Source organism: Scyliorhinus canicula, chromosome 1, assembly GCF_902713615.1.
Source record: "Scyliorhinus canicula chromosome 1, sScyCan1.1, whole genome shotgun sequence".
NCBI classification, from domain to species: domain Eukaryota; kingdom Metazoa; phylum Chordata; class Chondrichthyes; order Carcharhiniformes; family Scyliorhinidae; genus Scyliorhinus; species Scyliorhinus canicula.
Genome location: NC_052146.1, coordinates 87,208,487 through 87,280,575, shown reverse-complemented (window position 1 = coordinate 87,280,575; position 72,089 = coordinate 87,208,487).

Sequence of the window (72,089 nt, the reverse complement as noted above, 5' to 3'; positions counted from 1 at the left end):
TGCAGACGACAGTCTGATTGGTCCCAAAGGGATTAAGAGTGTGCAGGCAACAGTTAATCAAGCAGCAGATTGCAGTATTTTTGCTCAGAATTCAGAAATAATGACAGGGAAAAGCGAGCAATGTGAGAGGAGTTTGAGTGGAAGGAACAGACACAGCTGTCTGATCTACCGATACGAAGCTTCTAGTGAGGGAAGCAATTTACCACAATCTATTGCACAAGAAACAACATGTAACTATTTCGCACATAACTCTTGCCTACTGATTGAAACACATGTCATACCAACATGAGGTAATTAATACAATTCACATTTTATACATAAGCTTTTAATTCTGCATTTGTACTACTGCAGGTTAAAATTTTGTAGAATCATAGAATCACGACAGTGCAGAAGGCGCCCATTCGGCCCATCGAGTCTGCACCGACCCTGATGGAGCACTCTATCCAAGCCCACTTCCCTGCCATATCCCAATAACCCCTTAACTAACCTACACATCCCTGATCACAAAGGGGCAATTTAGCATAGCCAATCCACCTAACCTGCACATCTTTGGACTGTGGGAGGAACCCGGATGAAGCCCACACTGACACGGACAGAACTTGCAAACTCCACACAGAGAGTCACCTCAGGCTGGAATTGAACCCGGGAGCCTGGCGCTATGAGGCAGCAGTGCTATCCACTGTGCCACCCCCATTTGTATGTTGCACATAAGGATCAAGGCAGGCGATACATGGACATAAAATGGCAAAGAGTGGATCACGAACATTATCGGTAACATTTGCTCATTGAATGGCGGAGCAGACCCAATGGGCCAAATGGCCTACTTCTGCTCCAATATCTTGAGGTTATGGACAGATGACCCTAGGGCTTGATCTGCAGTGTGGTACTGGCATTTATGTGTCTTCTTGTGTCAGCTTGTAGCTACATTGGCATCCACTAGATGATTTCACTGTTCTTCTGAATTCATTTACGAGATGTGGGCATAGCTGGTTAGGCCAGTATTCATTGCCTATTCCTAGTTGCCCTTCAGAAGGTGGTGATAAGTTGCCTTCTTGAACTGCTGCAGTCGTTGAGGTGTAGGTACACCCACTGTGATTCTGACCTCTTCGAGATGCCCCCCCCACCCCCCGGCTGCGGAGTTGGCTCCTGGAAGGCAGGATCCTGCGATCGTGGCTGATGACACCTATCCGGAGGCCACGGACCAACGCCAGGACATGCTACAACAATCAAGCGGTGCTTCGACATCCTGAAGAGGCGGTTCAGATGCCTGGACTGCTCTGGAGTGGCCCTCCAGTATGATGCTGAGAGGGGCCACCTGCATCGTTGTGCTCTGCTGTGTCCTCCACAAAATCGTGCAGCAGAGGGGCGACGTGCTGGACGAGGAAGATGAATGCCAGGCCTCCTCCAAGGAGGAGGATGCGGGGAAGGCTGGGAATGGGCAGGATATGGGACCCAGGCAGGCCTGGGAGGCCACGTGAAGTACATGCCAGGGTCAACGCGCAAGGGATGCTCTGATCGCCTCCAGGTTCACCAATTGGTGAGGGGGACTGGCCAGCGCATGGGCACCGCAACCCCCTGGCCACCCTCACGCCTGCCACCCCTCCGTGATACATACCTTCCAGTCTACGGGAGTGTGGGTCCTGGGATGGCAGTAACAGCGGGTCTGGCGCATGGGATGGAGAATGATGACAACCCGTTCTGCGATGAGCTCTGGTGTTCCGCATCTTTTGACAATGTCTGACTCCTGCCCACGGTAGCACTTTCCACCATAATCCTAGGTGAACCCTGCATGCGAACTGGCCTTTCCATCACATAGTGCCATCGGATCCCTGGGGTGGCAGTGATGGGGACAGTCGAGGCGGTGGGTATGGAGCCCAGCCCTTCCCATAATGTTCGCTCATCCACCCCTCCCACCCCCGCGCCCCCTCTCTGTTCCTGACCAGTCCACCCCAACACCCATCAGACAGAGCACCAAGGCAGGTTGTACAGTATAGACCTCTGCAGCCAGGGGGGGCATCTCGAAAAGGTTAGAATCATTGTGTGTGCCAGGATGGTGCACACTGCTTCCTTAAACTCCCTCTCTAACAGCACAGTGGGTGTACCTACACCTCAACGACGACAGTGGTTCAAGAGGGCAATTCATCACCACCTTCTGAAGGGCAACTAGGAATGGCAATAAATACTGGCCTAACCAGCGATGCCCACATCCCGTAAATGCCCTAGGCCCCTACAACTAAACTGTGGCCTGCACCCATGTCAACCTATCTGGTGTCTAATGTTCTGGCCTTACAGGCCCTAATGCTATGTCAAAGAGGATTCCCAGGTGGTGCATCAGGAGTGGAGGTGGCATGCTGTGATTCCTGCCCTGCGACTTGGTTCCCGGTTGGCGGCCATCTTCTGCCGCCCTGTTCTGCCTGTTGCCCGCCAGATTGTGGGGTGTGTGTGTTGGGGGGGGGGGGGGGGTTCCGAGGTGCTGCAGTGTTCCAACATCTCCCCGGCGGGGGTCACCGACATGGTTCCCATCACCTCCTCCTCCCTCTGGGTGCCTGACAGCCCTCGGGTTACTCCATGGGACGGGGGTGTGAGCCGATCTATCCCCTGAGGCTCCCCTATGTTACCAATCGTGGAGGCCCACTCTGGTCTTGACCAGGGTCTGTGCTGGTGGCCATGGAGCACAGGGAATGGACCATCTCTGTCTGAGACTACGCCACATCACACTGCGATTATGCCACCGCCTTCTGGGTCTGTGCCACATCAGCCAGTGACTGCCTCATCTCCCTCTGGGACGGGGTCACCTCCCTCTTTGTCTGTGCCACGCTGGCCAATGCCTGGCCAATGCCACCAATGTCCCCAGCCATGGCCTGCTGTGACTGGGCCATGCTCAGGAGCACCGTGGCAATGTCCAGCTGGCTCTGGCACATGGCTGCCTGTGAGGCTGCAACCTTGTCCTGGGCTTAGGCCAGCGCCTGCACAGAGTGCCCCAGGCCTTGGACATGCTGATCTATAGCCGAAACCCTCGCACCCAATGCCTCCACCGAGGAGGCCACCCATGCAGTGTTGGCCTGAGTGCCATGCATGGTCAGCACCACCTCCTGATCCAGCATGCGGTTGGATTTCCCCCCATGCCAGCAGGTGCTGGATGCTCACCGATAACCCCTCATGTAGTCCCTGGCTCTGTGACGGCATCTACACAATCAATGGGGCTACCTGTTCCAAAATCCTGAAATCCATCTGGACGGCAGCTAGCCTTTGGGGTCGGCCCGCCCTCTGACCATCTGCTCGGGAGTTCTTACCTCCACCTGATGTACCGGATCAGCTGTGTGCTGCGCACCAGAGGGTGTCCCAGGAGCCTCTTCACTGAAGTGTCCAACCGAGGTGAGTGTCTCTGGGCTGGTGGAGGGTATAGGAGCTGTGACCGGAAATCAGTGTCATCCCCGGACTCGAGCTCCAGGATATCCTGGGGTTTGGGTCAAGGGCTCCCATCCATGCTGCTGTCCTCGTTGCTGGTCGGCACATGGGTGGCGCTCGGACTGTGGCACTGGCTGGGGGCAGAGGACAGCAGATGACCACGCTCCATCACCAGCAGCTCCACAAGACAAGATGCATGATTAGTCCGTGGGCCAGGGGCGGGGGGTGGTGTGGGGGTGAGGGTGGTGTGGGAGTGAGGGCTGTGTGGGTGTGGTTGGTGAGGGTGGTGTGGGGGTGGGGAAGAGGGTGGTGTGGGGATGAGGGTGGTGTGGGAGTGAGGGCTGTGTGGCTGTCATTGGTGAGGGTGGTGTGGGGGTGGTGTGGGGGTAAGGGTGGTGTGGGGGTGGTGTGGGGGTGAGGGTGGTGTGGGAGTGAGGGTGGTGTGGGGGTGGTGTGGGGGTGAGGGTGGTGTGGGAGTGAGGGCTGTGTGGGTGTCGTTGGTGAGGGTGGTGTGGGGGTGGTGTGGGGGTAAGTGTGGTGTGGGGGTGAAGGTGGTGTGGGAGTGAGGGCTGTGTGGGTGTCGTTGGGGAGGGTGGTGTGGGGGTAAGGGTGGTGTGGGGGTGGTGTGGGAGTGAGGGTGGTGTGGGGGTGAGGGCTGTGTGGGTGTCGTTGGGGAGGGTGGGGTGGGGGTATGGGTGGTGTGGGGGTGGTGTGGGAGTGAGGGTGGTGTGGGGGTGAGGGCTGTGTGGGTGTCGTTGGTGGGGGTGGGGTGTGGGGGTGAGAGTGTTGTGGGGGTGGAGTGGGGGTGAGGGTGGTGTGGGGGTGAGGGTGGTGTGGGGGTGGTGTGGGGGTGAGGGTGGTGTGGGAGGGAGGGTGGTGTAGGGGTGGTGTGGGGGTAAGGGTGGTGTGGGAGTGAGGGCTGTGTGGGTGTCATTGGTGGGGGTGGGGTGTGGGGGTGAGAGTGTTGTGGGGGTGGAGTGGGGGTGAGGGTGGTGTGGGGGTGGTGTGGGGGTGAGGGTGGTGTGGGAGGGAGGGTGGTGTAGGGGTGGTGTGGGGGTAAGGGTGGTGTGGGAGTGAGGGCTGTGTGGGTGTTGTTGGTGAGGGTGGTGTGGGGGTGGTGTGGGGGTAAGGTGGGTGTGGAGGTGGTGTGGGGGTGAGGGTGGTGTGGGGGTGGTGTTGTGGGGGGGGGGCATTGGTGACAGACATGTCATAATTCAGCTGGGTCTCACTACCTTGTCTTGCCCGCAGCCGAGCTCCACCCCAGCAACTTCCCTTTCCTCTGGCCCGCTGACCCCATCCAGGGCCCCCTGCTCAGCTACAGTGAAGGGCCACATGTCCAGTGGTCCCCCTGCAGTTTTCACCCGTACCTGGCAGTTATAGGCAGCCTTCTCCCGGAGGTTATAGGCAGCCTTCTCCTGCTTAAACAGATAACATAAGCATTAGACAGTCTGGCGCATCCGACAGTTGCCATTTATGGTAAAATAAGCATTATTGGGCCAGATTCTCCATTCCTGAGACTCAGCGATGGATTCTCTGATTTTGAGGCTATGACCGGAGCATGTGTCTAGTCTTATGACCAAAACGTGTCGGTGCCGCCAATGCACTGATGCTCCGCCCGCTGGGGGGCTAGCAGCCGCGCCACGTAAAGCCCCCGGCTTCACCTGCAAGGGCGGATGGAGAATTGCCGAGTCCATGGCCGCGCTTGCACATGGCGGCGACCTGCTACGGCTGCTAGATAGTGCCCGCCGTAACCCCCTCGCCACCCCCGGACAACCCCCACCAGTTCCTCCAGCCGAAGCTCCCCCCCCCCCGGCCAGCGGAACGGACCCCCACCCCCGCATGACTGTGGCGATGCTGGACATTTTTGGTTGGAGGTGGCAGGTCTCTTTGAAGAGACATCTGGGTGGTAGAAATGGTCAATTGATTTATCCTGCATAAACTCCAATGAGCTGGATGCTCTGTTGATACGTCTTGGGCCCAATCCATGTGTGTCAGGAAGTTAACCACCACGACTGATCCCGTTCTCATCCAAAGCCCCCATACCTGATCCTGTGCTTGCTCAGCTGAACTCTGAGCAGTAACTGCAATGCTGCAATTGGGTCAAACCCCCACCCACTACGCCACCCCTGAGTTACAGAGAAGGGAGAATGAGTTGGGTTCCTGACCCTAATTGCTAACTATGAAAGCAGATTTTCATAATCAAGTTAAACATCAACCAGACCATTTACATCACATTCCTTTGCTTTCAGAATATTAATCGGAAATAGCAGAGCAACTAATGAGCCAAAGACAAAACAAGCAACTGCTCCATTGAAAATAGCGAAAATATTTGCACAATTTAATTTTGCTGATCGTAACACATGTAAATGCTGTTTAATCTCAGGGGGAGATGATGGAGTTGGGAAAATCTGTAATATGGAACATCGGAATATATACAGACAACCAGGAATTGCCTATATCAGAATTCCTTGCAAGTGGTCATGCCTTGTAGCTTTGAATAATACATTCCAAAACCATTTTCATACATGAAATATTTAAAACCTTAGTATCCATTTTCTAATCATCTTCTCGTCAGTTTCTTACTCTGCAGCTATGACCTGGGAGATATGAATGCAATTGTTGAAATCAAGCTGAAATAATTTCTAAAAGAAAATCAGTTGAGCTAAATTAAGGAAAGAAAGGTGACAAGTGAGGGAATGAACTCTTTTATTCCATAAAAAGGTCATTCTGCAGCTTCAACCCGATAACCTATAAGTATCAACATTAAGCACCTCCAGCTGTACGAGTCGACAGACAGTCCATATAAGTTATTTTCAGTAGGAGATGGAAGTATGGGACTTATTAACATTTTATAGATTTGTTAATTTGTGCTTAAATTTTGAACAGTTCAAGTATTTGATTAATCTCAATGTGAATAATGCACAACGTGCTGAAATCAATCTGAACCATCAAATTTCATCATTAATCTTACATCGATATTGAAGGGAAAATATCATTTTGGGTTGTGTGATGTTAACAATTGTATAACCTTAAACCTAAAGTGGAGGAAAAGCATCTGGGAAGCAGCTGAACACCTCGAGTTTCATCACCCAGAGCAAGCTAAGGCCAAGCATCAACAGTGAAAGGAGGATGCAGCACGGTGGTGGTTCGCACCGCTGCCTCACGGCACCGAAGACCCGGGTTCGATCCTGGCCCCGGGTCACTGTCAGTGAGGAGTTTGCACATTCTCCCCATGTCTGCGTTGGTCCCACTTCCACAACACAAAGATATGCAGGGTAGGTGGATTGGCCAAGCTAAATTGCCCCTTAATTGGAAAATAAAAGAATTGGGAACTCTAAATTTTTTAAACAACTAGTGAAGGGAGTGTGTGCGAACCTGTGACAGTGTCTGTAGGTCACACATTGGACTCCTTAGTCAGCTGGGAACTCATTATTAGTATGGAAGCAATGCGCCCTCAGCTCTGAAGGACTGCCTAAGAAGAGGAAGAAGGAGAAACTCAATCTATCAATCACCATTTCTAATGCTGCATTTACTGTTTCTAATATGATGTCCTCTGTCTAGTGTGCGGATATTGGTAAAATACCAAATGGTAATTTAAGTACAGCAAAGTAAGATACCTGGACTGCACAAAGTATTGCTGATACCTGTCAGTCCTGCTTTCAGTTTGTTGTTCAAATATAAGGATTTCTCTCCAATGTAAGATACCGTACCTCAATAAATACTCCAAATTGATTATTTTGCAATAAAACCATTCTAAAATGTATCAGTTATTTTTATTTCAGTAGCTGCTGTTTTAATTTTGTCATTTTGATTACATTGCCCATGTAGAAGACACATTTTTCCACTTAATTAAGAATTTAATTTAAAATACAACATTGGAACAGAAAGGGAAAAGTGTCTTTTTAAATAAATTTAAAGTGCCCAATTCGTTTTGTTTCCATTTAAGGGGCAATTTAGAGTGGCCAATTCACCGACGCTGCACATCCTTGGGTTGTGGGGGTGAAACCCACACAGACACGGGGGAGAATGTGCAAATTCCACACACAGTGACCCGGGGCCGGGATCAAACCTGGGTCCTCAGCGCCGTGAGGAAGCAGTGCTAACCACTGAGTCACCATGCTGCCCAAGAGAAAAGTGTTTTTAAGAGAAAAGTGTTTTTCAGAGAAAAGTATGTTTGTACCCATGCAGTATTCATATATATTCAATTATCCTCCCGCTGACCTTTCCATGAATATCAGAGAAAAATATATCCTTCTATCGGAAAACAGATTTATAAGTGAATGATGCTTTATTGTGAAAACATACATTTGAATGACAATGAAAAAGTAACAATGAATGAGAATAAATGGAATTTAAAGTAAAACAAAATGTCAGTGCTGTACAAAGTGAGTAACATGTTTAGACTGCTATACAACTTCAGCATTGAGACAGAGGCCATGTTGTCAAAAGGGTGCTCAATTAGCAAGTGTGGTTGAGTTGTTAAACAACAGACTACTGCAACTGAAAAAGATTGTAAAAAAAACAGTACCAGACCATTATTGTTTGACTAGCCCAGCCAGCAGCAATACATAAAAAGGTACAGTCTCATGTCAGTGAGTAATAATAGCTGAATAATGGTGAATGTAAACCAAAAATATATTTTATAATACGTTAGTATCATTCGCAAATACTGAAGCCAGCAGTGATATCCGATCAACTACAATGCTGACGCAGTGTGAAATTTGATGTGTCACTTTTCAAGAATGTCCCTGTGCCACCCAGACACCCTGGCAGTGCCATCGGGGAACACTGACAGTGCCACCCTGGTGGTGGCAGGGTGCCACTGGCAGGCTGGCAGAGGCACTGCCAGGGTGCCTGGCTTGTGGTGCCCATGCGGCATCTTACCCGTGCCAGGGATTGGGCCCAGGGGTGTCCTGCCCCTGTGAAGTGGGATGCAGAGGGCTTGGGCACTCCCTAATTAGTAAGTCCGGAAGCCATGGAGCGGGATCGTGACATCAGGTCGCCATTTAAAAATGCCCCCTCACCCAATTTCCTCCTGCGTTGGCAAGTTGAGCTTGTTAGTGCAGGAAATGCGTCCCATTTAATAGCGGGGTCATTCTCGGCGCTGCAAACACCAGGAAACACCCTGCCAAACTTGTCCAAAACGGGACTCTTTTTCCCATTTAATCGCACCCAAATTGTAATGTTCAACTTTTATGGGTGCCAGATAGGGCTGGAATAAGTAATTGAGACAATTGGGGAACAATAAAGTACAAACATTTGCTCTTCTGATTATTTCACCCACAGTTTTGACGAAATTGTTGATGTATTATTACTCACGGTCATTAGAATCTGTGTAATGTCATAACACTTGTCTCCAAGAATCTAATTTTCAAAACGTCCAGTCACATTTTACTTATCATCAGGGCCTTGAGAAATCAATATAAATTTCCACCATTTTCTGGTTTTATTTCAGATTTTCACCAATATTTTGATTTGTATTTGTCTCTGATTTAGTTGGAATTTTTAAGAAGATTATCATAGCAATACAGGGGAGCACAGTGGCGCAGTGGTTAGTATTGTGGCCTCACGGCGCCGAGATCACGGGTTCAATCTGGGTCAGTGTCTGTGTGGAGTTTGCACATTCTACCCGTGTTTGTGTGGGTTTCGCCCCCCACAATCCAAAAGATGTGCAGGGTAGGTGGATTGGCCACGCTAAATTGCTCCTTAATTGAAAAAAATGAATTGGGTATTCTAAATTTATTTTAAAAATCATTGCAATGCAGATGTTTGATCACTTTGTAAACACATTCCTCAGTGTTGATGTATGGACGCAGAGATGTGACTGTGCAGAGCCTGTTTTCCAGGTACAAAATGGCCTCCTCTGTCTCCAGTGTAGCAATCAGGAAGCATGTGCCCATTGTGAGCTGTCTGCCTTATTGGTAAGTGATGCACAGTCAATGGGCACAAAACATAGGTGAAGTCCGAAACTAAAGGCTTTAATCAGCAAGAAGTGAGCCCGGCAGCAGACGTACAGAAATGGCCTGGCTGCTGGGGAACACGGGTTCTTATACCCCGCCTCGTAGGCGGAACTACCTTCCTCTTGGCCAATAAGAATACAAAGAACACGATACTTGGGCCAATGGGCAGCGAGTCCTCTGCACCAATGGCAGCTCACACCCCCAGGTACCGTAATACCCCTAGTCATACTACCACATTCACCCCTTGTTGAGAACGGAACCGGGGGGAGGGGGCATGCACGGGGAATGCGGACATGAGAGAGGGGGGAGGTGTCCCGTGCGAGTGGGTAAGAGATTGGTAGTATGACGAGTGATGTCGGATCGTACCTCTCCAACGGTGGCTGCCTACTGGACGGAGAACTATGTACAGGGTCGTGTCAGAACACCGTAACTATATTCAGGTTTGAGATTTTTAAAAACGAGAGAACAAGCAAGAACAAGGTCCATCAACAGTTCACATAGACTCGATCAGCCGATCGATGGCCTTGGACATCCTGTGCGACCTGCGGAGTTTCGCTGGAGACGTTGGAGTTGCTGCCATCCGTGAGTCTGGGAGCGATGATCCGGTCCTTGTGGCTGCGTCCGTACCCCTAGTCAGAGCTGGCGAGGGCCGGGCCGGGGAGGGTCATCCGGTCCTCTAGGCTGCGCGGTTAAGGGTGTCGGCTGGCCAGGGAGGGGAGCGCCTGCCGGGAGCAGTTGCAGTTGGGCAGTGGTTGGGGAGGCTGCCGCCGGGGGCGATGGCCGGAATCTGGCGGGTGTCAGGTCCCTTAGGGAGACCGTGTCCTGTCGCCCGTCGGGATACTCCACATACGCGTACTGCGGGTTCGCGTGGAGCAGCTGGACCCTCTCGACCAATGGGTCTGACTTGTGCACGTGTTTCCGGAGCAGGATTGGCCCGGGGGTAGCCAGCCAGGTAGGGAGCGGGGTCCCTGAGGAAGACTTCCTGGGGAAAACCAGAAGGCGTTCGTGAGGCATTTGATTAGTGGACCGGATTGAGTGGAGGGCATCTGGGAGGACCTCTTGCCAGCGGGAGACTGGGAGATTTCTGGACCGTAGGGCCAGCAGGACGGTCTTCCAGACCGTACCGTTCTCCCTCTCGACCTGTCCGTTACCCCGGGGGTTGTAACTGGTCGTCCTGCTGGAGGCGATGCCCCTGCAGAGCAGGAATTGACGCAGTTCGTCGCTCATAAAGGAGGATCCCCTATCGCTGTGAATGTAAGTGGGGAATCCAAACAGGGAGGAAATGGTGTGAAGGGCTTTATTGATGGTGGGTGTGGTCATGTCGGAGCAGGGAATGGCGAATGGGAAGCGGGAGTGCTTGTCAATCACATTGAGGAAGTACGTGTTGCGGTTGGTAGAGGGGAGGGGACCTTTGAAGTCCATGCTGAGACATTCAAAGGGCGGGAAGCCTTTATCAGATGCGCTTTTTTGGGGCGGTAGAAGTGCGACTTGCACTCCGCGCAGATGTGGCAGTCCCTAGTGACTGTCCTGACCTCCTCGATGGAGTAGGGCAGGTTGTGGGTCTTGACAAAGTGAAAGAAGCGGGTGACCCCCGGGTGGCAGAGGTCCGCATGGAGGGTTCGAAGGCGGTCCACCTGTGCGTTGGCACAGGTGCCGTGGGACAGGGCATCGGGAGGCTCGTTCAGCTTCCCAGGACGATACAAGATGTCGTATTGTAGGTGGATAATTCGGTCCTCCACCACAAGATCTTGTCGTCCTTTATCTTGCCCCTCTGTGCGTTATCGAACATGAAGGCCACTGACCGTTGGTCTGTGAGGAGGGTGAACCTCCTGCCGGCCAGATAGTGTCTCCAGTGACGCATAGCTTCCACTATGGCCTGTGCTTCCTTCTCGACCGAGGAGTGGGGGATTTCGGAGGCGTGAAGGGTACGGGAGAAGAAGGCCACGGGTCTGCCTGCTTGGTTGAGGGTGGCTGCCAGAGCTACATCGGACACGTCGCTCTCGACCTGAAAGGGGAGGGACTCGTCGATAGCTCGCATCGTGGCCTTTGCAATGTCTGCTTTGATGTGGCTGAAGGCCTGGCTGGCTTCCATCGACAGTGGAACGTGGCTGATTGGATGAGGGGACGGGTCTTGTCGGCGTAATTGGGAACCCACTGGGCGTAAAATGAAAAAAAAACCAAGACAGCGCTTGAGGGCTTTGGGGGAGTGGGGGGAGGGGGAGCTCCATCAGGGGGCGCATGCGTTCCGGGTCAGGGCCTATCACTCCGTTATGCACTACGTAGCCGAGGATGGCTAGACGGTCGGTGCTAAACACGCATTTGTCCTTGTAGGTCAGGTTCAGGAGCTTTGCGGTTCGGAGGAATTTACGGAGATTGGTGTCGTGGTCCTGCTGATCGTGGACGCAGATGGTGACATTATCGAGATACGGGAAGGTTGCCCGTAAACCGTATTGGTCGAACATTCGGTCCATCTCCCTTTGGAAGACCGAGACCCCGTTTGTGACACCGAAGGGCACCGTTAAAAGGTGGTAGAGCCGCCCGTCCGCTTCGAACGCAGTGTACTTGCGATCACTCGCACGGATGGGGAGCTGGTGGTAGGCGGACTTGAGGTCCACCGTGGAGAAGACCTTGTACTGCACGATCCTGTTGACTAAGTCGGATATACGGGTTAGAGGGTACACGTCCAGCTGCGTAAACCTGTTGATGGTCTGACTGTAGTCTATGACCATCCTATTCTTCTCCCCGGGCTTTACCACCAGAACTTGTGCTCACCAGGGGCCGTTGTTAGCCTCGATGACCCCTTCCTTCAGAAGCCGTAGGACCTCAGACCTGATGAAGGTCCGGTCCTGGGCACTGTACCGTCGACTCCTGGTTGCGACAGGTTTGCAAATAAGGATGGGGGATTGACCTTGAGGGTCGCGAGGCTGCAGACAGTGAGGGGGGGCATAGGGCCGCCGAATATGAATGTTAGGCTCTGGAGGTTACACTGGAAGTCTAACCCCAGGAGTGCTGCCGCGCAGAGGTGAGGGAGGACGGGCAGCACGGTTGCTCAGTGGTTAGCATTGCTGCCTACGGCGCTGAGGACCTGGGTTCGAATCCCGGCCCTGGGTCACTGTCCATGTGGAGTTTCTCCTCGTGTCTGCGTGGGTTTCACCCCCACAACCCAAAGATGTGCAGGGTAGGTGGATTGGCCATGCTAAATTGCCTCTTAATTGGAAAAAATAATTGGGTACTCTAAAATTTTTAAAAAAAGAGGTGAGGGAGGACGTATAGCCCGTAGTTTATAAACTCCCTCCCCTGAGGTCCGCTATGCAGCACCCCGTGATCTGTACTGAGTGACAGCCGGAGGCCAGGGCGACATTTTGCTTAACCGGGTAGACAGGGAGAGCGCAGCGTCTTACCGTGGCGGGGTGGACGAAACTCTCCGTGCTCCCGGAGTCCAGCAGGCAGTTCGTCTGGTGGCCGTTGAGTAAAATCTTCGTGGTCGCTGTGGAGAGGGTACGGGGTCGAGACTGATCCAGCGTGACTGAAGTGAGTCGTGGCAGATAGTCGGAGTCTTCATCAGGTGAGGAGTAGTCACCCGCGGGGTCCTCGGAGCTGATCCAAGATGGCGCCGTCTGTCGGCCGCACATGGTGGTGGGTGGAGAAAATGGCGGCGACCGTTCCCCACACGAGATCGCACGTGGCGTTGGGGGATGGGGGCAGCGAGGTCCACGGGCCGCACGGGGCCCCTGAAGAGAGTGAGGGGGGAGTCCCGCGGTCCCTGCTTGCCTGTCAAACGGCCACAAAGTGGCCCTTCTTCCTGCAGTCCTTGAAGGTTGCGGAACGGGCTGGGCAACGCTGACGGGGGTGCGTCTCCTGGCCGCAAAAATAGCAACGGAGCCCCGCGGGTTTTTCGGGTGGTGTCCGAGTCCGTGTGGGATAGAGAGGCCGAGTTCCATGCTGCCCAGGGGGCCGCCGCGCGGTCGGGGGCGTAAAGGCGTGCGTTTCGGTTTGCGACATCTAGGGAGGAGGCGAGGGCCCGTGCCTCCGTGAGGCTTAAAGTCTCTCTTTCCAACAGTCTCTGGCGGATCTGTGAGGACTGCATGCCTGCAACGAAGGCATCTCAAATTAGGAGTTCAGCATGCTCAGCAGCAGACACCTGTGGGCAGCCGCAGTTCCTCCACAGCACAAGAAGTGCACGGTGAAAATTGTCCAGTGACTCACCAGGTATCTGCTGCCTTGTGGCTAGTAAGTGCCGAGCGTAGACTTGGTTTACTGGACGTATGAAGTGTCCTTTGAGCAGGTCCATAGCCACGTCGTAGTCCATTGTGTCCTCTATGAGCGTGTATATGGCGGTGCCGACGCACGAGTAGAGGATGTGCAGTTTCTGCTCGTTCGTCGGGACATTTTCCGCCGTGCTAAGGTAGCTGTTGAAGCAAGCCAGCCAGTGCTTAAATGCGGCTGTTGCATTTGCTGCATGAGGGCTGAGTCGTGGACACTCAGGCTTGATGCGGAGCTCCATCCTTTAAAAATCTTGCTGATTAAATTGATGCACAATCAATGGACACGAAACATAGGTGAAGTCCGAAATGAAAGGCTTTAATCAGCAAGAAGTGAGCCCGGCAGCAGACGTACAGAAATGGCCTGGCTGCTGGGGTACACGGGTTCTTATACCCCGCCTTGTAGGCGGAGCTATCTTCCTCTTGGCCAATAGGAATACAGGGAACACAATACTTGGGCCAATGGGCAGCGAGCCCTCTGCACCAATGGCAGCTCACACTCCCAAGTACCGTAATACCCCTTGTCATACTACCACAGTAAGTGCCAAAACAATCAGTGTGCAGTATCCACACCGAAACAGGTTAGGCCCCTTGCTTATGCAACAAAGGGTCCTAATCTCTGTTTGACTCTGCTCTCCTTATCTGGGCATGATCCGGAACTCGCCATCGGGAGCAGGCCGGTTAGATAGCAAACTGATTCATGGCTGGTGCAAGTGTCAATTTTGGCCTTTCCCGCTAGTTATCTGGGGCGGGATTCTCCCGTACCCGGTGGGGCGGGGGGTCCCAGCGGGACGGAGTGGCGTGAACCACTCCGGCGTTGGGCCGCCCCAAAGGTGCGGAATCGTCCGCACCTTCAGGGGCTAGGCCGGCACCGGAGTGGCTTGCCTGCAAGACCGTAAGACTGCTTTGCCCGAGTTATTCAGCACTAGCAGCCCAGGAAAATCATGGTTTAAAGGCAGTGTCTGTTATTCCATAAAGAAAAATATCTAGCTAAATGTGCAGCTCGCATTGAAAAAATGCGGGACAGTGGACAGCTGGATAGTGAAGGCAGGTCAACCCCTCTCCCCGATTACCACCTGCCTCCAGTGGCCATGGCTAACCTTCTAAATCTAATCACTTCCCCTTCTCGACCTGAAGAAATAATCCCGGCATTGATAATGAAATAAAATCTGCAAGCTGAGCATTTCATGCAGTTAAACTGATGTCATGCTAATTGACACTTTAAACATTTAAAAGCTTGAAGCACTTTACTCCATTAGATTAATCTATTAATTTTAAAGCAAATACATCTTGCTTATAACTATGATCTGCTGCATACTTCCAGCATTTCCTTTTGCTCAATAATAGAAGGAGACACATGCAGTACCTCACTTATGTCATCCCCTGTGGGAAAGAAAGCAGTCACCTATAATTATTATTTTTTAAACATTTGACAGCATACAAGTTCTGATTCCAACAGTGATGGATACTGGACTCAAACAAAAATAACTCCAATAGTTGAGTATTTCAAATTAGTTTTGTATTATCATTCTAAAGATAATAAAAGAAAGCATTCTATGAACCTGCAGAGCTGACTGAGAGGTAGACAATCTGGACTATTTTTGAACAGGCAATCTATTGCTGCAATAACAATAGAGCTTCAGGGTCTAGATGGTTGATTGTAACGGTTTTGCAGCATTAGATGGTTGGTGTGTTTTGAACTGCTGTCGGTGTATGTTAAATGAAATCACTTAAATGATCGATCACACGTGAAACATTGCGGAATACCACTTGCATGGAGAAGACTGATGTGGTGCAATGGGCTCTTTCACTGGGTTTAAATCCAACTCAGTGAGGTGAAAGTAATTTTTTTTATGCAGAGGGTGGTGCGTGCCTGGAACGTGCGGTGGGAGAAGCAGATACGATAGTGACGAATACATGAGTAGGATGGGAATAGAGGGATACGGACCCTGGAAGTGCTGAAGGTTTTAGTTTAGACAGGCATCATGATCTGCCCAGGCTTGGAGGACTGAAAGGCCTGTTCCTGTGCTGTACTGTTCTTTATTCTTTGTAATTCTACTATGAATTTAAAAGATGAGGATCTTGCTTGGCCGACCTCTTCGCCTATCTTGGGGGTATTACAAGTTACCATTGGACCTTCCTATAAAGTGACTTTATTGTGTCTTTCCAGAAATCTTTTCAGGTGATTCCACGTGAGAGATACTGATAAAAAGGACATTTCAAGGGAATCTGTGGTAAAGTGGCATATGAGAAACTGAATCAAAAATAGGAAATTGACAAATGTTCCTGAGGTCTGCCGTGTTCAACAGTTTTATATTGCAGCCACATCCTAGAGAAGGAAGCTAATTGCATCACCATCCCATGTATTTTATATTTGTTCTTGAAACAGTCAAGACAGGGATTTGGGGTATTGTAGCATAGTGGTTATATTACTATCCATATGATCCAGTGACACGGGTTTGAATCCCAGGACTGTGATTGACAATTTCAAATCAGAGATTTAAATAAGTCTTAAATAAAAAGTTCAGTAATAGTGACGACCAAATTTACTCATTTGGGAAGAAATCTGCCATCCTTCCTTGCTTTGGCCTACATATGACTCCAGACCCATACAAATGCTCGTAACTCCACTGTGAAATGATCTAGCCACTTAGTTGTATTGAAGAAGGGGGGTTCACTACCAACATTTCAAGTATAATTGGGGATGGGCAATAAATATTGGCCCTGTCGGTGACATCCGCCTCCAGTGCATGAATAGGAAAAATTACCAAAGTTACCCTGATTGTGAGTTGTGTGCTCGGTCACTTTAGGGAGCATTAAGCAGCCAAGAATTACATGGAGTCCGGCCGGGTGACTGATTCCCTTCTGAGAAGGACATTAAAGTCATGATATAACTATCGCCTTGCACCCGTCATGGATCTGAGCACACCAGACAACTAGCGGGAAAGGCCAAAATTGACATTTGCGCCAGCCGTGAACCAGTTTTGCTATCTAACCGGCCTGCTCCCGATGGCAAGTTCCGGATCATGCCCAGATATGGCGAGCACATCATTAACACCAAGTTGCATTAATTTCCATCTTGTAGTAATCTACGGGAGGCAGGAGTTCCGTCACCACACCAATATTTATTTACAATAACGATATTACAGGAGCAGCTACAAACAGTGCTGCTAGCAGTCCAGTCAACTTAAGACTGCTCACAAAGCCTACACAGGTGATTATATGGGCCCCTCAATGAGCTATCATTGAGGGAGCTCATACTCCAATTGGCCAACCAATAAAGCCAATTGGAGTTCATTACACCCCTCCCCCCCAAGGTCCGAGGAATTCCTGCCAGCTGGCATTCCTCTGAGCTTCTTCCTGCTCCTCATGTCTGGGTCTGTCACCTCTGTGTCGTCCGCTGGGTCGTTCTCCGAAGTGGGCGGGGTGTACCTTATAGGTGCCCGTCTTTTCCTTGATGACCTCCTTGGAAGTTGTTCTTCCTCCTCCTTGGGGAGAGGTGTCGGGGCGGCCTCGTCGAACGTGTCCATCTCCGACACTGACGACTGGATGACGGGGTCTGGAGAAATTGCTCGGGGCTGGGGTGTGGGTATCCTTTCCGTCTGGGCTATCCCAGCGTGAGGCGGTCCTACTTCGCCTGCCTCCAGGTGTGGTTCCGCTGCCCTTATTTGGTCTAGGTGTTTCTTCAGTACCTTACCTCCTATCAAAACCTCATAGGATATGGGCCCTGTTTGGGACTCTACCGTGCCTTTGACCCACGTTGGTCCATTCCCATAATTCTTGACCCAAACCGGTGCCCCCACCTGGAAATGTCTCTGGTGCCGACTATTATCATGCCCCCTGTGTTGGGCCTCCTGTTGTTTCTCCACTTTCCCCGTTAAATTTTGGAAAAGGAGACTCAGCCTCGTTCGCAGCCGCCTTCCCATTAAGAGTTCAGCTGGCGGTATGCCCGTTGTGGAATGCGTTGTGGTCCTGTAATCAAACAGCCAGCGGGAGAGCTTTGTGTCCATTGATGCTGCCGGCTACTTCTTGAGTCCCGCTTTAAGTGTCTGGACCGCTCTCTCTGCCAGGCCGTTGGTCACTGGATAGTAAAGGGGCCATTTTGATGTGACGGATTCCGTTTTCCTTCAGGAATTTTCAAAATTCCCCACTTGTGAATGCCGTTCCGTTGTCCGACACCAATACCTCCGGAAGTCCATGTGTTGAAAACGAGGCCCTGAGCTTTCCAATTGTCGATGCTGTGCCTGCCGTGTTTACCCGGTGGACGTCCAACCATTTGGAGTAGGCATCCACTAACACCAAAAACATTGAGCCCATGAACGGGCCGGCGTGGTCAATATGCAAGCGGGTCCACGGTCTGCCTGGCCATTTCCACGGGTGCAATGGCGCCGCTGGTGGCACTCTTTGCCCCTGTTGGCACTCCTGGCACCGACGTACCAAGGTTGCTATGTCTGTGTCCAAACCTGGCCACCAAATGTAGCTTCGAGCGAGCATCTTCATTTTAGACACCCCTGGGTGTCCGTGATGTAACTCAGTTAAGATTGCCTGACGGCCCTGAGCTGGGACGATTACCCGGGCTCCCCATAATAGGATACCGTCTTCTACGGTTATTTGGTCCCTTCTGCTCCAGTATGGGTGCATCTGGGGCTCCACTGGTCTTTCCAGTTCCCCTGTTAGCAGTAAATGCTTCATCTTGGCTAAAACTGGGTCTTTTTGCATCCACAACCGAATATGTTGTGCGTCTACTGGTAGGGTGTCCAAAAAATTCAGAGTCATTACTGTCTCCTCTACTTTTGGTATTTGCGGCAGGGTGTCCGGGAGGGGAAGTCTGCTCAAAGCATCTGCATTTGCTACTCGCGTTCCCGGTCTGTGCTCCAGAACGTATCTATACGCCGCCAGTAGCAACGCCCAGTGTTGGATTCTAGCTGATGCAATCAGGGGTATTGGCTTGTCTTCTTTTAATAACCCTAATAACGGCTTATGGTCCGTCACTATGGTGAATTTCCGCCCGTACAGATACTGGTGAAATTTATTTACTGCGAATATCACCGCCAGTCCTTCCTTCTTGATTTGGGCGTACTTCCTCTCAGCCATCGCCAAGGTCCTCGAAGCATAGGCTATTGGCCGTTCTTCCCCATTCCTTCCTTTATGGGCTAAGACGGCTCCTACCCCATAGGGGGATGCATCACAAGTGACCACCAACTCCTTCCTTGGGTCATAATGCTCTAGGACATTTTTGGATGACAGCTGTTCCTTAATGTCCCTAAATGCTCAGTTTTGGCGGGTGGACCATTTCCATTCTTGCCCCTTTTTTAGTAGCTGGTGGAGGGGTTCTAGGATGGACGCCCTATTTTCAATAAATTTTCCATAATAGGTTACCAACCCTAGAAATGATCGTAACTCCTGGACCGTGGTTGGAGCTGGGGCTTCTTTTATTGCCCTTACTCTGTCTTCTAATGGGTGTAAGCCTGACTCGTCTACTTTATATCCCAGGTATGTCACTTGTGGGGCCAGAAAAACACAATTTTCCCTTCTTAACCGTACGCCTGCCTTTGCGAAATGCCTGAGCACTTCCTCCAGGTTCCTTAAGTGTTCCCTGTTTGTCCTACCCGTGATTAAGACATCATCCAAATAAATCGCCACCTGCGGTAGTCCCTGCAGAATATTTTCCATCGTACGCTGGAATATAGCACAGGCTGATGACACTCCAAAAGGTAGCCTAGTATTTTTTTTTTTTTTTTTTTTTTTTATAAATTTAGAGTACCCAATTATTTTTTCCAATTAAGGGGCAATTTAGTGTGGCCAATCCACCTAACCTGCACATCTTTGGGTTGTGGGGGTGAAACCCACGCAGACACGGGGAGAATGTGCAAACTCCTCACAGACAGTGACCCAGGGCCGGGATTCGAACCCGGGTCCTCAGCGCCGTAGGCAGCAATGCTAACCACTGTGCCACCGTGCTGCCCATAGGTAGCCTAGTATAACCTAAAAGGCCCTTCAGGGTGTTGATCGTAGCGAACTTCTGGGAGTCCTTCTCCAGTTTTAACTGCAGGTAGGCGTGGCTCATGTCTAGTTTCGTGAAGAAAAGCCCACCTGCCAATTTGGCATATAGGTCGTCTATTTTCGGGATTAGGTATTTGTCCAGCAGTGCGTATTTGTTTACCGTCTGGTTGAAATCTCCACAGAGACGTATCGAGCCGTCTGGCTTCAAAATTGGTACCACCGGCGCTGCCCATTCCGAGAACTGTACTGGTCTGATAATGCCGTTGCGCCGTAACCTTTCTATTTCGTCATCTACTTTCTTCCTTAATGCAAAAGGTACCGGCCTGGCCTTACAAAATTTCAGAAGGGCTTCTGGGTCCACGTGCAAAGTTGCTTTGGCGCCTATGATTTCCCCCAAACCTTCCTGGAAGACCTCCGGGTATTTTTGGAGTACTCTACTCAACTGCCCGCTTCCACACTGGAAAATTTTCATCCAATCTAATTTTAGGTCTTTCAGCAAGTTTTGTCCAATTAAGCTCGGTCCGGAGCCCTCTACTATCGTCAACGGTAATCTGAGCAATTGTTTCTCATATTCCACGGGTACATGAGTCGTGCCTAGAACTTCCAGGGGTTCCCCCGTGTAGGTTTTAAGTTTCGTCAATGTTTTTGTTAGGGTTAGTGGCTGGAGTCCATCTTTGATTTTTCTAAATGCTGCCACTCCCATTACTGATACGGCCGCACCCGTATCTATTTCCATTATTGTCGGCCGCCTGTTCACCCGTGGGGTGATCTTAATGGGTTCTGCTTTCTTCGTTGCAATATTATATAATTGTTCCCCTTCGGAGGAGGATGGGGTGTCTAGGTTGTGTACTTCCCTGCGTCCCCACCTGCTATTCCTCTTTTGCCACCTCCTTTTAGGGTTTCAGTCACTGTTACCCCACTCTGTCTGGTGCCAGAAACGGTCCTTCTCTGTTGGGGGAGCCTCAGCCGGTACTTCCCTCTGTCTCCAGTTAGTCCTGGCAGACTTGGGGGCAGTTCTGGGGTTTTCCTTTTTCCCTCTATTCCTCAGGCTTTTCCTGAGAGCAGTTATCTGGTAGCAGGACCCGTTGTGGTAGTCCCTCTCACAGGTATCTACCTCCATTGACGTGTTCTGTATTTCCTGTGCCCCACTTGCTGCCTTTTCTAGGGACAGTGCGAGCTGTAATGCCAGCCTGCAGTCTAGCTCCGTTTCCGCCAACAGCCGTTTCTGTATTGTGAGGACGTTTATACCACACACTAACCGGTATTTCATTTAGCATCGGACCGAACTCACATTTTTCCGCCAGCCTTCTCAGCCGGGTCAGGAAATTCGTGACTGACTCCCTGTCTTCTTGCTTCGCTGTGTAGAATCTGTACCCATGCAAAATTAGGGGTGGTTTTGGATCGTAGTGCTCTTTCACCAATTCCGTTAATTCTTGGAAAGTATTCGTGTCCGACGCATCGCGATAAGTCAGACTACCTATAATGGCGAAAGCTGAGGGTCCGCACGCCGACAGCAGGATAAGCCGTCTCCTTTCGTCCATCAGTATATCATTTGCCCGGAAGAAGTAACACATTCTCTCCACATACTGGGACCAGTCCTCAATAGCCGAGTCGAATACCTCTAACATCCCAAAAAACGGCATTTTTAAAATGGCAAGGCTTACCCTCCGAGTGCGGCAGCTGGTCTCTGCAAAATTCTTAGTTTACCTCGTCGTCACTGTAGTAATCCACGGGAGGCAGGAGTTCCGTCACCACACCAATATTTATTTACAATAACGATATTACAGGAGCAGCTACAAAACCGTGCTGCTAGCAGTCCAGTCAACTTAAGAAAGGCTCACAATGCCTACACAGGTGATTATATGGGCCCCCTCAATGAGCTATCATTGAGGGAGCTCATACTCCAATTGGCCAACCAATAAAGGCAATTGGAGTTCATTACACATCTCATTAGCAAGATAGAAGTCAAATGTAATGGCTTCCTGGAGATCTACCGGCTCCCCAGCGAGAAATCATGCAGGCGTCATTTAGTTCTTTTTTTGAAATGTAAATCTGACAAAATGGCTGCTGAGGGGAACTGAGGAGGTGAGTAGCCATTTCCATTTTCGGACATGCAATCAAGGGCAATGGAGCTGCTGCCCCAGTGCTCGGGGTGGGGGGCTGGGGGTGGTGCGGTCGTCGGTATTTGGGCTATTACGGCAGCCAGGTCGATGCTGTTGGTGTGGGAGTACCTGAGACAGCAAGATCATTGGTGAAGCCTGCCTGCTGGTTCCGTCCAGTGAGGCGGAGTATAAGAGCCTGTGTCCCCCCAGCAGCTGCATTCTGTACCTGCGCTGCTGGGGGAAACATCTAGTCCAATAAAGCCTTCAATTGTCGTCCAATCTCACTTCTGGAGTCATTGATCGAGCATCAGGGGGGGAGAGCGACCCTCAGTGGGGTTGGGCTTTGTCGGGGGGGGGGGGGGGCTGAAACGTTCCAGATTCCGGGTCACCCCTGGGCTGGGGAGGGTGGGTTGAGGGGCTTTTTGTTTGTGAGGCCTTCAAGCCATCTTTAAATATTGTTGAGCGCAATAACAAGGGCAGCTACAGCTGCAGCCTGTCTGTCCTACCAAACCCTTCCAAGACAGAGCCCTGCTGTGCCTTCAATGCTGAAATCAATTTCACTCCCTTTGACTGTGAGCAGCCTCCAGCTTCACAGTTGAAGGTTATTGCTAATAAGGAATTGGCCTTGTTAGTTATGACAGCACTTCAGAGTTCTCAAGTGCTGCTGCAGGATGTGTCTGTTGATTGCTTCTGCTTGTAGCTGCTAATGCCTGGGGGCTGCTGTCGGTGTTTCCTTCCTTTTCGTTGGACAGAAAAGGAAGGATGTTTTTTTTTCTGGGATGCCTGGGTCCTGGAGCACTGGGCTCAGGGTGACGTGTGAGTCCGGTGGACTTTCCTGTTTGAGGGCGAGAGGGCGCTGTGGACCTGGTGCCTGACTTTGTTCCAAATGGGCCACCTGCTAACACCATTGAGGAAATACTTTTGTAGATCACTGGTGCTTTTGTTGCTGGTGTGGGGAGAGCTGCGTGTGGCTGGCAAGTCAATGTGGGTTAGGCACGCTGGGGGTCGGGGTTGTTTGGCTGCCCCTTGAGCACCAGTGGAGTGTGTTGATGCCAGGATTTGGTTCCGGTGAGATTGGACCGTGTGAGAGGGTCTGCACAGCTATGGCTCCTGGACGGTGAGTGCCACTGATATGTGGAACAAGTCACACATTGATGGACACATTGTTTCTACGACAAAGTCCTGGACATGGCAACATATTCCCAGGCTTGTCTTCCATTTCTTCTAGGGAGCCTGCGAGAGATGATACCATGTATTTGTTTTTGTTTGTGATGAGCTGATGTCGCTATGTGTTGGTGCCGGTTTGGAGTGGTGACGTTTCCTTGTTGTTTGCTGGTTACTGTGAAATGTGGAGTGTTGCATAGTTGATTTTCGTGTCTTTGTTACTGTTGACTGTTTAATAAACAAAATATTCTCAAGTGGTGCTGCAGGGTGTTCTGCTGATTGCTCCTGCTTGTGGTTGCAAATGCCTGAAAGTGGTGTATTTGTTTGCTGCTTTCCCTTCTGCTTCTGTGGCCCAGAATAAGGCAATGGAAGGATGTATGTTTGCCTCCTACCAGTGCAGGAGAGGGGGGAAAAGGCACTCTTTCACTCTTCTGTTGTGCTCTATGCTAGTGTGACTTTCCTGTGTGATTATTCCCACCTTTGAGGGTCTGTTGCTGGTAGCTGCAGGAGGGAGGGGGGAGAGAAGTGGATTAACCTGGATGCAGCTGCAGCTGCCTGGAGGCTGTGTGTCTGTTTGCTGCCACCTCTTTTGCTTCTGTGCCTGGAACAAGGAAAAGGAGGGAGTCAGATGACCAACTGCTGGTGCTGGAGAAGGAGAAGGGATGGCGGACCGATTTGACTGAGCAAATGTACTGAAGGCATTGAAGAACTGCATTTGTAGATTGCTGGTGGCTTTAGTTTACTGTTGACTTGTCAATTTTTAATGTCTGGCAGCCACGTGTTGCTTGCTGTCGCCTCTTTTACATCTGTGGCCTGGAGCAAAGAAACGGCAGAAGTAAAAGGGTTGTATGGTAGCACAACGATTAGCACTGTTGCTTCACAGCACTAGGGACCTGGGTTCCATTCCCGCCTTAGGTCACTGTCTGTGCGAAGTCTGCACGTTCTCCCCGTGTCTGCATGGGTTTCCTCCGGGTGCTCCGGTTTCCTCCCCCACGTCCTGAATGTCATGCTGTTAGGTGATTTGGGCATTCTGAATTCTGCCTCTGTGTACCCAAACAGATATCGGAATGTGGCAACTGGGAGATTTTCACAGTAACTTCATTGCAGTGTGGGGCAGCACGGTGGCACAGTGGGTTAGCCCTGCAGCCTCACGGCGCTGAGGTCCCAGGTTCGATCCCGGCTCTGGGTCACTGTCCGTGTGGAATTTGCACATTCTCCCCGTGTTTGCGTGGGTTTCGCCCCACAACCCAAAGATGTGCAGGTTAGGTGGATTGGCCATGCTAAATTGCCCCTTAATTGTAAAAAATTATTTGGGTACGCTAAATTTACAAAAAAAAAACTTCATTGCAATGTTAATATAAGCTTACTTGTGACACTAATAAAGATTATTACTGCCAGTGCCGGAGAGGGGGAAGGGGTGTTCTTTTGGTATGATCTGCATCAGTGTGATTTTCCAGTGTGATTATTCCCGCCTTTGACGGTCTACTGCAGGGAGCTGTGACGGGGGAGAGGTGGAGTGGCGCGACTGCTGCTATGTCTACCTGGAGGCTGTGTGTCTGTTTGCTACTACCTCTTTTGCTTCTGTAGCCTGGAGCGAGGAAAAAGAGGAAGTATGATGACCAGTGCTGGAGGGGGGAAGGGGTGGCTGACTGATCTGTCTGAACAACTTGATGAAGGTATTGAAGAAATGCTTTTGCAGATTGCTGGTGACCTTATTGTATTGTTGGTTGTTCAATGTTTAATGTCTGGAAGCCCTGTGTCTGTTTGCTGCTACCTCTTCTGCTTCTGAAGCCTGGAGTGAGAAAGGGGAGGAAATAAGATGACTCACTACCAGTGGTGGGGAAGGGAAGGGTGCTCTTTTGCTTTTCCGATGTACGCTATGTTGGTGTGGCTTTCTGGCATTTTGTTAAACTACCGCCGAGTGACTATCTACTGATGCGAGTCTACTTCTTGGAGCTGCAGGAGGGGGAGAGAGTTATTATATTGTTGATTGCTTAATGCCAGGAGGTTGTGTGTTTGTCTGTTGCCCTCCCCCTTTTGCTTCTGTGGCTTGGAGCAAGGGAAAGGGAGTCATTGAGATGACCTACTACCAGTGCTGGAGAGTGGAAAGGGGTTCTCTTTCACTCTTCTGACGTGCTCTCCATCAGTGTGACTTTCCGGTGTATTGTTACGCAACCCTTGGGCGACGTTCTACTGATGTGAGTCTACTGCTGGAGGCTGCGGGAGGGAGGGACAACAGCGGGTTCATTCAGATGCTGGTAACTTCATTGTGCTGTTGACTGTTTATGTTTAAAGTATAGTTGGTTTTTTTGTATAAATGTACCTTAGTAGTTTTGTGTTTGTACCAATATTTTGTCGTGAAAAGGTGCTTGTGTATGTGCCTTTTCCTTGTCAGTTGATGGTTTTTCTTTTTATAAATTTAGAGTATCCAATAATTTTTTTCCAATTAAGGGGCCATTTAGCGTGGCGAATCCACCTACCCTGCACATTTTTGCTTTGTGGAGGTGAAACCCATGCAGACGCAGGGAGAATATGCAAACTTCACACGGACAGTAACCCGGGGCCGGGATCGAACCTGGGTCCTCATCGGCAGCAGTGCTAGCCATTGCACTACCATGCCGCCTGGTCGGTTGACGGTGAATGTGATTTGTGGACTGTTAAGTTGTTTATTTTTATCTTTTATATAAAGGTATTATTACTGTTTAATAAACAATATATTCTCAAGTGGCCTCCTGTGCGTACACATGCCACACCTCAGACGATGATTATATCATTGCATTTCAATCAAACATTGAAGCGTGAAAAGTTTGCCTGAACTCCAAAAGCGTCAGTACTATAGAGGCAGTAGCCAACAGTCAAACACTCAAGAGCTGGGCTTCAGCACTGGAGATATCCTTGCGACCAAAGGGTGAGTATATGGATCAGTGGAGGGCACCTGAGCATGGTCTTGCTAATGTTCTCAGCAGGGGCCTGGGACAGGGATGAGTGTGCAGAGCGAGGTTCTCCATCACAACTGGCTCATTGGCTAGCATTCTGAAAGAAGGCGGGACATGTAAGGGTGGTAGAATCATCGGGGATTTGAAGGTCCCGGGGTGGAAGCTCCAACTGATTGTTGATCTTTCACTGTCTCCAATTCCTTACAGGTGCCAAAATGGGTAGAGGTGCCAGTCCTGGATAGGATGCACTTGCGTTGCTGATGGCAGCCCAGGGTTCAGATGCCGGAGAAGGCAGCAGCGTTGATTCAGGCTGGAGGCAGCACCCCATGTCTAGGGGGCCACCGCACATCCTGAAGACCCGGCCGCCCACCAGGCTAAGGAGAAACTCAGAGGGAGATGCCAATGATGGCCCAGGGAGTACAGACATCATTGGTCTTTCAAGTAGATCACGGACAGCACGTTATGCAAGAGACTCCGTCTCAACGAAGAGACAGTGTGGCACCTATGCCATGTCCTTGTGGACTTGGAACCCTGTGGAGGAAGAGGAAATCTGCTCCCAGTGGCCATGAAAGGTCACCACAGCCCTGAACCTTTATGTAACTGGTTCATTTCAGGACTTGAGCGCAGACATGTGTGGCATTTCACAAACTCCAGCACACAAATGCACTGGTGAGATCACAGTATGTATACCAGACCTGTATGTCTGGCCATCAGACATACTGTACTGTATTGTTCTTTAGTCATTAGGGATTTGGCAAAGGTTGTTATCATGACCAGTAGAGGTTTGGAGGGCCAAAGGGCCTGTTCCTGTGCTGTATTGTTCTTTGTTCTTTATACCAACTATGAGCTGGACCCGGGCTGCAGGATTCTCCACCTTTGCTGGGATGCCCCAGGTTCAGGGGGTAAATTGATGGCACGAATGTCATCTTGTGTGCACCGGGGCATCATAGAATGCCCATTCATTAACAGGAAGTGATTCCACTCCCTGAATGTACAACCCATGTGCAAAAACCACCTCTGGATCATGCGTATGTGTGCCCTCTTCCCAGACAGCTATATCCTGGGACACTTGGAGATCTCCAGCATCTTCGAGGACCAGCCCAGGATAACGGGCTGGCTCTTCGGGGATAAGGGGTACCCACTGAGGTCCTGGCTGATGATGCCAGTGTGGAGGCTGGTGACTGAGGTGGAGCCCCGATATAACGAGGCCCATGCTGCCACCTGTGCTGTCATTGAGCTGTTCTCCAGATGGCTCAAAACATGGTTCCAATGCTTGGACCACTCTGGTGGTGCATTGCAAGTATACCCACCAGAGGGTCTCCTGCTTTGTGGTGGTATGCTGAGCCCCCCAAAACCTGGCACAGCAGTGGGGCGAGATACTGGAGGAGCAGGAGGAGAGACATGCAGCTTCGTCTGAGGAGGTGGACCGGGATGGGATGGTGGATGAGCCCTGGGAGGAGCCGCAGGAGGAGCGGAGGGTAGAACAGGTGGCGGTAAGGGTGCCTGGAGGACCAGGCAGGCCCTAATCCTCGCCCACTTCACATAGGACAAGGTTTGTATTGGTTTCCTCTGGGTGCTCCGGTTTCCTCCCACAAGTCCAGAAAGACGTGTTGTTAGGTAATTTGGATTCTCCCTCTGTGTACCCGAACAGGCGCCAGAACAGGTGACTGGGAGTTTTCACAGTAACTTCAATGCAGTAATTTCCTTCCGCCATTGCCCATTTTACCCCCATTCCCCTCCTTCCTTCAATCCTCTCCTTCCCCATTCCTCTCCTTCCCTCCTTCCCCATTCCCCTCCCTTCCCCCCATTCACCTCCTTCCTCCCCAACCATTCCTCGACCGGCCTGACTACCCTGCTCCCCCCCAGGGTCTGTGTAACATCACCCCAGGTTAATGGGCCTGTTTTGACATTGTCAGCGGGTCAATATACAAGGCAGGAGAGTGATGATCACTCGCTTTTAAGAAAGGTCTGGTGCTCCGCAGTTTATGTCAAAGCTTAACTTCTGTCTTACTATTGAAAGTGCACTGACACCCATCCTCTGAACAGGATCTGCATTGTGAATGTTTGATCTTGGACCACTGTGCCGGGGGGGGGGGGGGGGGGGGGGGGGGGGGGGGGGGGAGCAGTGGAGGGCAACAACAGGCAGAGGTACGAGCAAGCCCGTAGTGAAGATTAACCTGACAGAGGCTTCACATGTATCAGGTGTAACATGTTTTAATTGTGAACATTTGACATTTCCATTCCCCCTGGCAATAGATAGTGCCATCCCCACTGCCCCTACCCCCCCAGTGCCCACCCAGTGATCCCCAATATTCTTGATCTTTCATGGCCTGCTGCTACATCTAGGTGTGTATCTAGGATGCACATCAGAGGTGAGGGCAGCCTGTTGCATTTCATACCCTGTGACCTTTGTTACCTTTGGCGGGCATTCTCTGGAGGGCCTGGGACCAGAGGGCCTCCGCCAACTTGCATCACCGTGTCACCCTGTTCTGCCTACTGCCCTTGAGATGCGCCAGTGTCAGGAGGGGGGATTTGGAAGAACTCGAGACTGCCATCATCTCCTTGGTGGCAGGCCCCGGGTTGACCTCCAGCGCTTCCTCCTCCTTGCCAGTGTCCGAGGGCCCTCAGAGTCTCCAAAGGATGGAGGGGCAGTTGACGTGAGCTCCAGAGGCTTCTGTGTCATCTGACTCTGCCAGTCCTGGAGCCTCCCCTTTGTCTGCACCATGGTGTTGGCACCCTCAGTGATGCTCCTCAATGACTGGGCCACGCTCTGCAATACCTCGGAATGCATCTGGGACACGTCCCTCAGCAACTGGGGCATGATGTCAAGGCCCTCAGCCATGGTCATTCACAGATTGAGCCACGCCTTGGGCACCACCACTAAGACGCTGACCTCGTGCTCCAGACTTTCCAATGCAGCTGCCACCCTGGCAGTGATGGCTTCGGTGCCACGCATTTTTGCCATCATCTCCTGCCCCTGGAGGCTTTGGGACTCCTCACAATCGGCTATGCACTCACTGGAATGCCGCTGTTATCCACTCTTCAATCTCACAGCCGTGTTTTTCAGCTGCATTATCTCTGGGATAACCTTGTCCAGGCATCTGACTGGGACTTAGCAGAGCTCTGTGATCCGACAGACCTCCAGCTGCTGACTCCCCTGGATGTTCCTGCCTTCACCTAATGTGCATCAGCAACTGTGTGGTGGTCACCAGATTATGCCCCAAAAGCCTGTCCACTGATGTTGCCCACCGAGGTTGCCCACCAAGGCGGAAGGTGGGAGTGATAGCTGTGACAACTCGCCAGTGGTCTTTTAGGAGTTATCTTCCAAGGTGATCTCTGGGGTAGTGGGGGGAAGAATCCTGATGGCCCGGCCCATCAGATGGTGATTCTGTGAAAGAATGGACGTGTGGTCATTGAGAGAGAAGGATCATTTTGTCTGACATCATAATAATAATCTTTATTACTGTCACAAGTAGGCTTACATTAACACTGCAATGTGAAAAGCCCCTAGTTGCCACATTCGGGCACATTGAGGGAGAATTCAGAATGCCAAATTCACCTAACAGCACGTCTTTCGGGACTTGTGGGAGGAAACCGGAGCACCCGGAGGAAACCCACACAGGCACAAGGAGAACATGCAGAATCCGCACAGACAGTGACCCAAGCCGGGAATCAAACCTGGGACCCTGGCGCTGTGAAGCAACAGTGTTAACCACTGTGCTACCGTGCCATCCGATAACGAACTCACTTGAGACAGGTCATCTGGGTGAAAGAGCAGTGGATCCTGTCCTCTGTGGTGCTGGCCCACCTCGCTGTCGGCGAAGGTTCTCTCCTTGGTCTACTCCGCGATCTCCAGGGCCCGTTTCTCATGCCCACTGTAAATGCCATCACATTTCTACCTCTCTTCAGTTCTGAAGAAGAGTCCTATGGACTCTAAATGTTAACTCAATTTCTCTCTCCACAGATGTCATGTCTCGGTGTTGACTGGGAGTGATTGGTGAGGGAGCATTTAAAAGCAGCTCCTCTTTTTTTTAATTTAGAGTATCTAATTCTTTTTTTCCAGTTAAGGGGCAATTTAGCATGGCCAATTCACCTACCATGTATATCTTTTGGGTTGTGGGGGTGAGACCCATTCAGACACGGGAGAATGTGCAAACTTCACAAGGACAGTGACCCGGAGCTGGAATGTAACCCGGGTCCTCAGTGCCGTGAGGCAGCAGTGCTAACCACTGTGCCACCGTGCTGCCCATTCTCCTCCTTGTTAGTGTCGAGACGTTGAGATGCAAGTCTGGTGAAAGGATGGCAAGATAGCCAGTAATGGAAAGAAGCTCATGGGGGCCCATTTCCGGCATTAAGTGCTGTTAATTACAGGTCGGAATCTTGCCAACTTGGCCATCGAAGAACACCCCAACAATCGCGCCCAAAATTACTCTTAGAAATGTTTCCATTAAGTTGCGTCCTAAAGATCCCATTGAGGTTTTAATAATTTCCGTTCATTTCTGCAACAGAGCCACGGGATGATGTGAGGGGGAGAGCACTTTCATGTTTTCAGTTCAGGAACCAGCATGGGCCCAAGTGTGTCTAGAGAAGGAAAATCAGCTGCTGGGGAGGAATGACTGGAGGAGATTCAACCGTTATAAATCTACAGGGGGATGGTGGATGGGCGTAGGGGGGCTTGTGGGGTGAGAGTACGTCTAAAGTCTTATTGTGCTGATAGTAAGGTCATACTTGGAATAAGCATGTCCGTGTGGAGTTTGCATATTCTCCCTGTGTTTGCGTGGGTTTCACCCCCACAACCCAAAAGATGTGCAGGATAGGTGGATTGGCCACACTAAATTGCCCCTTAATTGGAAAAAGTAATTGGGTACGCTAAATTTATAAGAAAAAAATAAATACTTGGAATAAGCTTTTTAATTGCCAAGTTAAGGTTCTATACAGCTGCAGCATGACTTGCCAATTCTTATACTGAATGCCCCGGCCATTGAAGGCAAGCATGCCATATGCCTTCTTGACTACCTTCTCCACCTGTGTTGCCCCTTTCAGTGACCTGTGGACCTAGATCTCTCTGACTTTCAATACTCTTGAGGGTTCTACCATTCACTGTATATTCTCTACCTGCATAGACCTTCCAAAATGCATTACCTCCGGATTAAATGCATTTGTCCGGATTAAAATCCATCTGCCATCTCTTCGCCCAAGTCTCCAAACAATCTAAATCCTGCTGTATCCTCTGACAGTCCACATCGCTATCCGCAATTCCACCAACCTTTGTGTCGTCTGCAAACTTAATAATCAGACCAGTTACATTTTCCTCCAAATCATTTATATATACTACAAACAGCAAAGGTCCCAGCACTGATCCCTGCAGAACACCACTAGTCACGGCCCTCCAATTAGAAAAGCACCCTTCCATTGCTACTCTCTACCTTCTATGACCTAGCCAGTTCTGTATCCACCTTGCCAGCTCACCCTGATCCCGTGTGACTTCACCTTTTGTACCAGTCTACCATGAGGGACCTTGTCAAAGGCCTTACTGAAGTCCATACAGACAACACCCACTGCCCTACCTGCATCAATCATATTTGTGACCTCTTCGAAAAACTCTATCAAGTTAGTGGGATACGACCTCCCCTTCACAAAACCGTGCTGCCTCTCACTAATACGTCCATTTACTTCCAAATGGGTGTAGATCCTTTCTCCAAGAATTCTCTCCAGTAATTTCCCTACCACTGACGTACGGCTCACCGGCCTGTAGTTCCCTGGATTATCCTTGCTACCCTTCTGAAACAAAGGAACAACATTGGCTATTCTCCAGTCCTCCGGGACATCACCTGAAGACAGTGAGGATCCAAAGATTTTTGTCAAGGCCTCAGTAATTTTCTCTCGAGCCTCCTTCAGTTTTCTGGGGTAGATCCCATCAGGCCCTGGGGACTTATCTACCTTAATATTTTTCAAGATACCCAAAACCTCATCTTTTTGGATCACAATGTGACCCAGGCTATCTACACACCCTTCTCCAGACTCAACATCCACCAATTCCTTCTCTTTGGTGAATACTGATGTAAAGTATTCATTCAGTACCTCGCCCATTTCCTCTGGCTCCACACATAGATTCCCTTGCCTATCCTTCGTGGGCCAACCCTTTCCCTGGCTACCCTCTTGCTTTTTATGTACGTGTTAAAAGCCTTGGGATTTTCCTTAACCCTATTGGTCAATGACTTTTCGTGACCCCTTCTAGCCCACCTGACTCCTTGCTTAAGTTCCTTCCTACTTTCCTTATATTCCACACAGGCTTCGTCTGTTCCCAGCCTTCTAGCCCTGACAAATGCCTCCTTTTTCTTTTTGACGAGGCCTACAATATCTCTCATTATCCAAGGTTCCTGAAATTTACCGTATTTATCCTTCTTCCTCACAGGAACATGCCGGTCCTGAATTCCTTTCAACTGACACTTGAAAGCCTCCCACATGTCAGATGTTGATTTACCCTCAAACATCCGCCCCCAATCTAGGTTCTTCAGTTCCTGCCTAATATTGTTATAATTAGCCTTCCCCCAATTTAGCACATTCACTCTAGGACCACTCTTATCCTTGTCCACCAGCACTTTAAAACTTACTGAATTATGGTCACTGTTCCCGAAATGTTCCCCTACTGAAACATCTACCACCTGGCCGGGCTCATTCCCCAATACCAGGTCCAGTACAGCCCCTTCCCTAGTTGGACTGTCTACATATTGTTTACAATACATACTCCTTACAAACTCTGCCCCGTCTAAGCCCCTAGCACTAATTGAGTCCCAATCAATATTGGGGAAGTTGAAGTCTCCCATCACAACAACCCTGTTGTTTTTACTCATTTCCAAAATCTGTCTACCTATCTGCTCCTCTATCTCCCGCTGGCTGTTGGGAGGCCTGTAGTAAACCCCCAACATTGTGACTGCACCCTTCTTATTCCTGATCTCTACTCATATAGCCTCACTGCCCTCTGAGGTGTCCTCCCGTAGTACAGCTGTGATATTCTCCCTAACCAGTAGCGCAACTCCGCCACCCCTTTTATATCCCCCTCTATCCCACCTGAAACATCTAAATCCTGGAACGTTTAGTGCCAATCCTGTCCTTCCCTCAACCAGGTCTCTGCAATGGCAACAACATCATAGTTCCAAGTACTAATCCAAGCTCTAAGTTCATCTGCCTTACCCGTAATACTTCTTGCATTAAAACATATGCACTTCAGGCCACCAGACCTGCTGTGTTCAGCAACATCTCCCTGTCTGCTCTGCTCAGAGCTATACTGGCTCTATTCCCTAGTTCTCCCTCAATGCTTTCACCTTCTGACCTATTGCTCCGGTGCCCACCCCCCTGCCATACTAGTTTAAACCCTCCCGTGTGACACAAGAAAACCTCGTGTTTAATACTCAACTCGTAAAATAAAATACAGTAAAGATAACTAACTAACTATACAACGTAATAATGAAATAACATAACTTCTCTCTCTCTAGCTACTTTATGTCTTGTTTGTTCACTCTCCTGAAGCGCACACTCTCAGAAAGAGCGGGAAAGTCCTTTTTATATTACCTGATAATAAGACATCCAGTGTTGAATTGACTGTACTAGTTTTACATACATTGAGATCATGTATGTTGATATACAGAGATCACTACAAAGCAGGTGGAGCAAAATCGAAGGTCAGCAATAGTTCAGTACAAAGATTTATTCCGTCTTTCAACAGAGAGACCAGGCTTCTGAAGTATTTCATTAGCTCTAAAGTGCTTTGGGACATCTTGAGGTCAAAAAAGGGACACTGGTTTTACTGCAGACCTGACCTGCTGGAAGAGGCATCTGGATGGAGTGATGATGAAACAGGACTCTGTCCATTAACTGCTTTCAGCCACCCAATTGCCGTCCTCGTGGAAAAACTTGGAATATTCGGTTCCCAACATCCTTTGAAAAGGTCTTCTCTATAAATAGGAAAGAAATCTCAGATGGGAAGTCAACCTGGGTCTCTCTCTCTCTCGTATTATCTCCCATGGATTATTCAGAACAGAATTGGTGACTTTCAGGCACCCGGTCACAAGCTTGCATTCTCACCTTAGATAAGGTGCCTCACGGTAGCATGGTGGTTAGCATCAATGCTTCACAGCTCCAGGGTCCCAGGTTCGATTCCCGGCTGGGTCACTGTCTGTGTGGAGTCTGCACGTCCTCCCTGTGTGTGCGTGGGTTTCCTCCGGGTGCTCCGGTTTCCTCCCACAATCCAAAGATGTGCGGGTTAGGTGGATTGGCCATGCTAAATTGCCCGTAGTGTAAGGTTAATGGGGGGATTGTTGGGTTACGGGTATACGGGTTACATGGGTTTAAAGTAGTGTGATCATTGCTCGGCACAACATCGAGGGCCGAAGGGCCTGTTCTGTGCTGTACTGTTCTGTGTTCTAAGGTGTGACAGGAAATTATTCAAAAAGGGAGAGGGGGAAATATATTTAAAATATCTTACTCAATGAGCCAACCAAAAAGAGATCTGTGTGAATGTGTGAATAAGCTAGTTGCTTCTCCCCAGTGTAAGTAATAAAACAGGAATGATACATTTTTGAACAATATATCAAATCAAAAGGCCGAACATTCTCCAATATCTGAAAATAGCCTTGCACTGAGGGCAGAATTGCAGCTTTGAAGTAGATAACTAAAGGTAGCATGTGGCAAAAATAGCTGATAACCTCAAGGGGAAAGCATTGATTTATTTTGCTTTTACTCATTACAGCTCCCGCTTTGCTCTTTCTACATTTTAGCAAGTTCAAGTTGTCTGGGTGATCAGAAAAAATGTTTGTAGTCTTCGATTTTATTAAAGAGGCATCAGCTATCCCTGCAGGGGTGCAGACAGTACCATTGGCAGCAGCTTAGTGAAAAAATTTTTTCTCAAGTTCCACAAATATGATCGTAAATATCAAAAACTGCTTGAAGGGTACCGTGACATCATGGTTATAATAATGGACTAGTAATCCCGAGGCACTGAAGATCTGCAGAGCTCTACACAACGTGGAATTTAAATATGTCAGGAATAATATGCTGCCATTGTTAATGGTGATCATGAAACTACCTCATTATAATAATATAATAATCCATCTGGTACACTAACGTCCTTTAGTGAAGTGATCCAGCCATCCTTACCTACTCTGGTCTGTGTGTAATTCCAGACTGACGGCAGCATGCCAGACCAGGCACCGTTGGTAGCACTCTCACCTTTAAGTCAGAAGGGTGTAGGCTCAAGTCCCATGAATATCAGACTAAAATACAATCTAAAGTTGACATTCCAGTGCTGAAGGAGTGTGGAACTGTTGGAGCTCCCATCTTTCAGATGAGATGCACCATCTACCCTCTCAGGTGGATGTGAAATGGCAGGGATATTCTCCCTGTTGCCCTTGCCAATATTTATCCTTCAATCAACATAATAAAAAAACCCAGATTATCTGCTCATTAGCACATTTCTGTTGGTGGTGTGCACATTTTGGCTGTTACATTTGCTGCATTGCAATAGTTGAGATATCCTGTGGTCACGATGCTGGAAAAGTGTAAGCCTTTCTATCAAACCGCTCAGCTGTGTTCAAGAAGGTGTCTTATCAGCACCTTCTCAAGGGCAATCATTCTCGGCTTTTCCAGCAATGCCCCCATCCCACGAATGGTTTTATTTTTCAAAAAATGAACTTCAGAAGTAACCAAAATTGCTTCACGGAAAAGATCAGTCACCTGAAGATTTGCCACCTTCTCAGATTCTTTATCCACATCTGTCGATCGACATGAGTTCCTGGTTTGCCAGACAGGAATGTATAATCATAGTGCACATTGCAAATGTAAATGCTTATGATTGAGTGTGGGCACCAATTAAAACCAGATTGTGGAGAGTTTGAACATATGGTTCATGGAAGACTGAATTCTTCCAAACTCACTGGGCAAGATCTTCCATTTAGGAGACTAAGTGTTGACGCCGGGACTGAATTGCGTGCGATTGGTATTCCTGTGGGAGGCGCTATTCGGGGAGCAATTCAGGACATACTTTAAACCAGTGTTTTTCAAACTAGTAAGATGAAGGTCAGCGAGTTGGTGGTGTGGTTAGCACTGCTGCCTCACGGCATCGAGTTCCTGGGTTTGATCCCAGCCCCAGGTCACAGTCCGTTCATAGTTTTCACATTCTCCCAGTGTCTGCAGGGGACTCAATCTCACAACCCAAAGATGTGCAGGGTAGGTGAATTGACCATGCTAAATTGCCCCTTAATTGAAAAAAAAAATTGGATACTCTAAATTTAAAAAAAGACAGACTGCAGCAATGGTGGTCTGATCAAGGCCACCTCGATGGCGAGTGGGACACACCCAAGTCCATGGACTTGGCACCAAGTCGCTAACCACTACTGGCCCCAGCCCGGCAGCCACCCCCCAGCAAACCTGACAGTTTTCAATGGTTTTTCAGTGTTTTTCAGTGTTTCAAAAGAAAATCTTGGTTGCAGTGATGGAATGGATTTTATTTACAGCAAATGTTAACCGCGATCAGGGCCAAGTGTTGATGCCGGAGTCAAAATCGGCGCGAGCGACGCCGGCGTCAACGACCCTCCTGGCTCAGGCATTCACCCCTTCCTCGGGGACCACAACGGCGCCGGGGTCCTGTGTGCTGCACCGGCGCTGAAAGCCCGCCCGCAGGGTCCGCACATGCGCGCGCCACGACTGGTGAGGGTCCACGCCTGCACGCCATGGCCAGCTCCGTGCCGGCCCCCAGACAATATGGTGGAGCCCTACGGGGGCCCGGCGTGGAGGAACATAGAATGAGCCCACCCGCCAATCGGTTGCTCCAATCGTGGGCCTGGCTACCGTGGGGGACCGCCCCGGATTCGGCTCCCCCCACCCCCCCTACCAGGATGGCTCCCGCAGCCAGAAAGCCGAGGTCCAGCTGGGTAGGACCATACACAAACGACGCCGGCAGAACGTGGCGGAACTCAGCGGGCACTCTTTTAAAGAGCCAGTATTGGCATGATGGGTTGAATGGCCTCCTTCAATGATTCTATAAATCCTCAGTTTTAGGATGAGACCAAAGTGATTTTGTTGACTGATCAGCTTTAATACCTCACTTCTTGACTTCGGCAATAGTTTCTTCCTGATTGATTTGAATGTTTGTTTAGTTCTGATTTGAATTAGAAAATTTAAGTCAAGAAATTTATATTAAATTGGTTAATGAGGAAACCACAGCACATAAGAGAAACCAATACATTTACCACAGATAAACAAGTAGATTGATCGCTGCAACCTTTTAACTTGACTGAATATATGTCCAGGGTCTGAAGACTGAGAAACATATAGAACCTAAAGAAAAGGAGAAACTAATTTGCATTATTCTTATAAAATATTTTTGCCATAGTATTTAATATTGTAAAAGGGTTCGCACAACCAACGTGTTCAAACCAGAGGTTTTATTGTGGGTTTTCCTGGAAAGTTAGCTTTTATATCGAATGAACCAGAACACAAGGGGGTAGACATCATTATTCAGCTATACAAAGCCCAGTTTAGACCACACTTGAAGGACTAATTATAGAACCCCTACAGTGTAGAAAGAGGTAATTCTGCCCATCGAGTCTGCACTGACCCTTGGAAAGAGCACCATACTTAAGCCCATGTCTTCATCCTATCCCCGTAACCCAACTAAACCAAACTTTTTTTCTTGGTCACTAAAGGACAATTTAGCATGACCAATCCACCTAACCTGCACATCTTTGGACTGTGGAAGGAAACCTGAGCACCCGGAGGAAACCCACAGACACGGGGAGAAAGTGCAAACTCCACATAGACAGTCATCTGAGGTGGCAATTGAACCCGGGTCCCTGGAGCAGTGCCACGGTACTGCCCTTGGGCATTCTTGGCACCTCACTTTAGGAAGGAAATGTTGAGATTGTGCCATGGATTTACTATAATCTCTGGAGTCCAATGAGAAATTCCATATACTGAGATTGTATTCCCTCAAATTTAGAGGATTAAAGGATGACTCGATTAAAGTTATCAAGGGGCGCGATTCTCTGCAAATCCGGCGTGCCGTGAAACTGGCAGTGTTTCATGCCAGCCTCGGAGCTCCGTCCCGGGACCCGATTCTCCCTCCCGGGCGGGGCTAGTATCGGGGCCGGGGGAATTACAGCGACGCGGAGTTAACGAACGTCGCTAACTCCGCCCGCCAAGAGTCACGGCGGCTGACGCACATGATGACGTCATCATGCAGACGCGTCAAACACACGCATGCGCGGGCCGTCATGCCCCTCAGCCGCCCCGCGGACTGATCCTGCGGGGCGGCGGAAGAACAAATAGTGCGCGGGTATCGGACACGCTGCCCGCGGTCGGTGCCCACCGATCGAAGGCCCGTGCCAATCGGTGCCATGGTTGTCCGGGACGCGCACTTTGCGGCCGTTTTCACGAACGCTGAAAGCAGGTGTGATCACGGCCATGAAAAGGGCCGTAAACTCCGCGGTATTCGGCCCATCAGCCTGCGGAGAATCGCTGGTCACCGTAAAAAATGGCGAGCAGCAATTCGTGTCGGGGGGCGGCCGGGGGGGGTGGAGAATAGCGGGAGGCCGTGAAAATTGTCGGGAAGGCCCTCCCGCTATTCTCCGACCCGTTGTGGGCAGCGAAGAATCGCGCCCAAGATATTGAGGCAACAGATAGGGTAGAAGGAAAGAAACAATTTCTGCTGGTTGGGATAGCTGGTACTAAGAGATATAGAATAGGAATTAAAGCCAGTGTTGCAGATTTTCCGCCACCATTTTTGTCAGACGTGGTTGGTGATTGGAGCGGAATATCAGGTGAGAGGCCCAAATCGCATTTAATACTGTGTAAAGGCATGACACAATTGTTCTCACATCCCCTGCCAGTGATGCAATGGGAATCCCAACATTTAAAGTCAGGAACCCCACTACAATACATTTAAATCTAATAATTATACCTCTATGCCTGATAATTCCTCTGCCCCCCCCACCCCCCCCATTGATAGAATTTTGTTAACTCAAAGTATTAATAGATATGGGACAAAGGTTGGTTATGTGCAATGAGGTCACAGATCATCAAAGTTCTCATTGAATGGTAGAACAGACACAAGGGGGTAAATGACCACCTCTTGTTCCTATGTTTCTCGAATCATGATTAATGGTAATGGATGCGATTTAGCTAAATGGGAATGAGGACCCATAGAGAGCACATTTAGCCGCTTGTTTCCCAGTGCTCACAGCGCCAAGAAACACAACACTATCTAATGTCACTCAGGTTAGATAAGGTGAGGGTAGCAGGGTGGCGCAGTGCGTTAGCAATGCTACCTCATGGCGCCAATGTCCCAGGTTCGATCCTGGCTCTGGGTCAGTATCCGTGTGGACTTCGCACATTTTCCCGATGTTTGCATGGGTTTCACTCCCACAACCCAAAAGATGTGCAGGGTACGAAAGAGAAAATGCTGGAAAATCTCAGCAGGCCTGGCAGCATCTGTAGGGAGAGAAAAGCGCTAATGTTTCGAGTCCGATGACTCTTTGTCAAAGCTGAGTCATCGGATTCGAAACGTTAGTTCTTTTATTTAGATGTCCAGGGTAGGTGGATTGGCCATGCTAAATTGCCCCGTAATTGGAAAAAAAAATTAATTGGGCGCTCTAAATTTATTTTTAAAAAAGGGTAGATAAGGTGTCTCAGTGGGGAACATGTGGCCAAAGCGACACATAGCCTTGTTTTCTGCACTGAGGAGTTCTGCTAGCTGGAACTCCTCAGTGTAGCAAGAGGTCGGGGTGTCATTTAAAAATGGCTCCCAATCTCTGGATAAAAGCGAATTACTGCAGATGCTGGAATCTGAAACAAAGACAGAAAATATTGGACAATCTCAGCAGGTCTGACAACATCTGTGAACGTTTGGAGTCTGGATGACTCTTTGTCAAAGCGAGAGAGCTGGAAATAGGGTCAGATTCATACTGCAGTGGGCGGCGTGGAGCTGTGGGGTTGGATAGGTGCTAAAGCAATCCAAAATCAATCTCATTGCCCTGCACTACCTGCACTTCATCCACAGTGCTGTTAAGGTGGGAGTTCTAGGACTTTAACCCAGCGACAGTGGTTAGCACTGCTGAGGACCCAGGTTCGATCCCGGCCCTGGGTCACCGTGTGGAGTTTGCACGTTCTCCCCCTGTCTGCATGGGTTTCACCCCCACAACCCAAAGATGTGCAGGTTCGGTGGACTGGCCATGCTAAATTTCCCCTTAATTGGAAAAAAAATGGGGTTCTCTAAATTTATTTATTTTTTTAATTTCCAAGTCAGAGGGTGACACGGTGGTGCAGTGGTTACCACTACTGCCTCACGGCACTGAGGACCTGAGTTTGATCCTAGCCCCAGGTCACTGTCTGTGTGGAGTTTGCACATTCTCCCCATGTGTGCGTGGGCTTTACCCCACAACCCAAAGATGTGCAGGGTAGGTGGATTGGCCATGCTAAATTGCCCCTTAATTGGAAAATAATTGGGTACTCCAAATTTATTTTTTAAAATATTTCTAACTCAGGATAATGAGTAGCTTGGAGGGAATCTTCCAAGTGGTATCCAATCTTCTGTCCTTGCCCTTCCAGCTGATAGTAGTCGTGGATTTGGAAGGTGCTGCCGAAGGAACCTTGGTGAGTTCATGCAGTACATCTTGGTAGATGGTACACATGGCTGTCACTATGCACCAGGGATGGAGGAATTGAATGTTTATGGAAGGGGTAGCAATACTTTGCCCTGGATGGTGCCGAGGTTCTTGAGTGTTGTTGGAACTACACTCATCCAGGCAAGTGGAGAGTATCCCATCAAACTAAAGAGAGTTTTCTCGGATTTAATGAGATTGGACAGTGCACTTTTGATCTCCTGGTGTAACTTTTCTGGTTTGTTGGAAACCCTGGAAAAATAGGGCTGGATTCTCCCGCCTGTCCGCTGCACGAACACCGCGGGCGAGCCGTGGACAATGGAGAACTCCATTGGCCTGGGGCTGGATTCTCTGGTCGCTGGGCGAACTCGGCTGGAGAATCCTGCCCATAGTGTAACGGCTGTAGAAGAGGCATATGAATTTTAAATTAAAACTCTGTTTCCCTCTCCACAGATGCTGCCAGACCGACTGAATTAATTTAGCATTTTCTGTTTTTATAGTCTTTTTACAGTAAAGCTTGCTGGTCGGTGAAAATTAAGTTGGGCAATTGTCAAAAATCTACCTTGGTATCTTGCTCACAACATTCCATGCAGTACATTTAGCAAAGTGGGTGGTGCTGTGATAAGTAGTTTATGAGAGTTATCATATAATGTTACAAGAAATATGACCTATTTTCCTCATGTAGTACTGAGGGAATGCTGTGCTGTTGGAAGTGTGGCTTTTTGGATAAGGTATTAAACCAAGAGTTTAACTGCTCTTGTAAAAGTTCTCAGTGTTATTTGAAGAACAGAGACAGGAATAATTATTTCTTAATGAACACCTAAGACATATCATTTGATCATTTATCTCATTGCTGAGTGCAAATTGGCTGCCACCTTTCATGCATTACACCAGTGACTACATTTTTAAAAAAGTAATTAATTGTTTTTAAAGTGCTTTGGGGCTTTCTGATGCTGTATAAATGGAAGACGTTTCTTTTCTTTCAAGCATAATTGCTCATGTTTTAAATTCTCGGTATGATCAAGTGTGCAGTTGTACATCCTGCCCACTGGGTGGCTTTGCAGCAATTACCTGCAAGCTTTTGACTGATTCAAGTGGGTGTGTGCGTTTGTTAGGGTAGAGAAATGGCATCAGATGCCACTCTTTAGCTGATATATATGGAAATGGCTGATCGAAGTTGGAGCGCATGATTTGACATTGTCACATCACATGCAACAAATGTGTTGTATCCGCGGTAAGCAGAACGCATGGACGAGAGTAGAAATGAACAAAGAGGTTACACTATGATACTCCCCTGAGGGTCTCCTTCCCCGACCCGCACCCAGTCCAGAGCTTTTTATACAAGCTGGGCTCTCCTTGTTAAGGAGAAGCAGCATCCCCCTCCCCCCTTAAAGGGAAGTTCATATTCCAGGGAGGTCATTGGAAACACTGACTCTGGCCTCTATTGGGCAGCATGGTAGCATAGTGGTTAGCAGAGTTGCTTCACAGCTCCAGGGGCCCAGGTTTGATTCCGGCTTGGGTCGCTGTCTATGTGGAGTCTGCACGTTCTCCCCGTGTGTGCGTGGGTTTCCTCCAGATGCTCCAGTTTCCTCCCACAGTCCAAAGATGTGAAGGTTAGGTGGATTGGCCATGCTAAATTGCCCTTCGTGTCCAAAAGGGTTGGGTGGGGTTACAGGGATAAAGGGGGATAGGGTGGAGGCCGGGGGCTTGGGTGGGGTGCTCTTTCTGGGGGCCGGTGAAGACTCGATGGGCTGAGTGGCCTCCTTCTGCACAGTGGATTCTATTGGGGTTATAACACTCCTTCCCCTGAAGTCCGGAGCTATGCCCACATCCATTGGTAAGTGCGCTGGGCCTTTTGACTGTTTTGCCTGTGGATGGTGTTCAGGCACAGACCTTGTGGCGTCAGGAGGCGTATATCAGTCTGGGGTGTGAAGTTTGCATCACGAGCGTCTGGGGAGTGACAAAATTGCTGGTGCGGGAATGAGAGCTGGCACGGGCGCCTCAGGCAGTGGGAGAACGTCAATCTTGGTTCCCGAGTCGGAGCTAGGCGGTTATTCGTCTGGCATCTCAGCATCCTCAAAGATGACCTCTGGATCCCCGACAACTGGAGGAGCCAGGGGGGCGGCAGAAACGGGAGTGGCAGGGGCAGCGGTGAAGACAGCAGAGCTGGGACGTCCAAATCAATGGCTGGTGTGGCTGGCGTATTTGGTACGCAGGTACAGCAGTGATGCACATGGTGATTAGACTCACGGCCCTGTGTCCTTATTTGGTCGGAAACGGGACCAGTTTTCGTTAACACGACACCAGGGATTCAAGTGGCCCCGTAGCCGAAATTCCGGAAATGGGGCCTTGGGGCGAACTTGTCAGTGGCCTGTGGCAGCCTGCGTCCGCCTCGGGTCGGCCCTGAGCGAGCCAGACTCAAATGGATAGGGAGGTGGTGACCCATCAGCATCGCGGCTGGCGTGATGCCTGCCGTGGCATGCGGGGTTGTCCGGTCGCAGAATAAGAACCTGACTAAGCGGTTCTCCCATTTCAAGCTTTAAAGTTTGCGCAACCCACTCGGCCAATCTATTCAAAGCTGGGTGGTATGAGATGGTCCTCATGTGACGGATCCCATTGGTGGACATGAATGCCGCAAATTCCACACTTGTAAGGTGTACCATTGTCTGATGCCAGCACTTCGGGTATGCTATGCGTATTGAAAATGTGCCAGAGGAATTTGCTGGACTTTCTCTATGGTGACATCGATAAGGATGAGGAACATTGCACCCTGAAAGTAAAGTCAAAATGGATACGGGACCATGAACGACCTGGCCATTCCCACAGGTGGAGTGGGGCTGCAGGATGCAACTTCTGGTGTGCCTGACACTGGACGCAGCGCTGGATGCTCAATGTCCGTGACGATGCTGGGCCACCAAATGTAGCTGCGAGCTAATGCTTTCATCTTGGATACACCAGGGTGTCCATTGTGGAGGTCGTCAGGTGCATGCCGTGCCCATGTTTGGGAGACAACAATCGGGTTCCCCAAAAGAGCAGGCCGTCCTCCACGCTAAGCTCTTGCATCTTTGCGGTATAGGCCTTCAGGCCTTGCGGTAAAGCTTGTGCGGTGTCCCATACTCCGCCATGTGGCAGATGGGGATAGCTGAAGGTCAGTCAGGGTCCACCCGCAGATGTGGGAGGCCGTGACCAGTAACGGGTCCATAAAATAGAGGGCAGCAATGACCTCATCGGCCGCCGCTGGTGTAGGTGGCCTGGTCGGCAATGGCAGACAGTGTGGGGAATCTTGATCCCGGAGCGGTGTTCCAAAACATAGTCATATGCTGCAAGCAGCAATGCTCATCGCTGGATGCAGGTGGAAGCTGGGGTGGGGGGGGGGGGGGGGGGGGGGGCAGTGTTACCCCTTCTTTGACAGACAGTGGAGGGGGCTAAAGTGGTGGCCAGATTTGGGAGGAACTTGCCATAGTAGTTTACCAGGCCCAGGAATGATCGGAATTCAGTTGGGCCACCTGGTACGGGTGCCTGCCAAATTGCTTGTACCTTCTCTTCCACCGGGTGCAGGCCATGACGGTCTGTGAAGTAGCTGAGGTACATTTCTTCAGCAGCATTGAATACCCATTTCTCCCGCCAGATGCGGACGCCGACTACCACAAGACACCTGAGCATCTCGGCCAGGTTTTGTAGGTGCTTCTGGTCGGACGAACCCGTGATCAGGATGCCGTCTAGATAGACCACCTGGCAAGCATGTTCTTCATTACCTGCTGGAATATTGCACGTGCGGAGGAAACCCCAAAGGGTAGGCGGGTGTATTCATATAGCTCCCGGTGCGTGTTCATGGTTAGGAAGCGTCTGGACCTGATTGCCAGGAACAACTGCAGTTAAGTGTGACTTGTGCCAAGTTTCATAAACGTGCGGCCATTGCTGACCCTCATATAAAGATCCTTGATCCAAGGGACTAGATAACAGTGCAGTCGAGACATGCGGTTGACCGTCATCTTACAGTCACCAAACAAATGAACTGATCCATTCAGTTTCATGACTGGGATAACTGCCATCAGCCAGTCAGAGAATTACACCGGGCATATGATGTCCAAGTTCTCCATCCGGTAGAATTCAGCATCCACCTTGGGTTGTAAGGCATACGGGACAGGTCAGATGTGGAAGTAGCGCAATTGATTCCAATGGGTCCACGATTATTCAAGCCCTTTTATGGTGCCCAAGTCATCCTGGAGCACCGATGGAATCCTTGTCAGAACCCTTCAAGGCCTAGTAGGTGCATGCGGCACACCTGCTGCCAATCTAATCGCAGGTGGCATAACCAGCCACGACCCAAGAAAATAACCTTCTTCCATGGATCACCAGCAGAGGAAGGTGAGACCAGATGTGGTTGAATGTACGGTGACTGCTGACTGACACTGCCGCCCCAGTGTCGAGTTCCATTCAGATTAGGGGTTCATTAAGTTGCAGGGAGATCCAGATGGGTGCCACTGGTAGCTGCTGTTGTCATCTTCCACACAGTAAGCCCTGTTACGTGAGGGGTAATTGTGCCTGGTGGGTCAACCCACGCAGGGCCTCCTGTTCCCCTGGTCTCTGCAGCCTGTTGCAAAACACCACCCCCCGGCTGGTGATTGTATTCCTGTTTCTCATGGTCGGGAAGAACGCTCGGCGGCACGACATTCTCCGGTAGGTGTCCCACTGTTGGGGGCCGGTTTCCTCAGTTCTAGCCAAGTGTGTTCAGTACTTGCTTTGGCATCCCAGATTGAGCACCGCCAGTCCTCGGAGTTCCTGGACCCCTTGTTTGGCTCTTTCTGTGGTGATGCCTATCTCCACAGCAAGCTGTACATCTAGGTGGACTTCAGCTAGTAATTTCTGTTGCGTAGCCGCATCGTGAAGTTCACACACCAAGTGGTCCTGAAGTGCGTCTCATTCAATGTCTCTCCAAATTCGCAAGTCTCAGCCAGTTTTCGGAGGCAAGCCATGAAGTCACTCACCGACTTGGCCTGGGCCTGAGCAGCCGTGCGGAACCGGAAACAGCGCATGGTGAGCGATGGTTTCAGGTTGAAATGCTCCCCCACTAGTGCCACCAGGGTGGTGAACGACCGGGTATCTGGGGGGTGCAGGTGTGTCAGGCTCTTTATCACACTGTAGGCAGGTCCTCCGCAAGCCGATAGTAATATCACAGTTTGTCTCTCATCATCTATAATAGCATTTGTTTGAAAAAAATATATTGTGCATTCTACTTATTGCTCCCAGTTGTCTGTACTTGCGTTAAAAGGTTCAAGCGTTCCTATATACAGTATTTCGACAGTTAGTAGTGGGACCTCCCATAGCCTAGATGAGTTGGGCTGAGTGCACAGCAACCGGTGTTGATGACAACTCCACTGCATCCTCATCGCCAGTGTTGAATCCGTGGTAAGCAGGATGTATAGATGGTAGTAGAAATTAACAAAGAAGGTTTATTACAATATAATTCCAAAACTCCTCCACTCCTCTAAGAGTTTTTTTATACAAGCTGGGGCTCTCCTTGTTAAGGGGAAGCCCCGCCCCCTTAAAGGGGAAGTTCATATTCCAGGAAGGTCATGGGAAACTGTATGGTCCTGACCCCGGGAACGCCGTTGGGGTTATAATAAAATGTTATGAATTTCTGCACCCTAAGTGCCGAAGTAACTTTGAAGGTTGTTAAAATTCCCATTTTTTAATGGATTTCAGCAATAAAGAATCACATGTTCTCATCCTTGTTACTTTGTTAATTGTAGCCAGTGAGTTTCTAAGTAACTGACTTGCATTTATACCTTCCCGTTTTAATGATAAGTTTTGCTGCATTTTAATTCTGAAATAACCCATACCTTACATTCATGATGATAAAATACAGTAAGATGTCAAAATCATTTGAATTATGCATAGTGTAATTGCAATCTTTAACAGCAATAATAGAGATTTATTTTTATAATAGACAGAAGCAGTAGTTTGGAATAATTAAACCTTCACTTCATGTTGATTTTCCCTGTCTGCTGTGACTCTGTGGCAGGCTGCCTGCCTTATGAGGATTGAACCTAATTATCATCTGACCAGCAGACTAGGGCGTGGAAAATGAGCTACTGCGTGAGCGGGCAGCCCCTTACCTTCTCTGCCAACAGCTCCTGGGTGGAGCACGGCATACTCTTCGCCCAGTTGAATCCTTGAATGGTATTTAATTTCACTGGCACTTGGTTGCCGGATTATAAACCCCATTGTTGATTCAGGTTATGTCATTAACCACACTGCTTTTGCTAAATGACTGCTTTGAAATTCCGACCTCAACAGCCACTAAAGTTGCTTCACAGTCTTTTGAAGTAAATGCCACAATGCAAGTAACCCAAGCATGATTCCCTTGTGTTGTCCTATTAGGTGCTGCTTTTTTTAACTTCAAAATTAATTTTATTTACCTGTATATGACAAGGCAAATTCAGTAACCCATTTTATCATGACCTTTTCCTACTGCACATTTCCCTTTATATATCATTTTCTTTTTCTGATTCCTGTTATTAGTGATTAGATTCTAGGCAGGCATTAATTTAGTTTTCTCTTTTTTGCATTGAGGGAATGCCACATTTTGATGGTGTGAATTGTTTAGGCAGCAGAATGTAGGCCTCCCACATTGACCAGACAATAATATTGGTGAGTAACACGGAAAATCAATGACATCACAGTAATATGATATGCTACAAATGGTCCTTCCACCAAATAACTTACCACAGCTGGTAAGGTTAATGTTGATGCTTCATAAGATACTTTTATTAATCTATATTTCACCTGAAATTTCCTTATAAATTCCCGTTGATAAATTGGCACAGAAATCAATCATTCAGTCTTATGAACCTGGTCCATCATTCAATAAGATCTTCTATGTCATCTTCACCTGCACTACCTGGGGATTCCCTTAGCGCCCAAAGTTTATTGATCTCAGTCTTCAATATACTCAGCAACAGTGCATGAACAATTCTCTGGGGTAAAAAATTCACAAACTTTAGAGTGAAAACATTTCTCTTGGCCTCAGCCCTAAATGGCCAAACCCTTATTCTGAGTCTCTGACCACTAGCTCCAGATTCTTAATTCTCCCAGCATCTAACGTATAAAGCCCCTCAAGGATTTTGCTTATCAACAGGAGGATTTGCCCAAAACTGCAAGAAATGTCAGAGAGTCGTGAACACCGCCCAGTCCATCACTCAAACCTGCCTCCCATCCATTGACGCTATCTACACTTACCGCTGCCTGGGGAAAGCAGGTAGCATAATTAAAGACCCCTCCCACCTGGCTTACTCACTCTTCCATCGGGCAGGAGATACAAAAGCCTGAGAACACACACAAACAGATTCAAAAACAGCTTCTGCCCCGCTGTTACCAGACTCCTAATTCTACCAATTCCACCCCTCTAACTTACAGAATTCGAAAATCCAAGGGCTCCTTGCTGGGGAGTTGATACTTCTGTGTTTTTTTTCTTATGGACTGACTTGATTAATACTACACTCCTGTATGCTTCACCTGATGCCAGTGTCTATGTATTTACATTGTGTACCTTGTGTTGCCCTATTATGTTTTTTTTTAAATTTTCTTTTCATTTCATGTACTTAATGATCTGTTTGAGCTGCTCGCAGAAAAATACTTTTCACTGTACCTCGGGTGACGTGACAATAAACAAATCCAATCCAATCCAATCCAAGAAGTTATTTTTAATTTTATATGTGATTTGCCAGTGGGCAACGCCAAAACAGATGTTCTTATTCTAATAGGGTGCCTAGATTCTGAACTTTAACAATGAGCAATAACCTGCTACAGGTAAAAAACAAGTTTAGTCCCTCTCTCGCCAGCACACACTCCCTGCCCCAAAGTAAATGATTGTGCACAGGTCTGACACATAAATGTCTTTGAAACATGATAAAAAAGCTGGAGGCTACTAACCTTGTAAACTATCCGTCCCAAGCTCCAATCCTCTGTTTGAAAGCTTCCCAGCCTACTCCCCAAAGAGTGAACAGGCTTGTTCTAATGTCCTCATACAGCTTCATTTTTAAATAGCTTTGCATATTTTTATTTTTATTTCTCCCAATTCCACCCCTCTAACTTGCGGAATTCGAAAATCCAAGGGCTCTTTGCTGGGGAGTTGATACTTCTGTGTTTTCTTTTCTTCTTTTGTCTCTTATTTATACAAAACGAGAAATGCAATTAGCTCCACTGCGGCCTCTCTCCATTAAAGATCCAATATCCAGTTTCCTCAACGAACACAGTCTGTTTTTAATGCTGTCACAGACAAATCCAAATGACATTGCCTTTCATTCTTCAGCCTTATTCTACAATTTATTTACTAATATACCCTATCCACATTCTTTGCACTGGATTGCGGATAGAAATTAGGACACATTTGAAAGAAAGAACCTCTACAACAGAAGCCTGATGAAAGTATGAAGTATAATACGGGACAAACAACCCACTGTCCAGAACTACTGGAAGCTGTTACACCTCCTTTAGTTATTAAATTTAAAATTAATTTTTAATAATTGTATCTATCAAATTTACAGTAGCTGTTCTGTGTCGAGTCATCATTTGCTCAATATTATTACCATGTTATTACTAGTGAGCTAGTTACCCATTTTGCTGCTCTTTACTATGAAAGAATACAGCTGTTTTCTCGCTTCTAACTGAAATAATCACAGTTGTGTTTTGAAACGCGTTCTAAACAATTAGCCCGTGCGTGATTTTTCAATCATGATGGTATTTGAACACGTTAGGGCCTAACTGGTTGCTTCATAGCCACATTCTTACTTGAAATATTTTTGATGAGGGCGAAGGGTTAAGAATATTCTTTGCCGTGCTAGCTGTCCTGGTACTTTTGAGACACTTAACATCAATTTATGGATTTGAGGATGAATCATTATATCAGGTATCAGTTAGATAGGAAATGACACGAAGAACAACCTTGGCTCAGTATTTTCCCTTCTGTTAAACTGAAATGATAGAAGCAAAATTCTTTCCTACAATAGCTTTCAATATTTTATTTTAAGTTGACTAGAACATCTACTGAGTGTCTGATTTCTATTACTATAAATGAAAAGGTTAATTGTGTACAACATTTTGTAAAACAGCATGTTAATACTTTTTGGCAAGTTCAGCTCTCCCGATGATTCTTTTATTAAATGCACCTTCAGCATTGAATGTAACCATCTGGACCCATATGGTTCCAGGTTTGGTCCCTGGCCTATGTTGAGTCAATTGACCTCAGTTGAGGAGGCAGGAGAGATGGCAAAATTCTGGACTGAGAGTAAGGGTGGAGATGGAGATGGGCAGAGGGGCTCAGTTATGGTGTTTATCCTGATATGATAATCTGCTGACACTCACCACCGTGACTCACAGTTGAACGATGGCACCAAGTGATTGTTGCACACTAGAATCAAGCAGCACCTTCAGGGAGGGGGCAGAGAGAAAATGATGGAAAATCAAAAAGTCTATTTTCTTGGAGAGAGTAGAGGCTTATACTCAGTGTTATCAGTCAAGGGAAAGTGCATGTATGTGGCTATTGAGTGAGATTAAGAATTGAAAACCAATTATGTCAACACTATTGCTTCCCCATAGTCATCCACAGGTGATTAAGCCAATGGCCATCAGTACCATTATGGCTCACTTGCATGAAAATTAAAAGGATGTAATCTGACAACAAAGGCATGGCAAGCTTGAATTGAGGGAAATAATGGTAGGTGTGAATGGAGAATGTGTTGCAAAAATAAAGAATGCATTGATATAGGGTAATGAAACATCTGGATTAATATCATTTTAGGATTGTTTTGTTGCATCAGACAAAATAAAGATCGTGTTATAGAGGGCGCGATGTTACCAAAAAAAAAGTCCGTTCAGGATGGTATTAGTGGGGTCGTTCCCCGCATTTGTAGCGCTGGAAATGGCCTCGCTATCTAATGACACTCTATGGGGGTTTTGGGGGCTCGATGGGGATGTGGAGCTCCTCAGTGCAGGAAGAGATTTGGCGGCCTGATCTCCCGCACCCCAACGTGACCCCCGGAACCCCCCCCCCCACCCCCGCCACCAACTTTCCTGTTAGGGGGTCCTCGGGGCCTCCGCACACCGACAGGGCAACCCAGGCCTGATCTCCGGTGTGGGCAGACTGTCACCTAGGCACCTTGGCACTGCCTACATGGCACCTTGGCAGTGGCCCTCCCAGTCTGGAAGTGGGACGCTAGGTCGCCAGGTCGCTAGGCTAGCAGTGCAAAGATGGCATTAGCAGTGCCAGGGTGCCACTCAAATACCAGCCATGTAGGGGCCTCCGATTGCTTGGGAGCGGCCCCCCAAGTGCCAGTATGCCTGTCCGCTGCTTGTGGGCATCAGTTCGTTCGGCGCCCAGCTGGGGTCGCCTCGGCGATGCCGGTAGATCCCGGGAGCCGGTTCACTCTGATGAAGGCAGAGATAAATGATCTTTTAAACTCACTTAACTCTGCGAGTCTGGGTCCCGCCTATTGTGTAGGGCTCCAGATTGACCTTGTTAGAACCCACGGCTGTTGGGAATCCCGGAAGAGGCCTCTTGCAGGATCTACCCACCACATCCCGTCCCGATTCCAGCAGGACGCAAAGTTAAATCGTGTGCAGAATGTGCTATACTGTGAAATGATTAAAATCCTGATTTCGAATAATAAGCAAATGGATGTGCATGTATGTAAAGTGTGTAACAGCTGAAAATACGGTGAGATCATTTGTTAAGAAAGACAGTGTTTGATCTGATTAGAATGTGTCATTTCTGTGGTTTCAGCAGTTCAATTAAGAAGAGGGTTATACAGAATGTGGAAATTTAAGAGTGCTTAAATATGACACAGGTGATCTGTACAATACTTCAGCCATGTCTAGAAACTTTGTTCACAATGTGAAGTTATTTGTAAAGCTGCAATTTATGAAAATCATGCTGACAAAAAAGAATAATAAGCTTGATCATCCATGTATTTTCTGAGCAGTCACCACCTGGTCTGCTTTTGTGCAAACTAAATTGTAATCTTAGTCTACGATCAGACATGACTCTCTTAAAGCATCCACACTTACTGTTATTTTCCTTTTTAAATTTAGATTACCCAATTCATTTTTTTTCCAATTGAGGGGCAATTTAGCGTGGCCAATCCAACTACCCTGCACATCTTTTGGGTTGTGGGGGCGAAACCCACGCATACACGGGGAGAATGTGCAAACTCCACACGGACAGTAACCCAGAGCCAGGATCAAACCTGGGATCTTGGCACCGTGAGGCCGCAGTGCCAACCCACTGCGCCACCGTGCTGTCCTTTCACTTTTGATTAAAGGTAATAACTCAGTTCACTTTCAACTTGAATCTAGTTGCCAATTTGATGCAAGTAGTGTATGAATTTATCATGAATTCAAATATTGCTCTGCTAAAATATCTCGCTTTTAGTTCTTTCAGTGTCCACCCACAATGGTATAGTAGGAGGTGCTATACTGATTGTGCCTTGATCGCTCTTAAAACTATCCATTCTTTCTCTTGTTAAGGTTGGCCCAGCAATAAAAGGGTGCACATGACACAGATGTAACAAAGCAAAATATCATGACTAATGATAAAATGGCTAACTTATGCATGTTTCTGAGCCTGCAATAATATTTTAACATGGTCAAATGAGTTTGACATTTCTTGAAGTGAGCAGAAAGCCAGAAGAACAAAAGGAAACATTGTTTATTGCTTCAGGCCAGCATTGTAATGGCATACCAGTCATCCAGCACTGAGACAATTGCTGTTCATTTGTACCTAATGAATCTGCCCGTTAGCTGTTTAATGGGTGAAAGAGTTTAAATACAGGAATGTAACTGGCAATAAAGAGAAAGTCAAAGTAATTCTTAGATGTTAAATGAATCAAATAGATTAACTGATTGAAATATCTGTTACCTGAGCTCCTCTAGAGTCTTATATATGTTTGTTCGTACTGCAAATCAAAGCAAATCCGTAATTTATCCAAAAGGATTTGTTTTGCAAATGTCGAAAAATCTTTTACAATTTCTAATTATACTTTCTTTGGTAAGAAATTATAAGGAAGTTCTTTGAATGTAATCTGTAGTATGACTACAGTTCTCTGTTTAGAGGTTTTACAAGGCAAATTTTTCATAACTGGTGCTAACTTGGCAAAATTAAATATAATGGTAAGTGCAAACTGTTACCATGTGTCTGGACCAGTTGATACTGATTCCGAGAACTCAAGGCTGAATTTTACCACAGGCTTCAGGACAATGACTTTCTAGGAGCGAGACCAACACTGGACGATTCCAGGAGGCACCCTCCTAGTTGCCCACCTCCATGCTCGCCATCCATTTAAGGATGGTCGCAGGACCCCTTATCGGACAAGTCAATGCAGGGCAGAAGTCTCAGCAGCCCCACTAGGGGAGGTGGGCGCTGCAAGGGCAGGAAGTGATTGAGAGGGCACTTGAGGATCAGAGGTGAAATGCCTCAGGATACAGGGCCAAAAGGATCTGACTTACCTGCCCACGACACCAGCTAATTGGGGTCTTAGATATGCAAATTGGTTTACTGCCTTGGTTCAATAGGTAGCTGATCTGACTCCCTAATCACCATTGGAACACTTCCCCATTGGAGGTACGCATTTGGGAGCTATCCCAAGTTGCACCCCCCTGTTCTCCTTGCTGGCATCCTAGCCTGTACATCTGCTTATACAGAGCTGGGAACATTCTGCTCCAAAAGTCACAAAGAATGGCAGAGCTTTCATGTGAAATCATTTTTTGGAAAGTATGGATTCAACTAGAAAGAGGCACCAGCAACAATTTTATTTAACCCCACAGTATGAAAAAGGGAGGTACAAAAACTGTACATTGCTGCAAATGGGACCGTGGCATTTTTCCATCGGGGAAATATAAAATGGTTTTTCTGATGCTGAAAGGATCTGTTACCAGTTTCACTTATTTATCATGTGGGTTTTAAGATGTGACTTGTGGTGAATTATATGCCTCGTAATTCACACTGTATTGCCTTGCATGTATTGTGTCCTTGTGGGCTCTGTATGTGAGCCGTTGCGCGGCTCTGCCCATAGGGGGAGATGAGGAGTTTGTACTGGGCTCCACCCGTGGCTCCTCCCATGGCTCCGCCTATGGCTCCTCCCACTAACCGGAAGTATAAAGCACTGCAGCCGTAAGCCTGCTCTCAGTTCCTCTGGTCACAGGCTGGCTTAGTTGTAAGACTATTAAAACCACAGTTTACTTCCAATCACGTGCTTAGTGAATTGATGGTCACATCAATTTAATAGTCTTAGAAAACTTGAAGAAAATTACTATGGAATCAGCCCTCAAACCTGACCGACTAGAACTCGACCCGCAGGCTGCAGAGGCTAAAGAAATCTTTCTACACTGGCTCAGATGTTTCAAGGCCTACCTGGCTGAATCAAGCACTTCAGAAACTACGGAGGAGCAGAAACTCAGCCTACTGCATGCAAGGGTGAGCCATCGTATCTCTACGCAACTTAACTGTACTACTTCGTATACGGAGGCCCTGGCCATGCTCGACCGAATGTACGTGCGGCCCATCAACGAGGTCTACGCGCGCCATATTTTCACGACCCACCGGCAGCGCCCCGCGGAGTCGCTGGAAGACTTTCTGCGCGATTTAAAAGCCCTAACTCGGGAATGCAATTTTCAGGCTGTAACAGCCGCCCAGCATATGGAACTCGCTGTCCGTGATGTGTACGTGGCAGGGCTCAAGTCCAACTATGTGCGCCAATGGTTGCTTGAGAAAAGGGCCCAGAACTTGGAGGACACTGTAGAGTTAGCTACAACCATGGAGGTCTCGTTCCGCAGTCTCACCTCGTTCCCCGCGGACCAAGCGACCCCATCATGGGCCCCGACCAGCGACTGCCCCAGGCCTGCACCGCACGGCCACCCACCCACTATGCAGCACCAGCGTGCCATTTTTGTTGGCAGCCCCAACACCCACCGCAGCACTGCCCGGCCCGCAATGTGACCTGCAGCAGCTGTGGTCGCAAAGGGCACTACGCCCGGGTAGGCCTAGCGAAGAAAACTCCAAACTCTCCCGCAGCCCAGAGCACTCACTTCCCAAACTCACAGGCACGCAGGCCCCGTAATGCTGCAGCCTGTATGCCGACTCCGCCCCCACCCGACACGTGCGACTCATGGGGGCCACCATCTTGGCAATCCTCCTCCACGCGGCCGGCCACGTGCGACTCATGGGGGCCGCCATCTTGGATGCCATCTTCCTCGCCGCCCGCCACGTGCGATCCACGGGGGCGGCCACCTTGGGCTCCATCATCTCCAGCCTCTGAACTTCATCTCGAAGACTACGACCTCAGCGGACAGTCAACACGGGGCCACTCCAGCACAGCTGATCGAGCCACCGACTACCTGCAACTCAGCGCGGTCACGTTGGACCAGTCGCGTCCGAAACACCTCCGGAACTCTATGATGACCGTTAAAATCAATGGGTACAGGACACCGTGTCTCGTTGACTCCGGGAACACCAAGAGCTTCGTACACCCTGAACTGGTAAGATGCTGTTCGCTCCCTATCTTCCCTGCACGGCAAACTATCTCCTTCACACTCTGTTCACATCCAAGGGCGCACCGTCGCGACCCTAACAATTCAGGGTGCCAGCTACTCTAATTTCCAGCTGTACGTACTCCCCGAACTCTGCGCCCCACTCTTACTGGGTCTCGACTTCCAGTGTAATCTCAAAAGCCTCATACTCAGCTTCAGCGGGCCCCTACCTCCACTCACTGTCTGCAGTCTAGAGACACTAAAAATCGACCCACCTCCACTCTTTGCTAACCTCACTCCAGACTGCAAATCCGTAGCCACTCGCAGCAGGCGGTATAGCCTGCAGGACAGGGTGTTTATCAGAACCGAGGTCCAGAGGCTCCTATGTGAGGGGGTCATAGAGGCCAGTAACAGCCCCTGGAGAGCTCAGGTGAAATGAAATGAAAATGAAAATCGCTTATTGTCTCGAGTAGGCTTCAATGAAGTTACTGTGAAAAGCCCCTAGTCGCCACATTCCGGCGCCTGTCCGGGGTGGCTGGTACGGGAATCGAACCGTGCTGCTGGCCTGCTTGGTCTGCTTTAAAAGCCAGCGATTTAGCCGAGTGAGTTAAACCAACCCCTGGTGGTGGTGGTCGTCAAGACCGGGGAAAAATTCCGAATGGTAGTGGACAATAGCCAAACCATTAATCGGTTTACGCTCCTCGATGCGTACCCACTCCCCAGGATTGCAGACATGGTGAATCAGATTGCCAGTACCGCATCTTCTCCACGGTGGATCTGAAGTCTGCTTACCACCAGCTCCCAATCCGCCCGGAGGACCGCCACTACACGGCGTTCAAGTCAGATGGCCGCCTCTTCCATTTCCTCCGGGTTCCCTTTGGCGTCACGAATGGGGTCTCGGTGTTCCAACGAGCAATGGACCGAATGGTGGACCAGTACGGGCTGCGGGCCACGTTTCTGTACTTGGATAACGTCACCATCTGCGGCCATGATCAGCAGGACCACGACGCCATCCTCCACCAATTTCTCCAGACTGCCCAGAAACGTAACCTCACGTATAACACAGAGAAATGCGTTTTCCGCACGACCAGGCTAGGCTATGTCGTGGAAAACGGAGTCCTGTGCCCTCAAGAGGTGCCTGGGATTCTTCTCGTATTATGCCCAGTGGGTCCCTCAGTATGCAGACAAAGCCCGCCCACTATTTAAGGCCACACTCTTTCCTCTGTCAGCTGAGGCTCTCCAGGCCTTCAACTGCATCAAGGAGGACATCGCCAAAGCGGCCATGCAGGCGGTGAATGAATCCGTCCCCTTCCAGGTGGAAAGCGACGCCTCAGCGGTCGCTCTCGCAGCCACTCTGAATCAGGCAGGGAGACCAGTCGCCTTTTTCTCCCGAACCCTCTCCGCTTCGGAACTTCGACATTCCTCGGTTGAAAAAGAAGCACAAGCCATCGTGGAAGCCATACGACACTGGAGGCACTACCTCGCAGGTAGGAGGTTCACCCTCATCACCAACCAAAGATCGGTTGCCTTCATGTTTGACAACTCCAAAGGGGCAAAATTAAAAATGATAAAATCCTGCGGTGGAGGATCGAACTCTTCACCTACAATTATGATATTATGTATCGACCAGGGAAGCTCAACGAGCCCCCAGATGCCCTGTCCCGCGGCACATGTGCCAGCGCAGCAGCCGACCGCCTGAAAGCTATCCACAATGACCTCTGCCACCCGGGGGTCACCCGGCCCGCCCACTACGTCAAAGCCCGAAATCTGCCTTTCTCCACCGAGGAGGTAAAAGCCATCACCAGGGATTGCCCGATCTGCGCAGAAAGCAAACCTCACTTCTATAGACCAGACAAGGCCCACCTGGTAAAGGCATCCCGGCCCTTTGAACGCTTGAGCATCGATTTCAAAGGGCCACACCCCTCGACCAATCGAAATGTGTATTTTCTGAACGTCATCGATGAGTTCTCCCGCTTCCCGTTTGCCATCCCGTGCCCCGATATGACCTCCCACACAGTCACCAGAGCCCTGCACAGTGTCTTCACCCTGTTCGGTTTCCCAGCTACGTACACAGCGACAGGGGTTCATCCTTTATGAGCGATGAGCTGCGTCAGTACCTGCTCGACAAGGGCATCGCCTCGAGCAGGACTACCAACTACAACCCCAGGGGGAACGGGCAGGTGGAGAGGGAGAACGCGACGGTCTGGAAGACCGTCCTACTGACCCTCCGGTCCAGGAATCTCCCGACCTCCCATTGGCAGGAGGTCCTCCCCGACGCGCTCCAAGCTATTAGGTCCCTTGTGTGCACCGCCACCAACCAGACACCTCACGAATGGCTATTTGTTTTTTCTAGGGGCACTACCACGGGGGTTTCGCTCCCAGCATGATTGAAGACACCTGGCGCGGTTCTCCTCCGGAAGCACGTCCGGGCACACAAAACTGATCCGCTCATAGAAAGAGTGCTCCTACTCCATTCGAACCCCCAATACGCTTTCATCGAATACCCCGACGGCCGTCAGGACACTGTTTCCCTCCGGGACCTGGCACCTGCAGGATCCAACTCCACCACCACTCCCGCCGAGGTACCCCCCACGCTACACCCCACCCAACCCTCCGCGCCCTGTGCCCCCACACCTATAGGTTCACTGCCCATGCTCCGTGACCTCCGCACCTTTAGGTTTACTGCGTTCCCCGTCGCCCGTCACACCGGTCGGGTATGAAGCTCGGACCGAATCACCCCCGGAGTCCACCATCGTACCCTCACCGACCGCCACCACCTAGCCACCCGAAGAGGCTGCAACCCCGGTGCTCCGCCAATCCCAAAGGACGACTCGACCACCGGACCGGCTCAATTTGTAGACCCGTCACCCCCACCGGACTTGATTTTTTTTTACAGGGGGTTAATGTGGTGAATTATATGCCTCGTAATTCACACTGTATTGCCTTCCATGTATTGTGTCCTTGTGGGCTCTGTATGTGAGCCGTTGTGCGGCTCTGCCCACAAGGGGAGATGAGGAGTTTGTACTGGGCTCTGCCCTTGGCTCCGCCCATGGCTCCGCCCATGGCTCCTCCCACTAACTGGAAGTATAAAGCACTGCAGCCGTAAGCCTGCTCTCAGTTCCTCTGGTCGCAGGCTGACTTAGTTGTAAGACTATTAAAACCACAGTTTACTTCCAATCACGTGTCTAGTGAATTGATGGTCACATCATGACTACAGGCTGGAAGTTACTGTTGGCATTGTGAGTGGCCAGATGTTTAATATGTTTGTGACATTCCTCTACCTGCTATTTTAATGCAGTGTTTAAAGAAATCTGTAATGTTGTGCTCTAAAACACACCATTTGATTCCTCTGTTTGCAGCTACCCGAGTTTGGTTTCAGGATAGCAGTCTGGTGCCCAGGATTTTCACAGATGTTGAAACATCAGTAATTCAGCAAGGCTAACCACTCTGCGACTTTGGATCCGCTGCTGCCCCAGTTTCAATGTAAACTGTCTCAAAAATCATTCCTTGGTTGTCTTCTTCTCAAATATTCACTACACTTCTATGCATACAGATTAATCAATTAATCAGTGCACAAGAGAGATGACATTAAAACATAGATGACCCACGCAATTCAGTTAATTGTACATGTTACTGTCACCTGAATGATCAAAAGCTGTACTTAATGAATATGTAAAGGGTGCAACTTATTATGCAATATTGCAAAAATCATGCAGCTCAGCCTGTTTTTTTTGTGCAGTTATACAGACATATCGAGCACAGATTGATTCCCCTCCCCCCACAAGGTGACATCATATAGCAGCATGTTACAGTTGCAGACATTAACCCTTGAGTGGAAGTCACAGAATACAGAGCGAAAGACATGACAGGCAATGTAGGTTATGTTCTATATAGATAAGGGAGATTATGCGCTAACTACCTGCTTCAGTCATGCAGAGATTTCTCTTAGGTGAAATAAAAAGTGAATTATAATCTTCAACTGCAATATTTATCCTATTACCATCCTTGAGGCACTTTTATATTGCACTAGTGCTACTGATTTCCCACAGTACAGCTATCATGGGTATTATACAGTCAGCTACAAGGCAAATGTGAAATAGTTAGATTTCACTAACTCTTGCTGCACACGGCTCAATCTTGAGGATCCTGAGAGCACAAAGGGCAGCAGAAAAGTCCTTTATTATTAGGGTTTCTTTTGCAACACCATTGGGTATGTATGCAAGAACTTGACAGATGGAATATAAGGTGACAAAATGTGAAGATCTCCCTTTTGGGAGGAAACTTGAAAAATCTGAATATTTTTTGAATGATGAGAGACTGGGAAATGTTTACTTTCAAGTTAACACATAGGTGCAGCAAGCAATTCGAAATTAAAATAGTATGTTAGCGTTTGTTACTGAGAGATTGGAGGATGAGGGTAAAAAAGCTCAGTAAATATGCAAAGCATCGATGAGATCACATGTGAGGTATTTTGGGTACAGTTTTGGCTTCCTTGCTTAAGAAAGGACTTACTTGTCCTAGAGGTAGTGCAGCAACGGTTCACGAGACTGGATCCTGGGTGACGGGATTGTCATATTAACAGAAATTGGATTGCTTAGGCCTAAATCTCAGAACAAAGCTACCCACTTGTTTCGCACCCCACTCACCAGTTTAAAAATTCACTTCCTTCACCACCGACACACAGTGGCAGCAATCTGCACCATTTTCGAGATGCAGAATGAGAGGTGATCTATCATAAAATGCGTACGGGGCTTTCTACAAAAATACGGGGATATGGGCGTCACTAGCGAGGCCAGCATTTATTGCCCACCCTAAATTGCTCTTCAGAAAGTGATGGCCTTCTTGAATCACTGCAATTCATATGGTGTAGGTACGCCCAAGTGCTGTTAGGGAGGGAGTTGTAGGATTCTGATCCAGCAACAGTGAAGGTATGGCCAATATATTTCCAAGTCAGGATGGAGAGTGGTTTGGAAGAGCACTTGCAGGTGGCGGTGTCTCCATGTCCTTTGAGGTAGCTGAGGTGTGGATTTAGAACAGTCATTATCAAATCCAGGGTTGCAGGTGGGTGTCGGGAAGGTCGCAAGGCCTTCCGGCATGGCATTCTCGATCGCAAGGCCATGCGTCACAGTATTCTTGATTGCGGAAAGTAGCTATTAAAAATGCCAGCTGCGACCGGCTTTCAGAATGCCGGCCATTCCGCACATATGTGCCCCCTCAGCATTGCACAGGCCTGGGGCCCAGCAGCGCAGAATGCATTCTCCTGATGTCAGCACACTGACCCAGCATAAAGATGATTTTTTGAGGTATGCATTTATTAATGGTGCCACTGCAAATCAGGATGCAAAGTTAATGTGTGTTATATAGGGCAGCACAGTAGCACAGTGGTTATCACAGTTGCTTCACAGCTCCAGGGTCCCAGGTTCGATTCGCGGCTTGGGCCAGTGTCTGTGTGGAGCCTGTATGTTCTCCCCATGTTTGCAGTCCAAAGATGTGCAGGTTAGGCGGATTGGCCATGTTAAATTGCCCTTAGTTTCCAAAAACGTTAGGTGGGGTTACTGGGTTATGGGGATAGAGTGGAGGCTTGGGGTGCTCTTTCCGAGGGTTGGTGCAGACTCGATGGGCTGAAAGGCCTCCTTCTGCACTGTAAATTCTATGTCTATATGCAGGGAAGCACAGGCAGATTAAAGTTTAAAATCCTCAGAACTTCAAAGACATTTCACATGGCGAGTTCAAGGACATAAGAACAGAAGAACATAATGTTGCTCTGTTTATCTGGTTCTAAATACGGCGGTCAGTATGGTCGCCTTCCTTAGTCCTAATTATATTTGCTCTAGAGTCGGCAGGTATCTTTCGATAGCAACACAAGGTTCAAACCCGAATACTGATCAAAGAACCAATGCAAGTTAGTTAGTTCACAGTCAATACTATTTATTTACACACATAGTAATATCTACTCATGCACAAAATACCACGAACTAAACTCTAACGCTAACGCCTATACTTAACTTCGGGTGCCCACTCAGTCAGAGGAACAATGGCTGTTGTTCGGATCTGAGGCTGTTGGGTGCGAAAGTGTAACAGGGGAACAGCTAAGGTTGTACGTCTGATGGCGAGCGTTGACCTTGGGCTTACTTGCTTCTGGTGCAGCTGGTGGACGGGTCTCTCAGCTTCGAGAGCCGAGTTCAAGAGAGCGATTCTCTCTCGGGGGCTTTTTTTTATACCCAAAGGAGCTTCGCGTGCTTTTGGGCGGGCCTTGAACTTGGCCCCGATTAATTGGGCCGTATCTTGATCACTGGTATTGATCTCGACCAATAAAGAGGTGGGTGCCCTGATGGCTGGGCGTGTCTTAGGTGGCTGTTGGCCTTGCTTTGTTTGTGTCTTTCTGGCGCCGGGGTGTCTGCAATAGTATCGGTTACTTGAATGTTGTTCCTTTTGTTCCCGGTGATGGGCCATCAATATGCTAATTGACCTACAGTTTCAGTCTCGTCTGGGAGTTGCCTTCTCAATACGCATCCAGGCTCTGTGCCTGCCTGCTTTCTTAGCACTGTCCATGTTTCCCTATATTCTTTGCAAACATCCATTTTGTGTTCTGGAAGTGGCCATCCCAGATGGCTACAATAAGAACTAGGAGCAGGTCTAGGCCATCTGGCCCCTCGAGCCTGCTCCGCCATTCAACGAGATTATGGCTGATCTTTTGTGGACTCAGCTTCACTTTCCGGCCCGAACACCATAACCCATGGGAAAAAGGACAAACTTCTTGATCTTTTTCAACTTGATGCAGTGAGATCTTAACTCATCAGGTTAGGTTGCATGTCCTTAGCAGCAATGTAACATTGAAAAACCAATTAAGTGAGATTGTGAGGACGAAGCAGGCTCACCTGTCACATTAAAGATAAGTAAAAATGATGGGTTGCGAATTTCAGGCTGCATGTGTCATGAAGGTCAGCTGGCGCGGGTCGTGAAGGTCAGCCGGCACGGGTTGTGAAGGTCAGCCGGCATGGGACGCGAAGGTTGGCCAGTGTGGATCCTGAAGGATGGCTAGTTGGTAAAAATGAGTCCCTGGCAAAAAGGTTTGCAAAATACTGGTTCACAAGATGCTAGTGAAGGAAACCTGGCAAGTTCCTGTAGTATATTTTGTAGCTGGGGCACACTGCTGCCACTGTGCACCAGTGAGTGTAGTCATTGAGCATATTCAAGCTAGAGGTTGATAGATTTTTTTGGGGTACTATGGGAATTGAGGGTCTAATAACCATAACAAGAACCATGGGAAACACTAATCAACCTCCGAGTGGGTCCCGTGGAATACGAGCTTCCCTGTTAGTGGGCGGAGGCCTGCCCACTTGAGGCTCATTATTAGACTATATAAAAGCCAGCCTGGACTGGGATCGGCATCCTGGTATTCCCTACTACGATTTATAGTGTGTGTATACATCGCTGTAGAAGCCATTTCCTTTGGCATTAAATAAACCGCTGTTACTCAGCTACGCTGGCCTCTTGGGTCTTTGTATTGGCGATATGGCAAAAGCAACAATTACGATTCTGGATATTCCAGTCGCATCGGGATATTTCACGCATCATCGTGTTCAATTGGGCTGAAAAATGCCGTTCTTTGCAAAGTTAGTGTTCTTCATTGCAGGCCTGCAAGATTGGGCCCAAGACTCCGAGCGAATGCGGTACTTCTTCGAGGCAAACGGCATCAGTGGAGAGGACCAATGGAAGGTAATCCTCCTGACTGCCTGTGGGGCCCCGACCCTCCGTATAATTTAAACCCGGCAGCCCCAGATATGGAGTTCTTTGATGAACTGGTGGGGTTGATATCCAATCATTATTGTCCCAAACCATTTGTGATTATGCAACGGTACCGAATTAACACTGCTGTGTGGACTCCAGGGAAGTCAGTAACAGACTTCCTGAGACAACTCCGAAGCTGGCTGAACATTGCAAGGTCAGCCCATCCCTCTCTGAGATTTTAAGGGACCATTTGATGTGCAGATTTAACCATGTGGCAGCTCCGAGGAAGTTGTTGGCAGAACCAAGACTGGAGATGAAAAGAGTTATCAAACTAGCCCTGGCATGTGAGAACGTTGAGGACGGAGGTTCAGGAACTCCAGGGTCCTGTTGACTACAACATCCATAGTGTTGGATGAACCCCATATAGGAGTGCAGTGCCAGCCCCTCAGGACCGAGGTTGCATGACCAGGTCGCCATCGAAATAGCAAACAAGTACACAAGGCTGCCTCCGGACTCAATAGTCAAGGGCCATCACAGACCAATGTGACACCTCCCCGGAGGACAATGGGGAGTACTAGTGACATTGCCAAGCCTGCAGTCGCAGAACATGTGGCAACCAAGGCTGCCAAAATTGGAAAAGAACACTCCTCTCAGGGCAGATGATAAGGCCATCACAAGCCAGTGCCTTGCACATGGCCCAGCCTGATGCACCTGAATTTCATCATGGCCCTTAAAAGTTACAGCAAATGTGGGGAGATGGCTCAGCTAGTGAGGTTGCACGTCAACCGCCCCAGGTTTACCCTCGTTGCCAGTTTAATAAGGTATGAGGAGTCCAAAGTAAGTAAAAGTGAACAACATTTATTTTACCAAATTATATGCAGGTGTACGGGTAGATCCTCTCCAGGTACTCTCTTCTGCTGGTCGGTTCCAGACTGTCCCAAGTTTTGTACAAGTACGGGTCAGCTACCCCCCCCCCCCCCCCCCCCCCCCCCCCCCCCCCCCTTCAGTGGGGGATCTCAAACTCCTCAAGGAGCACAGGGAAAACAATTGTCTCCACATTATATGTGCCATGCTGGTTATTACAGATTCGGATTTGGCTTCAGGTCAAAGGGAACCCCCTGGTAATGGAGTTCGACACAGAGGCTTCCATCTCCATCATCGGTCAGCAGACCTTCCGCTGGCTTCGCATGGGAATCCTGACTTTGAGCTTGCGCGATACCAAGACCAGTTTGGTGACAAGTACTGGGGAACCGCTGAACATTATAGGAGTTACTGTGACTCCAGTTACCTATGGGCAGCCGGCAATCAGACCGTCGCTAAAAGTGTTACAGGGCAGGGACACAAACTGTTAGGCCATGATTGGCTGTGAACACTTCGTCTGAACTGGCAGCAGATTATCCGGATGGGCACTGGCAGCCAGTATGGAGTCCTCGGAAACATCCAGAGGTTTTCAAGGACGGCCTGGGTAAAATTAAAGGGTCCAGGGTAAGATTTATGTTGACTGGAGGCCCAGCCAAATACTTCAAAGTACTGCCACTTCCCTTCGCCTTGCTTACTCAGGTGGAATCTCAGTTATGGCGTCTTGAGAGCTTGGGCATCGTATGTCTGGTCCGATTTGTAGGGTGGGCTGCATCAAGTGATCCCAATGTTGAAAACGGGTAAGTCAGTTCGTCTATGCAGCGATTATAAAATGACATGAACAGGGCATCCCGTCTGAACTGATATCCCATGCTGCGTGTGGAGGATCTGTATGCAAAACTAGCAGAGGGCCATCTGTTCACAAAATTCGATATGAGCCCCGCATATCTCCAACTGGAGCTAGGCACAACATCTCAAAAGTATGTGATCTTCAATACCCACAGGGGTCTATACAAGTATACTTGGCTGCACTTCAGGCTCTCATCCGCATGTGCAATATTCCAGAGAGTGATTGAAGGCATCCAAGAGCTACCCAAAGTGGCGGTATACCTGGATGGTGTGCTCATTACGAGGGCCACCGAGAAGTAACACTTAGACAATTTGGAAGAGGTCCTCAGGCAGTTCTTCCAAACAGGTGTCCACCTAAAGAGAAACTTCTTTCCTCAGAGAGCTGCTGGGATTTGGAATGCACTATCTGGGAGAGTGGTGGAGGCGGATTCCATAGAGGTTTCAAAAGAGAGCTGGATACATATTTGAAAGTGAATAATTTAGAGGGCTACGAAGATAGAGCTGGGGAATGGGAACAACTGGGCAGCTCTTTTGGAAGCCGGTGCGGACACAAGAGGCCAAATCATAGAATTTACAGTGCAGAAGGAGGCCATTTGGCCCATTGAGTCTGCACCGGCACTTGGAAAGAGCACCCACTTGAGGCCACCCCATCCGTGTAACCCACCTAACCTTTTTGGAGACTAAGGACGATTTAGCATGGCCAATCCACCTAAACTGCACATCTTTGGACTGTGGGAGGAAAGCGGAGCACCCGGAGGAAACCCACGCACACACGGGGAGAACGTGCAGACACCGCACAGACAGTGAACCAAGCTGGGAATCAAAGCTGGGATCCTGGAGGTGTGAAGCAACTGTGCTAACCACTGTGTTACCATGCAGCCACCTTTGTCCTGTAAATAACAAAAGAGATGCAGTTGTGTCTTTCAGCCGAAGTAGGTCCCGTGCCTGGGTTAGTGCAAGGACAAGGATGGCTTGCACCCAATGAAGGAGAAGGTCCAGGTCATAAAGGGAGCCCCGACACCAGAAAATATCAACTGAACTGAGCCAGCCGTTAACCCATTACGATCCTTTACTGCCGCTCATCCTCCTCAACAATGCCTCCCTGTACAACATCAGAGCTGTGCTGGACCATCAATGGGACGACGGCCCAGAACACCCGTGTGCACTTCTTTTTTTTAAATTTAGAGTACCCAATTATTTTTTTCCAATTAAGGGGCAATTTAGCCTGGCCAATCCACCTAGCCTGCACATCTTTGGGTTGTGGGACAAAACCCACACAGACACGGGGAGAATGTGCAAACTCCACACGGACAGTGACCCAGAGCCGGGATCGAACCTGGTTCCTCGGCGCCATGAGGCAACAATGCTAATCACTGTGCCGCCATGCTGCCCATAACGTCTGCTTCCACGACTCTAGCAGATGCCATTTTGTGCACATTGAGAAAGCAGGGTTTGCCATGATATACGCAGTGAAAAGATGTCATCAATACATCTACAGGTGCCACATTTTTATCTTCACGGACCTGCTGGGCATCTTCAAGGAGGACAAGGGGATTCTCCCCATAGCCTCAACCTGAATCCAGTGCTGGGCCTTGTGGTGAATGAGTATAAATTTCAGCATCACTAAGGAGTGCAGAAATCGAACGCTGTGTCCTCAGTCAACTCCCTCTGCCTGTGAGTCCTCCCTCGCCAACAGTGATGGAGGAGATTATGGAGACATTCAACTTCACGGACACTCTGATAATAACATTCTCGCAGGTTTTTACATGGACCCAGGGGGATCCCATGTTCCACATCATTCTACACGGTGGGTTACAGGGAAGCCCCCCAGCAGCCCCGCAACCCTAGATCATGAAGCAGCAGGAGCTTAGTGTGGAGGATGGAATCCTTCTATGGGGAGCTCATGTGGTCATCCTGCGGCTGGGTCTATAGTCAATCCTGCAGAACCTGCAGAGTGGACATCTGTTGATTTCAAAGATGAAGATATTAGCGAGATGCTATGCCCAGGTGGCTTGGGATCAATGGCAACATTGAGAGAGTGGGAAAAAAGGTGCCCAGAATGCCAGGAGCGCTTAAATGTCCATCCGCCGGCCTTGCTCCATCCTCGGGAATGGCCAGGGTGCCCCTAGGTGCGGATGCAGGCTGACTTCGCCAGGTCTTTAATGGGGCCCATGTTTCTGGTCCTCATAGATGATAACTTCAAGTGGCTGGATGTGCAGTGGATGACACCCACATCTTGAGAACTACTGTGGAGAAATTGGGCACTCTTATAGTACACCCGGATACCGGAGGGGATTAGTCATGGATAATGGGACCCCATTCACTAGCAAGATGTTACAATCATTTATGCATGCCACAGGAGTAAGGCACATCCAGACTGCTCCACACCACCCATCCTCGGGTGGTTTGGCAGAGCTACTAGTGCTACAAGGGTAGCACCGGTGGAGCTACTACTTTGCAAAGCCTGCAAACCTGCCTGAGCCATAGATTTCTGAGTCTTAGGAGGAAGATAGAGTCAAAACAGGACCTTCAGAGGAAATACCACCAGCACCAAAGCTTTAAATCAGGCAACACTGTATATGTCCAGATTTTGGTGATGGCACCCATTGACTCCCTAGCCCTGTTGAAGAAAACAGGGCCACGTCATACAGGGTCAGAACCCGCAAGATGAGCGTAGGAAATATGTGGACAAGCTCAAGTGCAGAGAACTCACCTCGGAGGAGGCTGGGCATCAGTGCCTCCACAACCTCTGGTACTACTACATAGTCAAGCGGCACACCCACTTTGGGCCAGCATCTGGACTGTCAGGCCAATGGCTGGGCCTCAGACATGGACATGGAAGCATTCGCACTCACGTACGATGTTGAGACTGGAGCTGAACCCCCGGCAGTGTCCCTCTGTCGTTCATCATGGAAAAGGCGACCAATGAGTTGCTACCCCACCCCCCACAAACCAGCCCCACCACTGGCAGAGTAGTAACCACGTGCAAAGCGGTGAAGAAGGCCCCTTCAGCTGTGCACTGGAAGGGAACAGGTGTGTAATAACCCTCACTAGGCCCATGGGGATACCCTTATCGATCTCCCAGTGGGACTTATAGAATCATATAATCATAGAATTTGCAGTGCAGAAGGAGGCCATATGGCCCATCGAGTCTGCACCGGCCCTTGGAAAGAGCACCCTACCGAATGTGGAATATGAGCCCAACCGGGGCTTGTTATTAGAGTATAAAAGCCAGCCTGGACTGGGACCAGCATCCTGGTAGTTCCGGCTGGGACTTATAGTGTGTGTGTATGCCACCATAATTTTTCCTTTGGCATTAAATAAACCACTGTTTGCTCAGCCACTCGGACCTCCTGGGTCTTCATAGAGGGATTTGTGAAGTTGAGACTGAAGATCAGCTTAGAACTTAGAACTTAGAACAGTACAGCACAGAACAGGCCCTTCGGCCCTCGATGTTGTGCCGAGCAATGATCACCCTACTCAAACCCACGTATCCACCCTATACCCGTAACCCAACAACCCCCCCCTTAACCTTACTTTTTTTTAGGACACTACGGGCAATTTAGCATGGTCAATCCACCTAACCTGCACATCTTTGGACTGTGGGAGGAAACCGGAGCACCCGGAGGAAACCCACGTACACACGGGGAGGACGTGCAGACTCCACACAGACAGTGACCCAGCCGGGAATCGAACCTGGGACCCTGGAGCTGTGAAGCATTTATGCTAACCACCATGCTACCGTGCTGCCCCAACAGCTGTGATCCTGTTGCACAGGGCAATGGACTCAAAGGCCTAAATGACCTACTGCAGCTCCTATTTATGTCTTTATAGGGCAGCACGGTGGCCTAGTGGTTAGCATAACCGCCTCACGGCGCTGAGGTCCCAGGTTCGATCCCGGCTCTGGGTCACTGTCCGTGTGGAGTTTGTACATTCTCCCCGTGTCTGCGTGGGTTTCGCCCCCACAACCCAAAAATGTGCAGAGTAGGTGGATTGGCCACACTAAATTGCCCCTTAATAGAAAAAATAATTGGGTAATCTAAATTTATAAAAAAAAAAAAAAATTTATGTGTTTATGCTTGGTATCTCTTGATGAAAAGAAAGTGTAAGTGCATTGTTGGTTATGGTACTGAGCCAAAAAGCCTTGATAGATCACTGGTTTGATCCCTGCCCTCTTTTGTAAGGAGTTAGCTAGATTGTAGCAAGGTGTGCAGCTTTAATTGGCTTGCATTAGAGAGAGGAAATGACAGCCATGGTTCCCAGTTCCCAGTATTGAACCCAGTGCTCCCTTATTGAAGGCCGATGAAGTAGTGGAGATGCTTTCCATTGTCAAATAGCTGCCAACACGTATTATCTGGGTGATTTGACTGATGGGTTGATGCTTCTTCGAACTGAACTATAAGATGAATCAGTGCCTCAAAGGCAACTGGACAGGAGTAGAGAATAGAGACAAATAAAACAAGCAAGCTTTGTAATAGCTGTAACAGTTTTATATTCCTCCAAAAATATGGGAATGTGCATGTGTTATAAAGATCACATAGAAGTATTTCTTACTACCCTGGGACAAATAATCAGCCTAGGTAAACAAGGTCATGGATAAATGAAAGTCAAGATTCAAGCTTTTAAAACAGACTGCATTGTAGTTTGGATTACCACGAGTCAGAGAACTGGAAATGTGCTCTCTCAAGTTTCACCAAAATCACTTGTATCAAACAGGAATACATTAATATTTTAATGAAATTAACCAATTTCCTTAAAGTTTCATACAGACCTTTAGTTATATTACTCTTCTTTACACCAATAAATTAATTTCATTTATGGACCATAACAATTCCATTGCCAAAGCAACACAAATTAAGAGTTTGACACTTTTCCTTGTGTTACTAACTTTTTTAAAAACTTTTTTTTGTTTTTAAAAAAAAAATTAGAATACCCAATTATTTATTTTTCCAATTCAGGGGCAATTTAGAGGCCGGCACGGTGGCACAGTGGTTAGCACTGCTGCCTACGGCGCTGAGGACCCGGGTTCGATCCCGGCCCCACGTCACTGTCTGTGTTAAGTTTGTACATTCTCTCCATGTCTGCGTGGGTTCCACTCCCACAACCCTTAATTGGGAAAAAAATAATTGGATACTCTAAATCTTTTTTAAACGGGGCAATTTAGTGTGGCCAATCCACCTACACTGCACATCTTTTTGGGTTGTGGGGTTGAGACCCACTCAGACATGTGGAGAATGTGCAAACTCCACACAGACAGTGACCCGGGGCTGGGATCGAACCCGGGTCCTCGGCATTGTGAGGCAGCAGTGCTAACCAATGTGCCACCGTGCCGCCCAGAAATATTTTTTCTACTGTCATTGATCGCTACGCATATTTACTCCTAACTTAAACATTAAGATTGCAACATCATCAACAAAACAAACTTATTACATAAATAAAGAAATCTATCATTTGGATTTCAACCTTGCTGAGTTAGCTCAGTTCAGATTGGACTGAGATGAGGGCTACAAACTGAGAACCATGAGCCTGAGCTGAAGGTTACATATATAAGGATACAGAATACAACTGCCTTGATATGGAGCAATTCACAACCTTGAGATGCCCTAAAATGCTTCACAGATTCTCAAATACTTTGATGTGTAGACATTGCTGTAATGTAGCAAAATGTAGCAGCCCAGTTGTGCACAGCAAGATCCCGCAACCAGGTTTGCTGGAAAAGGCCATCTTTTCGAGACAATCCTGCAACAATACTGAAATATGATTCTGACTATTCAGATACACTTCAACTAACCCTTCAGGAGTGAAAATGTCTCAGGACCTGCAATGACTACATTTCCGTGAGACAGGATAAATATGTATTTTGTTCACAGTGTGTATAAGGTTAAAAGAGTTCCTCTCTAACTATTTTTTCCTGGTGTGCACGCGTGTGTATGCACTGAGTGATTGATTTATGAGGAGAGATTGGGTCAACTGGGTCTATATTCAGGGGAGTTTAGAAGAGTGCGAGGGGATCTAACTGAATGGTTTAAAATTCTGATAGGACTGGACAGACTAGATTCGGGGATGTTGTTTCCTCTGGCTCGGAGGGGGTGTTAGTGGTCTAGAACAAGGGATCACTGTCTCAGGGTACAGGGTAGGTCAGTTAGGACTGAGATGAGGAGAAATGTCTTCACTCAGAGGATGGTGAACCTGTGGAATTCTCCAAATACAGAAGGCTGTGGAGGCTGAGTCATCGAATATATTTAAGACGGGGGTGGGTTCACCAATAGGCCTAGTTTTAGAAGTACCAGTGCGGGCAAAAGAGAGAAGATGGGGAATAGGGTAAAGAAGTGGGGGAAGGCTTGAGTGTTGACAGTGAACAAAGAAATGGCCAATTCCTAAAGGCCACAAAGAGCAGGGTTAAATGGTACATCTGTATATGCACAGAGTATAGTGAACAAAATTGGAACTGGAAGCAGAAATTGCTCTCGCCTCATACGACATAGTAACATTGACAGAAGCATGGCTCCAGCCAGAACAGGATGGGATACGTCCCAGGTTTTAAGGTTTTAGTAGGAACAGGGTAGGTAAAAAGGGAGGAGGTGTAGCAGTCTTTGTCATAGGTAGTATCATAGCTCTTGAACGAGATGCATTTCCTGAATTAGAATCTATATGGTTGGAGAAACAGGAAGGGAGCGGTTAACTTGTTAATATTTATTACAGACCTCCAAATAGTGGGGAAGAAGTGGAAAAGAACATTTGTAGGCAGACTATGGAAATCTGCAGGACAAGTAGGGTTGTGATAATTGGGGATTTCAGTTAGTTTAAGGGAGAAGGGTAGAGTGAGGGGCAAGAAAGGGAAGAAATTCCTGCAGTGTGTGCAGGAGAACATTATGGAACAGTACATTTCCAGTCCTACCAGGGAGGAAGCTGTGCTAGATCTGGTCCTAGGAAATGAGGCAGGACAGGTGGAGAATGTCAGAGTTGGGGAGCAATTGGGAAATAGCAATCATAATATAATATTAAGTTGGAAAAGGATATAAAATGAGTCACAGACTAAGCTCCCAGACTGGAAAAGGGCAAATGTTAGGGATTCAAAAGCTGAACAGGAGCAGGCTGATTGGAAACACATTTTGGTGGATAAAACAGTGGATTGAAAGTGGGAGACTTTCAAAGGAGAGATGAGTAAGTTCCATCAGGCAGATTGGGTAGCAAATTAGAAATGTTTGGGATTGATGTGGCCTTGGCACCATAGATTAAAAATTGGCTAGGAGGTAGGAAACAGGCGGTAGTTATAGATGGGCATTTCTCAGACTGGAGATGAGTTGAAAGTGGTGTTCCTCAGGCACAATGTTGGGACTCTTGTTTTTTCTGATTTATGTAAATGGTTTAGAGGTGAGTGTTGAGGGAAAAATCTCTTAATTTGTAGATGATATTAAGCCAGGGAGACTAGTCAATTGTGAGGATGAGTCTGAGCGTGTTCAGAAGGACATTGACAAGTTGGCCAAATGGGCAGACCTAGCAGTAGAATTTCAATGCAGAGAAATGTGAGGTAATGCATTTTGGTAGAAGAAATATGGGGAGACAATATAGGCTCAATGGTACAACTTTGAGAGGAGTACAGGAGCAGAGAGACCTCGGGGTTCAAGTGCATAAGTCT